This window comes from Xiphophorus couchianus, chromosome 21 (assembly GCF_001444195.1).
Source record: "Xiphophorus couchianus chromosome 21, X_couchianus-1.0, whole genome shotgun sequence".
In the NCBI taxonomy this organism is placed as follows: Eukaryota; Metazoa; Chordata; class Actinopteri; order Cyprinodontiformes; family Poeciliidae; genus Xiphophorus; species Xiphophorus couchianus.
Genome location: NC_040248.1, coordinates 10,348,172 through 10,419,077, shown reverse-complemented (window position 1 = coordinate 10,419,077; position 70,906 = coordinate 10,348,172). Strand labels below are relative to the sequence as shown.

The following is a 70,906-nucleotide window of genomic DNA, read 5'->3' as shown; positions in this document are numbered from 1 at the left end:
GGTCTCTCTCCTAGACAAAGCTATTGGCTGAGCTTTTATTGTGACTAAGTGTATGTGTTCCCTTTCATCCTGTACTTGAAAACTGTCCCAGAGCATGCCTGTTTAGCTGTGTTTCTCCTCAAGATAAAGCCACAAGATCAATCTTTCAGTGTCTTTGTTGTGTCTTTGCTGTGTCTTCTCAAAGCTCCAGTCAGACGTGGCAGACGGATGCTGAACCAGGTTCCGCCGGATGTTTCTTCATCATAAAGGGGAGTTATTTTTCCTGCTGTTGCTACAAGGATGTTCAGTAAGAGTATTGCTGAAAAGTCAACAACACAATGCAGCCCACAGTCCACTCAAACGACATGCTTGTCCAGGAAAAGTGAATGCTGAAAGATAATGAGTTAATAAAGTCGACTGGGTTTCCTTAGGTATGAAACTTTCTTAACCAATCTGAAATATAAACTGACTACATTGTTTGATAACAAAGATCAATTTGGAATGTACTGTATGTACTTGACTTGGAATTTGTCTGTATGATTCAGTTGAATTTATTTATTTATTTTTCTTTTGTGAATTTCCTTGAGAAGACATGGTGTGAACTAAATGGTGCATTATCCTGCTGGAAGCAATCATCAGTAAGAACATCAGAACAAAGAACACCCAAGTACACCCCCACCATCAGCATGAACGACTATGTTTTCATGAGTTTTACTACAGTCTAGTGCAGGTCAATAGGATTCTTTTATGCTTCATTCTCAAAAGATAGTCCTGATTTGTCATTTCATGTCTAACCAGCCCATGCAACATCTAAATTTATTAAAATTCTTGTACTTCACACAGTGTAATAGATCAAACATCAGAAATTATGCTTTCTAGTATCTAATGTACAACTTAACTAACACCTCAGCTTAAAGCTATCTCTCCTTATGCAATGTCTGATTGAACCACCAAACATAGAAGACGTAAACCTAAACATGCACTTAAAATAAATACATCTTACTCTTACATCACCAGAGATTTTCTAGAAACAAGAGGATCATTTGGGTGTTTTGTGAGATTGTAAAATACCTCCAGTATTTTAGACCTCTGAGCACCTCCTCAATAGTCCGGGTCAGCTGCACTAATCCTACGCCCTGCATGATAAAATGAGAAGACAGGGCATGATTGCCTCCCAGTTCTCATCTTAGTTCAATGAGCTGTGAGGCCATGCAGAGTTTACAGTGGACATTTTCATGCTTTTTTTATTATTATTTCTCAAACACTAAGTGCTCAAACAGCCCTAGGATGGGTAATTGCTTGTGCTGTTATGGCTTTATACATATTAATATCCAGATGGATGGCTATTTGTAAGACATATCTGAATTTGTATTCCCTTCATCGGGATGAGGATTCACTAATTCAGTTCAGAGGAATCTACAGTGGGAATGAAAACATGTGATCAACAGGATTTGCTGTCATGTCAAAAAGAAAGTACACCCTTTTAAAGAGGAGGATATTAAATGACAGGGAAACATGGGGTTGTCAATGTTTGCCTGGATGAACCAGAACAGATGAGATAAAAATGGAACTGTCTGGCCAATATGCACACCATACAGTATATCAGCACAAACTCACACCAACTATCCAGCATAGGGATGGAAGTTTCTCATTAATCCTTTGAAGGCAAGTGCCTCCCACATAAAAGGTGCCGTTTTCATTGAAGAATTGAGGAATATAAGATTCTATTTTCATTCCAAATCATAATACATGGATTATTAACTTGAAGCTCTAGCAGTGATATGTACTATCAGTTTTACAAAAAAAAAAAGAAAGCGAAATGAATTATGTCACCTTGAAATATTATTTTAAGGGTTCACTCAACTGTTTTTGTTCCACAGTTTGTAACTGTGCTACCTGTCATGTGCAGAAAACAATTACACGTGTTTTCCGACCACAATTTCCTTCATTAATAAGCAATTATGTTACACGCTCATTCCCTACTGGCAGATTTATTGTGATTGCATGGAGCTTTATGCAGATGTTGACACAGAGTTAATTGCTCCAGCATTGCAAATCACCTTCTGTGGTCCTCTTTGATAATTAAAATCGGTGTCATGTTTCAGAGCCAGTGGCGTTACAGTCTTATATCACCAGCTGGGAATCTTGGTGCATTGCCTGGGGGGTAAACTTCACAATCTAATTTAAGTTCTATAAACCTGCTGCATGAAGAGACGACATTATCATATTATTTTATTGTGGTCCTGCTGTTTTCATTGCTGCAAGCATTTACCTTTTTTTTCCCAAAGTATCTGTTTAGTTCAAGGCAGAATGGTTGTGTTAGGTACTTCCCTCATGGGAAGTCAAACAAGCTGAAGTTCCCACGACGGCCATCCTGAAGCAAATTTCAGGACTCCTGAAATTCAAGTAAGTTTAGATATAGACACAACTCAAATTAAAAATGTAGTTCCTTCATATTCAGCCCTTAGATATAAATGTATCTAAACTCTGACCAGTTGCCTGTAGAGAAAATAGCATGCAACATGATGCTGCCACCATGTTTCAATCATGAGGAAGTCATCATGTTAAGGGTGGTGTGCAGAGCTAGCTTTCCTCCAGACGCTGTCTAGAGTTTTACACAAAAGTACATTTTATTTCAGATAGGGGTGCATGAAAGCAACTGTCTGCAATGTGATTTATTTAGGGGCATTTGATTAAATAGGGCAGAAAATGCATGCCACACTTTTCATGTCTTTCTTTGTAAAAAACACAAAAAAAACAAAGTTAAACTATGTTTCATTTTAATTCCACCTCACAAGTAACTACTTTGTGATAGTTCATTATATAAAATCTCAAGTAAATACATGAAAGTTTATGGTTGTCACATCACAGAGTAGAAAAATGTTCAAGAATTTCAAACACTAATTATTCATGATCAACTTTGTTTATTTTTTGGTTAAGTGACTGGAGCAAACATAAATGAGTGTTGCACACAAAAACAGAACAGCAAGTTTGGGTTCTCAGGAGGATTAATAATCTGATTAAAACTTCATGAATGGAATTTCCATGTTCATCTACAACAAATGGTTTTAAAGAGGAAGTAGATCTGCACTCTTATCACAAATGTAACAACGCCCCTTTCTTTTTTTGAAACAAACATCTTAAAGAAGGAAGCAAATGTGCAATTTTTTTTTCGGGCTATATTATTATTATGATGATGGTAATGACGATGGTCTTCCAGCGTACATCCTCTTCCTATTTTGCCACTATTAGAGAAAGACGAATGAAAGCAAATGTAGCTGGGGGAAGAGGGGGGTGGAAGGGTGGGATTTAGACTGAAAAGAAGAAACCGCTGGCTGTGACAACGACCGTTGCTTCCTCCCCCCTCCATCACCACCATCATCATCATCTTCATCATCGTCATCACCCGCCTCACCAGCAACAGCAGCTTCAGATTCATCGGCGGCAGAAGCAAAGGCAGAGTTGGTTAAACAGTTTGGAGAGGAAGAAGAAAAAACAAATAGTCTTGCAGACGTCTTGCAGAGACGCTCCGCTTCAGGGGGAGGGAACATGGGGGAATGGGAGCTGCAGATGGACAAGTGCAAGGATGAGGAATTCCGACCAAATCTGCTTTTATGACACAGACCTCTGCTTCATCCAACATCATTAGGAATTCATTAAAGAACACCAGGTAAGATGTTTTTAAAAGTAACATTTTCTTACTAAAAAAAAAAAAAAGGGGGGGGGGGGGGGGGCGATGTAAACGACTGTCAGAAAAGATATAGAATAGCGGTCTCTTAAAATTATATAATTATTAATATGGCGCTCGTTAATTAGAAGAATTGCTCTTATTTTTATCCCGCAATTCGTGAGGAGAAACGATTTTACCTGCTTTAAATTCACGGGCAATTAAAAAAAAAACACTAATTGCAGCGTTTCCTATACACCTTAATTTAGACGTCTTTTTATCTTGTCATTTCTTCAACTTCCGTTTTTCATCAATTTGTATTTTAATTTTAATCTTAATGAAAGAGGACCAACCATATAACAGTCAGAAGTATCTTTCTGCCCCCTTGTGGTTTGGACTCATGCTGTTTTTTGTTATGTGATTCTAAAATTAGTGCTGGACTGACTGCAAAATATGGGCGGGGGAATAAAAATATAAATATATGTATAATACATATAATTTAAAATATAAATCACTGACTCGTCTGACTCCAGGATGCAAAATTTGATGAGTAAAGAATCAAACTAATTTTCCAGATGACTGTTCCTGTATCCATTCTACATGGCGTATTCAGATGTAGCTTAATTATGGTGTGCCTCTCCATTCATCTCATACATGGCCCACATTTATGCATCAGCCCCCTCTGTGGATTCCTTGTTATGTAATCTCATTCCCATCAGACTGCATCAGCCTCAGAGTGTTTGATGTTCGGCCCCTATGAGCACAAATGTCTATCTTATTGAGTTTTAATGTGATAGATCAACACAAAGTAGTGCATAGATGTGACAATGAATACATGATTGTCAATGAAAACAAAATTAAAAATGGGAAAGTTGGTTAAAGAACAGTTCTGAGCAGAAAGGATTAAGTCCAAAGATTACAGCAGACGGGTCAGAGAGAAAAGTGTGGGAAAGTTAAAAGCTATAAACATCTCTTGACAACACAGTTCAACTCATCATATAAAAAATGAACAGAGCATAGCAGAATTGCAAACCTTAATAATGGCCTAGATGGCCTGGAGGAGTAGCAGAAATCCACCGCTCAGGTGAGGAAGTCTGTTGACAGGGTAACTATTAAATGCTGAATTTGTCCTTTATGGAAGAGTGGCAAAAAGAAACGCCCTATTTGTAGTTTGCCTCAAGCTGTGTAGGGGACACAGAAAATGTGGAAAAAATGTGATCTGGTTGTACTGACCTAAATGAAATACTATGTTTTACTGAAAACTAACATTGCTCAGAGGAAGCAATATGTGCCATATGGTAATGGCACCATTTTTGTTAAAAGACTGTTTTTGTTACTTATGGACTTTAATGGGTGTCAGAGTTGATAAGAAGATGAATGGAGGTAAATACAGGGCTATCCTAGAATGAGACTAGAAAACACTCAGGACAGGAGTGAAGATTCGCCTTTCAGGAGGACAGCAACCCCCAACTTAAACCCAGAGTCACAATGGAATGGTTTAAATCAAAGCTTGTTAATGGGTTAGACCAGTCCAGTGAAAGTCTGGATCTAATCACAGATCAGAATCTGTGACAAGAGTTAAAAATGGATGTGTGCAAATGCTCTACCCAATCTGACTCAGCATTCAAAGAAGAATGGACACAACTTTCTGCAAATCTGGTAGACATATATCCCCAAAGACCTCCTGCTCTAATTAGAGTGAAAATGGCTCCACAAAGTGTTAACTCTGAGATTATATGTAAATACAAATACATTCCACATTTTTCATATTTTTACTGTAAAAAATAATTCAAAACTATGTATCATTTTCCTTGTACTCCTCCTTTATGTATCACTTTTTGTTAGTGTACTGAGTAAAACCACAATATAATGCTTAAGTTATAATTTATAACTTGAGAAATTTATAATTTGTTATAATTTTTGAAATCTTATAATTTTTATCATTTGAGAAATTATAAAATTTATAATTTGAGAAAATATGAAAAAGTTCCAGGGCTATGAATATTTAATGCAAGAGCCTAAATGTAATTTAAATAATGATTTTTACTTCCCTGTTTTCCAGATAACACTGTTAAATACCTCACACGTCATGGATGCAGCTTCAGCCTCCCTGCAGTTTGGATCAAAGAAGCGAGTCAAAATTCACCCAAACACAGTCACAGTAAAATATGCCACCCACTTCCCCCAGCCTGGTGATGAAGGGTACGACGATGCACCCTCTTTTGAGGATTTTGGTTCTTTTGCAGAGGCAAATGTTGGAAAGAGACTGGTGTCTGATGCCAAAGGCAGCAGGACTTTCTTTGGAACCATGGAGACTCAGCCTAAGCAGCCAAGTGTGCAAAGAGACAAGGGGGTCGAGGGTCAGCTGGCCAGCTTTGGCGAGGCTAATGTGTTGGCTTCCAGAGTGACCTGGATGGCCTTGTTTGGGGCAGCAGCAGCTCATGGATGTGTGGCGCTAATTACCCGATTGGCAGCAGATCGCTCTAAGGTTCCGTCTCTCGAGCTGCTCTTCATCCGTTCTGTGATCCAAGTGTTGTCAATCATGGTGGTCCTCTACTACCATGAGGCACCCTTTGGCCCCAAGGGTTACCGGCTCCGTCTCTTCTTCTATGGTGTGTGCAATGTAATTTCTATCACCTGCGCCTACACATCCTTTGCCATTGTACCCCCCAGCAACGGTACCATCATGTGGCGTGCATCCACCACTGTCTTCAGTGCCATACTGGCTTTCCTGCTGCTGGATGAGAGGCTGAGCTACACTGATGTGGTCACGGTGGTGGGAAGTGTGTTCGGCCTGTGTCTAGTCATGGTGCCGAATGTAGCAGATGAGGAGAAGTCCAGGCTGGGGTTTTGGAAGGAGGCATTTGGCTATACAATGACAGTTATGGCAGGCTTGACCGCTGCCCTCTCCATGATTGTCTACAGAGCCATTAAAGAGCGTGTCAGCATGTGGACAGCACTCTTTACCTTCGGCTGGACAGGCACTGTCTGGGGCGCCTCCACTATGTTCATAATGCAGGAGCCTATTATTCCCCTGGATGGGGAGACCTGGGGCTATTTAATTGGGATCTGTATCTGCTCCACGGTAGCGTTCCTTGGAGTCTACTATGCTCTAAACAAGTTTCATCCAGCCTTAGTTAGCACCGTGCAGCACCTAGAGATCGTGGTTTCAATGTTTTTGCAGCTGATCGTGCTGAGGATGATCCCCTCAGTGTACGATGTGATCGGAGGCCTTGTCATCATGGTCAGCGTGTTCACTTTGACCGGGGTCAAGCTGTACAGAGTGAGCAGGGCCATTCGGCAGGATTACCAAGAAATCCTAGACTCGCCTATCAAATGAATCTGTCAGTCTATCTGTTTACAGTGTTGCTTGGTTGTGCAATTAAAAGAATGTCTGAATCTTCATCTGATGATTTTGTATTGTTGTGCTGTGAACAGAGTGCCAGTTTGTGTAGCAAAAGTGTTAATATTTACATGTGAAATAAAAGACAATTGTAATATTGTAATAATAATATTTCCCTTTCGTATAGTGATGCTTTAATGTCAAATTGTGCCACAGACTAAAATGTCAGCAAAACAAGGCACGAGTGAGTTATGATGCCACAAGGTGTTGATATAATCTTCTGTCGTCACACTGCCAAAACTGTGTAAATGTCAGCCCTGAAACCATTCATATTGTAACAAGGAATAAAAAAAAAAGAAAATGCTTCACTGAAAGACCTGATTTGTTGTTAGAGACTAAAACACAATTATTTATGAATAGGCCGTTTACAGGTGTAAAAGTACCATGGTCTAAATAGTTGCTTTCAAAACAACTACAATTCACTATCACAGCTTTTCTAAGTTTTAAAGTGATTGAGATGCCAAAGAAAGTGTCAAAGTGAGCTGAGCAGAGCATAGAAAAGTGCACCACTGCCCCCCACACCCAATGTGTTGCTGTGCACTGCTGGTCTGTCCCTCATCCATCCATCCATCCATCCATCCATCCATTTTCTGTTCACCCTCGTCCCTAATGTCCCCATAAAGACATATTTAGCTACTTCAAAATATTCTCAATCATGACTATCACTCCTATTATTGAGCTAAATTTGTTTTGAAAGTAAAGTTAACAAGAAGGAGCAGTGTTTGCTAAAAACATATCATATATTTTCTGTTTTTAGTTTTTGAGTAAACACAGTGATCATTTAAAACCGTGGCAATTTTGCTAAGCGTTATCGTGAGAGTCCCATATCTATAATGTTTTAATTTAAAAGCCAAACTAACAAAAGAATAGATGGCTCTAACAAACTTTTTCCAAGACACTTTCCATTTCAAAAATTCATATGCTTCAACACTAAATTCTCTACAGATTTTTTTATTTTTACATAACATTCGAACCAAAAGTGCAAAATACTCTTATTCTACAAATCCCAAAGTAACACGAAGCTGAAGATAGTTGTCAATTCACCAGGTTATTAAAGAGCTATTTTACTGTTTTGTTTTGGCATATGGACTTACTTAGGCAGCTCTATCTAAACTCTAACTACTCATTTAATACAGATTCCTTAAAGTACAGTGACTTAATTGTGCTTGTGAAAATAAAAAGTGAATTTCAAGTCATGGGATGCAGGGGCCTAAAAAGCAGCAAAAATAATTGTGTTTTACTTCAAAATGTGAATACACAATTTTTTTTGTATACTTTCATACAATCCAAATTCAACACTTTTCAAAACAACAGAGAAACTATGCAAATTTGGTTTACACAAATACTTTTGTTTAGAATTACACTAGATTCAATAAGGCAAATTCAAAATTAGGTGTGAAAAATCCAAACTAGAATAAATGACTTGAGCAATTTATTCTGTTCAAACTACATCTCCAATCCCATTAGCTAGTTTATATTTGACAAACGTGATTTTCTCTCTGACTGTGGCTTCTGCTTACTCTCAGATGTATGTCAAACTAATGCCCAGAGGCAAGTGCACTGAATTGAATTAAAGTCCCCTTAAACAATGCCGGTCCATCTGCTGTTTCTTTTTCTGTATCAGTTAAGTCAGCAGTTCACCGGGTACGTCTCCTCCATTTATTTTTTTTTTAGTCTTTTTAGGAAACCGAGCAAAGATAAACAGTCTCTAAGATGCCGCCTTGAGGGTCAAAACGAACTGCCGAGGAACGAAATAGAGACACAATGGTGATGAAAAAATGCTTGCCATGAACAAGGACACATTGCTGATTCAGAACTGACGTGCTTCACCAACAGCCCAGCAGGTGGCATTCATGACCTACTTAATGTTTCTGACAGCCAGGAGTGAAAGAAGAAAGCTGATATCAGTGGTGCCACCAAGGCTAGCCGTGTGTATTTACTTGGCTTGACAGTCTTACATTTACTTGTTTTATAACTCAGTTTAATATTCTTAGCATTTATATTTATCGCTTTGATCATCCAATTCTACACAACACTATAATAAAATTCCTGAACAAATATTATCTCAGCTTTTGGAAGTGCCCCTGCCTAAATTGTTTTCATGCTGAAGGATAAAGCTTGTTTGTGTTACTCCCATTTCCTTTATGTCAGGAAGAGATGGCATTTTGATCACAACAATTGTACGAATTACACATCACTCTTCCTCTTTTTATTCATTCAGCAGAAGCAGTCGTGTTGTGATGTGTGCACTCTGTATTACAAGGGTGTCTGTTATAAGTGAGACTCAGTTTAATGTTGGACACATCTGCAAAGAATCACTGTCATTGTAAATAAAAAAAAAGATATGTGTAAATCCTGTTTGTTTACAATTAAAACTGGAACAACCAGCATTTATTTACTTACTTTTTGCAATAAATTCTATCATGACCTACAGCTTATTAAGCCCAACAAAACTGAGAATCCTGCTTGACAATTCACGTTGAGTAGTTTTGAGATTGGCTTTTGGGTGCAGAACGAAGAAGACACGTAGAGGAGGCCCATCTGTTAGAGCAGGAAACAGATTGCATCCTGCAGCGAGCTGCACAACCTTCCAAGTTACTCTGCAACTCTCTTAACCACAGACACATTTATAAGATGCATTATGGCTGAACGGAATTTGATGGCGTTATTTCTGTATGCTTATTTCTATTATCATGGAAACTTGTAGTGAGCGATACAGATTACTGAGCATTTTTTATGAAACGTGGATACCTTGAAATACATCACTCTGCATTGGCACCCTTGGTAAAGATCTGTAAAAGCAAAAACAAAAACATTAAGTAATTAATGTGTATTGCAAAATTGCTGGTGGCACAATTGCTGATAGCTCTGATTGTACAGTATTCTTGGCAGAGCAACGGTTTTTACACTTTTGCTTTAACATTTCACAAGTTTGGAGCATACAGGGAAAGGATTTTCTGACAGTTCTTCTCACAATCCAACTAGAACATTTGTGTCCAAACGTTCTGCAAAGGCGCGCCAAACATTGTGAAGTTGGAAGTACTCACTGGCCACAACTCAAAAAAAAAAAAAAAGATTCTGTAAATGATTGTAAATCTGCAACACATAAGAGTCTTTCATGTTTGCCTTCATAAAAGAGACCAACAATTTCCAAGTTGATGGACCAACCTTGCAAGAAAATCATACACGCCTAGCTAAAGACTTTGTATTGTGTCTCTGATCAAGAGTCTTTGTCTTTTCTTATTCCATCTTCTCTTCAGTTCACTCCAAATGTTTTATATAGGATTTAGCTTTGAGAACTTACATGACCACTGAAGAATTTTGGTTTGGCTCTGGTGAATAATTTCTGTGTTCATTTGGTGATAAACCCTCTTTAGACTTTTGAAAAAATATTGTCACTGTCTTTATTCAATGTTTTTTTAAACATTGAATGCTTATTTTATTTAAGCAGTAAATAAAATAGAAAAAAAATTAATTAGGCAGATAATACTACATAAAAAAAATAATTTTCAGTCCTTATGAAGTTGACAAAGGATAATCTTATGCTGGTATGGTTGTTTTACCCTTGGAAGGCAAAATTCAGGAGGACGTTCTATGGGAATGTAGAATATTAACAGCTGCAGTGGCATTGATTGGCAGCGAGCTCGTCCATTCAGAACACAGTCTATCCTCCCGCAGCCAATCACAGAAGAGCAGTCGGGAAGTGAGTGGGTACTTTGTAGCTGTTTCAGCTAGTTAGCTAGCCTAGCTGCTGCTGAGCTCTGACACGGTCTGATGCAGAAATGCTTTTCCAACGGGGCGCTGCGTCTAGTCAGCTAGGCTAGCTTCTCGGATTGGGAAAGAAAATATATACTGGCTTGAGAGGACTGTGGACATCCACTGTGAGCATCTTTTTCGAGACGCCTCCATCAATACAAAATATTTAAAAGGAGATAAGAAGAGGTGGCCATCAGCAGTCAGGTAAGACGTGGCATGACTGAACAGGGAATGTGCCAGGCTGCCTTCTGCTGCAGCCGCACTCCTCTGCTGCTCCCCCTCTGTTTAACGGTAAAACCCACATAGGCTAACAGCTAAAAGGTAACCGAGGCAAAAACAGAGAAAGCCAGCCTTTCTGCTTTGTCGCATAGCCAGCTTGGTCCAATATACAGTCCGCAAAGGGGTTAACATTAATTTCGACTCTAAAACGAGATGTTGGTGTTTGCTGAATTTTCACAGATAGATTAACCAAGTTGGGTGGCTCCACACTGAAAAGCTTAACTTGACATAAAAGGCAAACATTTGGGTGCAACAAATCCTGGTTATACATTAAATCTGTCTTGTTTCAGCATAGTTATGTTCATTGACTGAGATTGAAAATGAAGAAGATGCTCTATTAGTAAGCACAGTGGCTTTTTGTTTGCACTGTTATTATAAAGTAGGCAGGTTTGAAAGATTTTCAAAATATTTGTCATGAAAGGCGGTTTCAGCTTAATCAGATGGATGTTTTGGAGATTGGGAAAAAGCAAGTTTCCGTGATAAATTATAGATGACAAATGGAATCATAAAACCCATGCAAGGACTAAGCATCTTCTGAACCATAAATCACTTCATATTTTATACTATGCTATGTTTTCAACCATATTTACATTTGAGTGATGAAGTATAGGGGGATATTTGGGGACCTAATCTAATATCACAGTAGATATATTTACACTTTAATGTATATGATCCAGATGCTTGGGATAAAACTTTCAGTCAGTGAATTGCATGTTTACATGAAAAATATAGACTGTGAAATTTGACATGAAAAATCACACAATATGTCATAATTTAAATTCTTTTAAATATGACTTTATTCATTCAAAAAGTCAAATTTAGAAAAAAATATATAAAAAGATAATCGGGGGGGACTGAAGAAACTCAAGCCATGAACAACATTTTAATAATGTAGCTTACTGAAGGCTGGCTACCTGAGCATGCAGTCTTGCAAATTAAACAACTAATATTGACTCATTAGGCTCCCAATAAGGGTTGCTCAGTATTTGAAAATGTCACAATGGCGATAATATTGGAATATATTATGATGGTATGTAATTTGTATCCACTGTATCTGCTACCCTGAAACTCTAAATATTAGATTAACGTGTAAAATGAAAGTTTATAACATATTACCTGACAATTATTGTGCTCAAACAGTCCTTTGCTATTGGAATATCTCACACACTGATAATGCAATGTTGTGAAATATTGTGCAGTCTTACTCCCAATGTTACCTTATAAAACGCAGAATAGAGTAGTTCTCTGCACATTTAGCATTATTAATAAGCATACACTAATGCTGATCTTAGAAAGTGTTTATTCTAGGGATGCACCATCATGAACATTTTGCCCAATATTAATACCACTGCTATTGCCGATAAGCAATATTATTTAGATTAGGTAAATTTTCCAACACTTTTATCACCATTTAAAAACCACAATTCTGACATTGCTAATCTGCTTCATCCCATTATACCTTGCTACATTACTATCACATGACCAAAAGAATACCACATGCCGATACCAATATATATCATTCATCCCTAGTTTATTCTGATATTTGGCTTTAATCTATGTATCAGAGCAAACTATCTAAAAAATGATATAAAGTACATTTTTATTAAAATAGATATTATTTAAAGCAGGGATAGAACAAGTTTTTTTCCCCTGTGGAAACAAAATCATCTTGTTCTTACATTTTTCTTTTATCGCTTTTTTATGTGACTGCTATTATACGGTGAAATGGTATTAATAAAAAGCACATCATCTTTTACCTCCTTCCAACATGTTTTTGTCACATTTTACAGTCAATTGAATAATCATCATGACCTCAAGAAGCCAGTATCAAGTATGTATCATGGTTTTCCTATAAGCCAAGGTGATTTCCCCAAATTTCATGTTTGAGCTGATCTGAAATGTAGCCCCAACAAAACTGACCACCTTTAATGGTGTTGTTATGATGAAATTATCTAATGCAGATCTAATGGAGTTGCAGGCATCATCACTGAGGAATTATTTTTACTTTAAACATGTCTGAAACTGAAAGCAGGTAACTATACAGCCACATTTTCAACTAAACCATCAATTAGAGGCCTAATGCGCTAGTTTGTATTTTAGAAGCTCTGTGTTTTTCATGCAACATTGTTCCTGCATTTATTAATCTAAGAAAGACTAAATGTCATGCCTCGGCTACACAATGGATGAAATGAGTGTGTGTTTCTGGCAAGATTTTGCCACCTGTGTTTTTATGACCTTTTAAATAAATTGCACAGCAACACAAACCTTATCAACACGTCATAAGGACCAAGTTACACATTCTCTCTGTGGTTAGTGGCATTTGTCGGTGTGTTTCTGTTGTTATGGGACAGTATCTCCCTTCTCACAGGTGGTATGCTATGAATTGTAAAAATGTAGGGTAGAATAATCTACCTGTAGCTTAAGATAAGGCTCAGCCATTTGCACTGCAATATGTCAAATTCACACAGGATCCCAACCACTATGGGACCCCAATACAGTGAACCCTCGTTTTTCACGGGGGTTGCGTTCCAAAAAGGACCCGTGATAGGCGACATCTGTGAAGTAGTTATCTTTATTTTTTTAAAATGATTATACAGCATAATTAAATACTCTACATTGAAACCAAAGAACAAAACCTGTTTTCAGGTCTAAGCATTTTTTTTTAAAATGCTTTGTTTGTTTTAACGCTTTGTTACAAATAACAACAGTAAAATAATCATTTTAATCATCACTATGAAGTACAGTGGGACAAATTGTGACTCACATATTTCACTGTGCCTCTGACTATGACCCTGCGGCCTGACTCCGCTCTGTAGTGTCTTTTTCTTCTGAAGCCTGTGGTGCAGGTGTGTTTTTTCGAGAGAAGAACATATTTATCGGTAGTTGTTGTCGCTCTTTTTTTCTTCTGGGCAAATATATTTGCCAAAATTTGCCAAATTGTACAACGTATAAATACCGTAATGTTATTGGCACACAGGTAGAGAAGAAGAGCGGTAACTGTTTAGCCAATCAGGACGCAGAACACAATGCACTGTGTGATAGCCATGAAAGAAGGTTTATTTATTTCTAGGCAATTCCGATGAAAATTAGACTGTATGGATCTAGTGACATTCCCTGTTTAGGGTTTTTTTAATTGTCCAACAGATCATCTAAAACCTCCTGGTATTCTAAAAGTCTCCACTGTCTACACTCACAAGGTTTGCAGGGTTTTTGGAAGAATAACAAACCCCTAATACAGGTCCTCCACTGTACTTAGAAGTAGGCATATTAATCTTTTTCTTATTAGACCAACATGTAATGTTTATTTGTTGGTCTTGGGCTTTCTGATCAAAGTCAAAGTTCCTGAAGGTATTCATGTTTACATTTGAGATGGAAGGGCAGAACATGTTTTACTGCAATACAAGATTTCTTTGTAAGGCTTCTAATGCAACGATTTTAAAAGCCTAGAGTGTTTAGTAACACTTTTCAGTGCTACAGTTCCACAGTTTATGCATTAAATGCCATCATACATTAACTATCTTACCATAAGTGCACTGTTCAGTCAGCAGCAGAAAGCTTGAGTCCTCCAGCCAATGACTTGCAAATTCACAGACGTAAATACAAACAGCAGAAAATTCTGAAGGCAGGAGCAGATTCTGATAAATTTCTTTTATGAGTTATGACAAGTGACTAAACCCAGTTGTTACTGCAGTAGAACTATTATGGTGCTGACTGCCATCCAAAGCAAAACAAGCTATATGTTTGAGCGCAATAGTGGATTAGTGCAGAACTGTGATTTGCTTGCTTTTGTTGTCCTCAGCTGCCTTTGAGGGCGTACTTGTGACGGATTTGAACTAGTTCCCTTTAGTTTTTTTTATTATCTTTTATGCCTGAAGGCACTCGTTTTATTTTCGTATTTGAATTCCAAAAATAGCCGTGGGGCAACTTGTTTGGAAAACTTGCACCTGTCAGCTGTCAGTTTTTGTGCACAATTGAGGTTTCGCAGTTAAGCAGCTGCAGACATTTGTACTGGCGGTGGCATTGTGTAATTAGATGTCCTGTTGAATCACTCGTTTTGTAATTGTTGCCTTTCATGACTGAAAATAACAACAACATACATGGATGATGATGATCTAAGTGGCCTGAAGCGGCCAAGTCTTGAGAGGAAAAGTGCTAACTGCATTTCAATAAAAGCCAGAAATGTGATGTGGCTCAAAAATTTCCCTTTTTAAATTTTTAAATAAAAGGAATCGGTTCCACGTGGTGAAATGGGGATTGTGTTCATCATGATGTCTCCACAGTCTAAGTTGTTGCAAAAGTTGTCTTCCATTTCCTCTTTTTCTTTTGCGATCTTCTTTTTTCATCTTTTCTAATGACTGCCCATGCATGTTGACTTTTAGAAGGGTTAAATGCAAACCTTGTTTCTCCAAGTCAACTAAAATTGATTCTTTTATAGATATAAAATTACAGTGTTTTCAATAACGAACAATTAAAGATGCATATAAATGCATACAAACATAGTAGAGCACATCACCATAAAGATGTCTATTTTAAAGCTTTCTTTTTAACGAAGTGTGTAGAATCAAAAGATAGGTAGTATAGACAGAGGCAGCTTGTTCCACAGTTTGCTATGATAAACTCAAACCCTTCTGGTCCTCCCTGAGGTGAACAACTAACAGTTTCTGGCGTGCGGACATGGGCAGAACTAGGAGGTAGAAAATGTCAGAGTTGTAAAATGGGACTTGACCATCAATGGGAGAAATCAACATTTTAAAATGGTCTCTAACATAAACAGGTAATCAGTGGAGTGTTTGATGCCTAATCAGGAGAAAAGTGATTTCTCAGGTAGTTGGTTAAAAACAGCATTCTGAATTGCCTGCAGACAAAATATGCTAGCAGTTTAAGTGAGAAACAGTCAAAACATTAATAACTATTTCAAACACTATATAATTAAGTACACACAGACTGTTTTCAAGCCATTATCTGTTAATTATGATGATTTTCCACTTACAGCTAATGAAAACACACCTAAGAATATTACATCAGACCAATAAAACATATTTTTAGTACAAAAATTGGGGCTTAATAAAAAGTAAGTTTAATCTCTGCTTGAAGGTTATACTTCTAATGTGAGAAAGAAGCTTCGTTGGAATGCATATTCTAATTTATTTAATGTGACGTTTTCAGTGTCTCAGCCTTGAGACCTGATCTAAGATAAACAACAAATTAAGGAGGTTTATGGCACCCAGAGTTTTTGAATGAACAGTAGACTGAAAATCATCAGAAGAGAGATTAGGGATGCACCAATATGAAAATTTGGGCCGATATCCAATTTTTAATTCTGCTGTTAGGACCTATAACTACCAATGTTATATGTATATTAGATATATTTCCATACATTATTTACACTTTGTAAAAGCAACCACAGCATGTATGTTGCATCTCTGCTCAAGTTGAACACAGCGCAGTCCTGTGCTGAATTACCATCACTGTCACATGACTGAACAATTACCACATTGCCAACCCACCTCCCTCTCTTGAAACACATATGCAAACAAGATGAAAATGAACATTGTTAATATTGACTCAGTTTTACTCATTAAACCAATATAGATAAGTTAAGAAAATGCCTACCATTGGCCGATTTTGATGTTGATGCCAATATATCTGGCTTACCCTCTAAAACTGGTACTACTGAACTGTAACATGAAACCCAGAGGTACAAGAGAAACAAGATAGGCCCCAGAACAAAACCCTGAGGTACTCCACCTCAGTTCATTGGAATCTTCCATTAGCTGATTGGCATAAACACCGAAGCTTCTACTTCTGTTAACCACATAATTAAAATGTGGTCAACAGTGTCAAACAAAGATAAAGGCTCTAATCAAAACAGAAATGAATATTCCCATGAGTCTGCTGACATCATGTTACTAGAGTTTTTGAGTAATGTGTTTTCCCTAGAATGTTTTTTAAGTAAACCTAATTGAAATTTTTAAAAAAATTCTGATTATTCAGAATAGTCACGACTTTATCTGCTACCACATTTTCTAGCATTTTGACTTGAGTTCGAATTTAGAAATTGACCTGTAATTCTGAGGTAAAGTTGCATCTAGATTAAGGTATAGTTCAACTAAAGTGCTACTGTGCTTTAAAAAAGGTTACATTTCTCAGATGAAATTGATTTATTAAAGAGACAATGGACTCAAATGTTTTTTTTTCTTTTTTACAAAGCTTAGTGTTATGTCAGTAGGGCAAGATGAGGGTCTTATTGTGTTGAGCAAATCAGAAACATCATGTAAGGTCACAAGACTGAAAGAGAACCAAGTATGTGAAGGAAACAAGTCACAAGAGGGAACATGAAAAGATGACTGTTGAACTACCCAACGAAAAAATAATAAAATTCTTTACCTTTTGCTTTGGACTAAACTAGGTATTGTAGGGTTGCCGATAAAACAATTGAGCTGATAGTGTCAAACAAAATTTTGGGGTTTGCCATGCACATGATAAGTTCTTAACTCTTGTGTCTTTTCTCCAGAAGAGGAAGCCAATGCTATTTGTTTGAAAATAGTATTGTTGTAAATGAGGTGTAAAGTTAATTTAAAAGCATTTGTATCCTTGCTGACTAATCATATTAAAAAAAAAAAACAGTCTTATTTCTCATCTCCCATGACAAAGCTCCACCTCTGTGTTTGTGAGCTGCAGACTCCTTAGAATTATTTGGGTTGTTTCTAACGTACCTACTTTCTCACCACTAGTATGAGATATAACATCATGGTGAAGGGACTTGCCAGAACAGCCCAGTGAGTAGCTCTTGATTTTCCTCCTTAAATTTATTAGTTCTGGAAGCTTAGCTGTCAGCTGTATAGATGTTCTACATGCAAATACATCTGAAATCAGTTGTGGATAGGTTGCTGAAGTGCGTTATGTGTGCTGATTGTGTTTTATCACGTAAGTGACTGCTACGTAATTAGTTGAGAAACACCGAACAATGTCAAAAATCTAGAAAATGGGGTGAGCGATTCAACACTTCACTCAGCCTTTCTGCATTTGATTCTTTGATGCCACTGAGAAGTACTTTTGTGTGTCTTTAAGTGTATACTGAGGCAAAGTTATAAAGCGCTGTTCACGTTTCTTCTCCCCACTACTGCAAAATGTCATTGTGTGTAGACTGTGTGTGGTGAGAAATTTGCAATCATTTTACACTTGGAGTCAGTGATGAGACTTCCTCTTTCGGGTAAAAGAAGTATGCAGTTTCAGCTTTTTGTTTCTGTCTTAGTTCATTAGGGTTAGGGGTTTTCTTTCAGTGGTTTTGGCAGAATGAAAATGAGGATGTATGCACTTATCTAACCACAATGTTATATTAATTGCAGTTCTGTATCCATGACAAAAACCAGAAGGCACTTCTGTCGTGATTTTCTTATTAGAAATGCAAGTTTACTTTCAGATTAAAAGACATTTTTTAGGCGACTCCGTAGTGTCACTATCACACGAATGCTGTGTGAAGTTTGCAGCTCAGTTACACAGTGCACTGTTGTACACACAGCGTCTTGTGGGTAGAATCATTGAGGCCCTGAAGTCGTTATTTTGATTGCTTGGTTTTCTTTATAAATTCTTTGCTATAAAAAAGTGAATCCACTTTATAATTTTAAATTTCTGTAGTTTGCTTTTGTGACAAATTCAGTTGTACATGAAGGCGATCCCAGTAAAACAAGAATATACTGTGCATAATTGTCCAACCTAAATGCAATTTATTTTTTGGACTGATTTGATCCAATAGTGACACCAACGTTGGCATCATTCTTGGGTCGGCTCTTGGGTTGAGACCACCAATCCAGAGACCGTTTTGATGAGTTGTTCTTTGTATTTATGCTGTTTTTACATTGGAGGTATAAGCTTGTAGGCATGTAGTTCAGAGGGAGAGACAGACATATGTAATGTGTCTATGTTTTTGGGATTGCACGGATTACTTAAACTTTGTACATGCCAGTGAGCCGTCTACTTACTCAGCATGGCCATCTATGGAGATATTTTAGTGTTTAGAAGGAGAAAAAACAAGGTGGGGATTTGTTAAGTGTTTCATGCAAACAGTTGAAGAGGGAAATGCTGGATTGATTTAGTGCAAATAACTGGGGAGAAAACTAAACTAAGTTGACACTGTGCCATTTATAAGGCCTTCTGGTTTCTGTGATGCTGAAAACATTAACAGCATTGCAAAATTCAGCAATCAAAATTAAATCCCCTTTAGTGAAGTGATGGTAATTTTGTGTGGATTAATTATTATCTGAAAAATACACAGATAATCTGATGTTAGTTATGCTAACTGCAGTAGTTGTTGATTATTTAGCAATGTCTTTCGCTAAGAAAAGCCAGAGTTGACATCAGAAATTTTACTTCTTTACTTTTTTTTTTTAATTAATAGTAACTTTTGGGAAAGTTCACCTCCTCGATATCTGGTTGTTCAGGTTTAGCAACTAGCTACAAAATGAATATAGACAGGCAGGATCATTGACGCTTGTTCTGTTATTTAGCAATCTTAATATAAATCCATTTCTAAGTATGTGAAAAAGGATATATGTTTTTAAGATAGTGCCTGAGGTTTATTTGTATTTGCGTATAAAACACCATGTTCAAAATCACTTCTTTATGAAAAAAAAAATTTAATTATGTGCTTAGTTCTAGTTTCTAATCTTTCGTTTTTCTTTATGTGGGAAGTGAAAATGCCATACTGCAAGACTGCTGAGCAAAATTGCTGACGTAAATTACATAAATCATCTCTTCCATAATAAATATTTTTTGGTTCTGGATGAATCATTTTAAATGTTAAGTATTTCTTGCTGTATGTAAACTAGTTCAAAAACAGGAATTCAATTTTTCTTGAATAGTGTAAAGGAGCCCATTTTTAAGAACAATATTCACTGCTGTTTGGAGTCTGTGTAGGCCGTCCAAGTCATGCACAAATGTTCAAAGTCCTTCTGAGGAAAATATTTTCTTTCTTCCCCATCTCCTATCAAAGATCTGGTTGATGCTGATTTGTGCAGAGCTGAGATTTCTTTGGCAGAGGTCTATAGTGTTAATATTCTAGTTTGAACGGTATTGAAGCTAGTTTAGTAACAGTAAAGTTAAAGAATAGGTTGTTTCGACTTTAGAGAGCATCTTCAGGGAAAATCTGTTTTTTAGATCAGTTTTCCATACAGATGACCTCTTCCAGTGATTCATTTTGGCAACAGAATTGTTGGAGCCATCTGAAAGTTTCTATTTTTTCTGTGTTTTCTGTGTGACTATGTGAAAGTCTGGCTCATATTTAGGGTTCTTGGAAACTGTTCTGCTGTGCTACTATAGTTTATCTTGAAAAGTAAAAGGCTGCTTAGAAACAGCATGAGTAAATGATAAGCTGGCTTTGTTCTGGCTGTGTAGTGCTGATATAGATCACCGATTTGGTTCATCTAAGTATTTTTTTTTTCAGTGTGTGCACCCACAAGAAGAGACCCTTTGAATGATATTGTCACTTTTTTTTCTCACTCTGCTTGGCTGATTTCTACTCCTAAAATAGTGAATATTTTCTTACAATGTGATCCACTTTAACCTTTATAAGAGGTCATTTAGAGTGCTCCATTTATCTTTGGGGGAAAAAAATGGCTTTATTTATAGCTCTACTTTTGTACTTTGGATATCACATCAGCTTTATCCTGGTTTTGCTCTCTGTTTAATCTGATGGCTCTGATCAGAAGTGTGCATCTGTATGTTGAATGCTTTGATCAGGATTTAGCTCCCACCAGACATGTTGGAAAATTGGTGTTGACTTGTAAAGAATTAAATAGGACTCATCTTTTGTTTTCACAAGAAAACTGGATGATTAGAATTCTAGGTAGTGATTTGCTGCATCTATTTATAGTTAAATCTGTAATTAAAATATAATGCCTCATAATCAAGCCTATAAACTGCAATTGTCATAGCTTAAACATCAATGAAACCATCAACCTATTTACATGGAAAACCATCATTAAAAAAGTATAGCAACTAAAGTATGGCAGAGCAATCACTTCTTAGTTCATGAATTAATAGCAAGTTTCAATAGCATTCATGAGTTTTAGATTCAAGTTAAAACTCATGCATTTTTTTAATTTTTAGTTTAACTAATGGAATTGCAATTCCTTATACAGAAAGAGTAAACCACTTAAAACCTTCCTGGGTTACCATCAGATAAACCATCATTGCATCACCTGATCATCTCTTTTGTCAGTTTTCCATTTAAAAAGAAATGTTACTTCACCTGTGACGGTGTCTCTGTTGGCCAGACCGTAACAACCAGACTGGGGAATTTGAAGCCGGAATGAAGCATAAAGTGAAACGGAGAAGTGAAAGCACTATGAAGTGGTTGTGTGACCTAATCTTTCTCCAGTGTCTCATGATCGGTTATTCCTGACATTAAGCAACATGTATTTTCTAATAACGAAGGGCTTACATCAAAATATGTTTAGAGGTTGACTGTGAGCATCTTCTGAACACTAATGCATATTACATAAAACATATTTGAAATAGATCTTTCGGAGGTGCCGTGGTGGCGTAGGGGATAGCGCGACCCATGTTTGGAGGCCTTGAGTCCTCGACGCGGCCGTCGCGGGTTCGACTGCCGGACCTGGCGACATTTGCCGCATGTCTTTCCCCCTTCCTGTCAGCCTACTTTCATATAAGGGACACTAGAGCCCACAAAAGACCCCCTGGAGGGGTAAAAATAAAATAAAAGAAAAAGATCTTTCAACTTCCTTCCAGCTACAATCTCTACACCTTAAGAGATGTATCTGTTATTTACATTCTATTAGCTATTTCAAAAACAGTATCTTGGTTAAAAGGAAGTCCTTGAATTATGTCTGCTCTGGAAGATCTAATTCAGAGTTTGAACTTCTTGGAGTATTTAAAAAAAATTTTGAGTATTTTTAAAAACTGTGGATATAAATGATAGGGATGTCTTTTTTGTGCATTTTTATCAAAATTACATAATGAACAAAATCAATACCATACACGTGCTTGAATTTTGTCTTCACTTCAATTTTTGCTGACCAATTCTAAGGTGTTTCTCCAACACAGGGTTGGAAACCAATCGCTCACATGACACAGACTGACTGTGAGCCACCCAATGAAGTTTCTCTTTAACCGTAAAGGATTAAAAACATTTTGATAAAAATCAGATTTGTTAGCCAAGTAAATGATGTGACCTGCCTCGATTTGGATTCTATTCATGTAAATATAAGTTGTGCTCTCTATTATTATTATTATTAAATTAGCTGCGTTAAATATATAACTCTGTGACATAAAATATAACAACAGAAATCGGGAGTTCATTTTAGTCAGGAATCAAGATTTTCTGCATTCTTGTTTTGGGCATCAATAGTAGTGATGCATTCAGCTTGCAAGATGATTGAACATTTAGACAATTTGTCAGTGTAACTAAGTAACTTCTAAGTAAGTCAGAGCTCATCTTAGGTGTCTCTAATGCAAAAAATAATAGTCATAAAAAGCAAATCGCAATTTATTGTCAAAATAGGTTCAAATCAAGTCTGAGTATATCTACGTATTTAGATTTTAAACTAGAGATGTTTGGCTCAATCCAAAGTCCTTTAAAAAAACAGTGAAAAGGCTTTTTGCATTAGCTCATTATGTTTGGCCTGCCAGGGTGGTTTATCAGCCTCTTTGTCAGCATTTAACTCTACTGGGTGTCCATCAATAATGTTTCTACAGTCTGAATTGCTTTCTAAGTTGCTAAAATTTAAGGCTTTAAGCAGACATTCTATATGTTAGCAGTAAGTTTTCTCTAATTAGATGTTGCTCAGCAAGCTGCAGTTTTTAAAATGTGGTTTTCTTAATTCCAACAAACCCAGTTTCTGTCTTAATTATTGTGTTAGTACTCCAGTGCTTCCAGCCTGAGCAGTTTTTGGGGGGAATTGCCAGGCAACAGTCTCCAAACAGTGGCTTATCTATGACATTATACACAGTTCTGTTTGCAGAAAAGAATGGGCCCTTTGATGTAAAGTGGTTCCGACAGAAAACTAAAAACTTTTGCTGTTGGTTATTGCTGTGAGAGCAGATCTGTCTATTCCCAAAGGACACAAGCCACAATCTATTTTAGGATATTTCCTACTGCTAAGGGGGATCCCCTGGGGTGAATAACCGACTTCTTTTAAACAATCACGGCGGTAAGGCTATCAGTTCCATCTTATTAAATTTCAGTGTGATCCCAAATCAGGACAGTTTTCCAATGAGGAATTCCTTCTCTCAGTATCTCTGGTGTTTAAGTTAACACTTTCATCTCCATAACAAGTTATATTACGCACATTGATTCAAAGATAAGCTATCTTTACTACTCTCAGCCCAGGGGTCAAGTCCACGCTCTGTCAGATAGCATCACTTTCCCATCATCCGGTCACTCTTGTGTCCACACTTCCTGTCTCACAGCTGGCCTGCCAAGTCTCCCATGACCCTTTGCTGCGGTGCCGCTGTTTTGTTTTGAGAGAACCCAGGACAGCCGGGATGAGCTTCAGTCTCATGAGCTTTCGCTGATGCACTTCAGGGTGGAAAAAAAAAAGCGAACCCAAGCTTGTGTTTATTGGTCCATTGCTGTCCTCTGCCTGTCGCTTTGTGAAACAGGCTGGTCCCTGTGGCTAAAATGCAACTTTTTTTGCGTGCTAGAGGAAGAGCTGCAGCGCCAGAGGGGGCTGAGTTAGCAGTGAACACATAGAGCACATTCCTGAAGGCAGCAGAGCTCTGTGATTTTAGAGGGCTGTCACAGGGATTAGGTTACCCTGTCTGCTTCTGTGAGCTCATGCCGTTGCTGTGTCAGTGCCGCAGCAATCCTCCTGAGCAGCAGCAGTTTGCTCCCAGTGTGAGGAAAACTAGGACACATATTCATTCTCCCCTGCCTGGCTACGAAACTTTAAATATCTGATGCAAATTGACTTTCCCTAAAACTGTCTACAGCCAGTTTGACATTTCTTCTATGTGTACCAACAGGATTGTGGCTGAAACTGACCACTAGGTGTGCTCTTTGACTGGATCTGTTGTCGGGGGTTCCTTTCTCCTCCATCTCCCGAGACACACAGCAGAGGTTTTCGCAGCAGCTGTAGCGTACAGGATGTGGTGAATTTATGTCACTGGTGTTTCACCATAAGAAGAGAATTCACAAGGTTGCACCCTGCATCTGCTTTTTCACCACTGACAAAAAGTATTTGTGGTTTTTAAAGTCAAATATACTTTCTAGATTTCATTGTAAAGACTTTTTTATGATAACATCTTCACAAAGATGTGGCTAAAACACAGGGACCAATATTTATTTGGTACCAATAAATACTTTGTTTATTAGTATTATAAATAGAAAGTATAATACTTTGTATTATAAATACAATATTTTATAATACTTTTATCAGTAGTGCTTGAAGGGTGAACATGAGAGGATCACTTATTAATCCTTGGTTTGGCTCATTCCCCAGATAAGACATGGTTTGTTTCCTCAAAGTTTACAAAACTGTGTCCATTTGCATTGTAGAGACAGGCTCAATTGATCTGTAATTATGTTCTATGTCATTCACTGACTGGACATTTAACCCCTTATAGTCAAAATATAGAAAGTGGTTACCCATACATTCTATTCTGGTCTACATGTGTAAAGGGGAAAAAAAACTAAAACTAATGTAACAAATGTTTTTTGTTACTAATGTAACAAAAAAAATATTTTGTTACATTTGTTTTTGTTTCTAGAATAGTTCATGAATATAAAGTCTTAAGCAACACATTGAGAGCTCATCCCATGCCCAATTTAATGCCCTGCATAATGATTTAAATTATAACAGAACTGCTCTGAACTTTAATTTTCTCCTATCAGATGACCAGAGATCACCTTTGGTTACGTTTTACCTCAGAGAACTGTTGTTCAATTTTAATGGTTAGCACCAAGAAGACAAATGGCTTGCTGAAGTTGTTGCTTACATTTCAGCTCCTAATTTAATTTGAATACAAATGCAAAAAACATCAGATATTTTATTTTTTGACCCAATTTTTTTCCCCCTCTGTAATCCTTCTTACTTCAACACATCATCAAATAGTTTAATTCCAAAGTTGTTTATTAATCCTACAGGAAATTTTAATGTTGTAACCGGTACTGAGGGTTTTCAAAGAGTTGTAGATGCTATTGGCTGTGAGCAGAAAGGATCTCCAGTAGCTGTCTGTGTTAAACCTCTGAAGAAGACAGATAGTAGCTCTTTTGCAATAGAATCACTGCAACATTTTTTGCATGTCACAAATTAAGAACCGAATTATCCTCTAATGGAAAAAAATATATAAATAAAAAAAAAATTGTTTTGAAGGACAGAATTGACAATGATGGCTAACAAAGTTACTAAAGAGTAAGCTAACTCCTTCAATTGCTGGATAGGTCAGAGCAATGTAGAGAGGTCATTTTACTGGCATGTTTTTGGCTAGTGGGAGGAACCTGAATAACCCAGGCATGCACAGAGACAAAACTGTGTACAGAAAGTATTTCTTCAAGGTAACAGCTCTGTTTATAAAGGAAATCTGGGAGTATTACAAGCTGATTTTACCTTGAAAGTTGGTCAGTTTTTCTGCCACAGTATCCAGCCTGTAGTTATCTGCTTAGCAAACGTTGCTTGAAACAATGTTAAAATAATTTGAGATGTGGGCGAAATTCCCTTAGTTTCCATATCATGAATAATTCTATTTTTGAAGACTTGATTTGTCTAGTTTTGTAAGTCAGGTGGAAAAAGTATTGGTGACTTCTATCAGCCAGTTGGCCAGCAGTGTTCAGCAACAGCTGGGAGAAAGACTGCGGTGCTTTCTTAATACTCTATAGAGCTGGAGAAAAATCCTGTCACTCCAACAGTTTCTCTGGCATCTCATCAGTCATTTGAGTGAAACTCTTACTGGTTATGGAATGATAACTTGGCATACTTTCATACCAGGAGTTATCCCAAGTTGACGGACCAAAGTTAAAACTCAAAGGTTAAAATAGAGCAACTTTGATATCACATGTTCAGTCTCTGCTATCTGCTAACATCTTGCTGTCTCTTAAAGTAGCAGCCTAAATGCACGGCAGACATGTCTTGACGTGTTGTGACGTGTTGGGGAAAATGGATTCCTTTGAAGTACAGTACTTCAACCTTTTATCCTTTACTTTGTTAAAAGATCTTACTAATAGAAATACATAAAAACTTCCACACCGATGAGTTTTTATCATTTACATGTGCTAGTAGTGCCTAGGTTTCATTCATTCAGCAATGAGAATGAATTTTTTTCTGCTGAAAATTGGCCAACTCCGATCACAAACCAATTTTATGCCGCGTCTCACAGAGAAAGTCTTTAGTTAAATCTAGAGAACAAGGGGAATTAAGCACCAATTCAGTGCTACCACACTTTGAATGAGAAGATACATATGCTGCTGGTTGGGATCAGTGTAAATGAATATCCGTAGTGCCACCATATGAGCAGTTTGACCTGTCTGACCTGGTGTTTAGTGTTTCTGCGTGTCTCTGCTCAGTCTGCAGCTGTGTGATTATCTCAGAGCATCTGTCACCCACCGTTTCTGATCTACTCTAAAAGTCACTGAAGAATTAACATGAACTTTTACACTCGGCCTTTTAGATGAATGCTAAAAGAATAGATGCAAGATTCAACCTGAAATGTGAGATAGGCAAGAAACGGAGTACTGATGGTTCTAGCATTATATGGTTTAAAAGAAAAAAAAAGCATAAAGTGGAGATATTAAAGTAACGGAGGGTTATTGTGAAGGCAGACGGAGCGCACACACAGCTACTTCGTCCAGCCCAGGGAGTGGAGAGATTGTTGCCTTTTGTCTGAGTGAATGAGGCACTCGAGGAAAGTAAATCAGCTCTTTGTTTTTGTGTGCCGCTCCCTTGCATTTCTCGCAGTGTTCACTAATGCAATTAATGGAAAAGAAGCAGGCAATAACATGCCTTAAGATTTAACCACAGTGTACACCCAATTGCTCTTTGGTACATTAAGTAACCCACCTCCCCCTGATTGTTTATTATTTATTTTCTGTCGGTACCAGCTGATTTAAATCCGATCGACATCTTATTCATGTCTTGGTTAACCATGCTGAAAGTCTGCTTCGCTCCCTCCACTCTTGTTTGCCCAAAGATCAGGTTATACGCCCATCTCAAGGCCAGCTGTGGCTGAAACCTAGACAGCACTGCTGCTTCAAATAAATTTAAGAGCCTCTCTCATTCAATAAAGTCAGTGTCTGTTCCCTGTAGTCAGTTGGGGTGGGGGAGAGGTGAAACTTCATCCACTCCCGTGACATCAGAGCAGCCACTTCAGTCAGGCCTTGCTCCCCACCATAGCTGACCCAAGGATCTGCAATGTTAAACTAAGCATAGCTTATCTCTGCTTGTGGCTGTTCAGGTCATAAGACTGGTTGTTGTGAATGTGCGCATTGTTCAACGTGAACAAACTTTCACAGTGGTTCTCAGTCCTTCACAATCATAATTTTAGATGTGTTGAGGGAAGCTAAGGAGCACTGTGGATAATAGAGCCCTGTGTATTTAATAATTTAGCTCACACTGGCATTACGGTTTGCATATGTGAACCAATCTAGGCCAGATCTAAATTTAAAACAATTCTCTTCATCATCACGGCTCAGAAAGAGATTCCAGTTGCACCATTACAGTAATCTTTACCATCCTGTTGGCGTAAGTTGACGGCAGGCAAAGAAAGGCAACTTTTTGTCAGCTCGTCAAAGGAAATCGTCCCCTGTGTAATTCTGAAGACTCTCTGACAGCTCTTGGCTTTAAAGACTGAGTATCAAAGCAATTTGTCTGTTATTTCAATACTACAATTGGTGGAGGGAAATTCTGCTCGACAAGACTAAACTGTGGAAATGGGTGCTGGAATTTCTGCCCGGTTGTTGTGGTATATTTGGATAACCCTGGTTCACACCTTTTTGGCATAGGTTTTCTGCAAGGGGTGTTATTATGTCATCTGAAGCCTACTTGTATAAGACTGTAGCACATAATTATGTATTTCAAACAAAAGAGTTTGAGAAGTTAATTTGTAACTTCCTTGTATCGTTTCTGTTCTTGTTCTAGGTCAGCAGAAGTATCAGAACGGCTTGTTCTCAGCTTTGATGCAGAACAGGTATGGCTGTCCAGCTTCAGTCTCCAAATGTACTCCTTTTCATTTGTCGTAACACTTATCAATTATGGATATTTTGATCAAGATTTAAAATCTCGGATACAGATCAGAGAAGTTTAACCACTGTTCCTAAACAGTTTGGAAAAGTCTGGATTTTGACCTAGTTCTAGGTCAATTTTCTGAAGTCAGTGCCATGCAAAAAAAATTAACATAGATCTCACCAGTGTCATGTCATGATGATGATGATTAGGATTGTCAACAACTTATTTACCTATTATGATCAGGATCCTGCTGTTTCCTTAATTTTTCTTAAAGTTTCGAGCAACAGAGATGTTTTCCTGTCTGTAGTTTTCCATTAAGTTTGTCTCCTCAGCTCCAACAGAGGGCTGACTTGGTTAAGAAAGTTATCTATAGTGTTAACAATGTTTAGGTTTTAAGGTGTATAACTTCCTTTCCAAAGAAATTTCTGCTGCAGATGTTTTAATACTTATGGCAAAGCTAATTTACTGTATTAGCTTGGTTCCTAAAATATAACATTGTAGTTTCAGTTTGTCATTTCCATGCAAAACTTCCGAAAAAAATATTTTTTCTGCCCTAGAAATGTAATACTGTCCTTTGAATGTCATAATTTTTAGTGACTGGTGTTTCAACTACTCTCAGCGTTGCTCTCTGAGAACAGCTGAGGATATCAGAACACAGCAGAAGAGATCATATGATAGACTGGAAGCTGCAGCAGTCTGTGTTTCAGCATTCAGATCATTAAGGGTACAAAGAGATTGTTGGGAAAATCCAGATCTGTCTGATCAGCAACATTATGTTCACTGCATAAAAGTTTGGGCAGCCAAACTCATAACATACAGATTTTTTTTTTTAAAGTGGCCACCCAAAATGCAACTTCACGGTAGAGTTACATGACATGGCAATAAGATGGATGAATGTTGTGGTAATGACATGACTTGCCAAAAGTAATAATAAAATATTAGTTAATGACATTGTGCTTTCAGTTCATTGCAAACATGCATAATCTTAATACCTTTACCACCTCTTTACTTTCTAAAACATTTCTGTGCTGCATTAAGCAACAACCTTCACAAAAATGTTGCTTGCATAGAGAGCATGAATGTAAAGTTCTTGGATAGCTAATATTAGTCCGAGCAGTGTTTTGCAGTTTTGATAGTTCATACAAGGATTTTCAAACATTAATGGATTTCTTAGTTATTCTGCAGTCCTTCTGTACAGCCAGCTGGATCTGCAACTGACACCAAAAACATGTACAGGGAGTTCATTTAGTTTGCAATAAGGCTGCATAATGTATCAATGATTTCTGACATTGCAAAGTCAGTGTGTGCAAGATCAATACAGCAAAGAGCTGTTTGGATGTAAATAAATATTAGGTAGTTGAATAGATGCAATGCATTCATGTCTATTGTAACTGTAATATATTTGTGGATGCTTTTGTTAAGATCAGCAGAAAATGTTTTGGTGAAATAAATGAGAAACTTTGCTATTCTGTTGAGTTTTGTCATTTCTAATAGAGCATCTGTAGTCCTACACATTCTTCGATAAAACATTGTTGTTGTTATGGAAATAGCTGTTTTTCGGTTTTCCTACCAGGACTATACCTATCTGGGCTCTATCTTTGATGTGAATCTAAACACTTAAAAGTTTAAAGGAAACTATGTCGACTATGTTTTTTTCTAAACAGTTTTGTGAGGCATCGGTCTCCCTAGGTCAAGATGACTGAAGAGGTGATTGTCATCGCCAAGTTCGACTACATGGCCCAGCAGGACCAGGAGCTGGACATCAAGAAGAACGAGCGCCTCTGGCTGCTGGACGACTCCAAGTCCTGGTGGAGGGTCCGGAACGCCACCAACAAAACTGGCTTCGTCCCGTCCAACTATGTGGAGAGGAAAAACAGCGCTAGAAAAGCTTCGATTGTCAAGAATCTCAAAGACACACTCGGTAAGAGAATTTACTTTTTGTTCCTTTGGTTTTGCTTCTGTTTATTTCTACAGTAGGTTGGTTCTCAGTAATCATGAGAAAGGATGCTGGTTTGAATTCCATATAAGCTTATTTATTTTTTCGACCCGTTCATAACATTCCAGTTAAGCTGCATAGATAATACTTTTGTAAATATTTACATATCTTCAGCATCTTGATGGGGTTCCTCTCTCACATGTAGATTTTCTTTTAATTATTAACTGAAACAGCGTTGCTTCAAAAGCATTATCTAGGCCAACTTTCATATTGGTTTTGACCACAACTGTGACATATAACCTGTTGCACGTTATTCACCAGAGTGTTTGTTCAGAGTGCAGACATGCTATTCTCAGGTTATTGCTTGCATGCACCTACAATTGGACTTCCACTTTTGATCGTCTTGCCTGACTTTAAGTGCAACTTTGAAGCTTTTACTCAGGTAAGGGAGTTATAGATATTTTTTATCTTTCTGGCTTTGTAACAAGTATAAATTAGTTTTGGTTCCTAGACTTTCTATCCTGACTGTTTTGATTCCTTTAGCAAAAGAGTTAAATTTGTATCTACTGCCAGCTGCTGCAAACCATGTAAGACCAGTATGGGCATAAATTTCAGTCATAAATATTTTGTACTTGTAAATCAAACTGCATAGTTGTGAGTTGAGTTTTGTAACCTTGTAAAAAAAAATAAAATGACTGAGAATGTCTGCTTTGTGCATGTGTAGATGTTGTTATTCTTTACCTACACAAATCTTTGTTTATGGATCCACAGAGATGAAATTGTCTATTTGGTTTACAAGGTGACAATTTATTTACAACTACATTCTGATTTACAAGCATAACATTAGTATAGCATGGATTTTATTTTTACCTGCACATTTATTGACACAAAACATAAATTCTCAGCCATTTTATTTTTCAAGGTTACAAAACTAAACTCACAAGTGTGCTGTTTGATTTAATAGTAGAGAATATTTATAAGCTGAAGCTAAGCATGAATGAGAAAGTTATTGTTTGTCTTAACTGAGTTCTTCTCTGCCATCTATGTTGAATCATTGTCAGTCCTGGTATTAGATCTGGAAAATATCATTATTTCTCATGTATTATTGTAGAATGTAATTTTGGTTGGTGATTCTTTACACACTACCAACTCTGCAGTGATGCTTTATCTGTATTTTTTAAATTGACTATTAAAAAAAGACAATTTTTTTTAAACTTGTAAGCTGACAACAAACTTGCCTATAAGTCCGTTACTTGTTGATGTGGCATGAAGATGATGTGTACCGAAGAAGCTGCCAGTCGATGCAAACGGTCATACTGTAGTTCCAAATTAGTTTTTTACATGAACAAATGGTGAAAATATTAAAAATGAAAAAAAAAAAAACTGTGGTTTTGAGTGCTCCTTGTCATGTGTCATAATTTCACAATTATCGCACATTCACCAGTGTTTGCAAAACACTTATCTGTTGGACTCCAACTTCCCGTTTTTTCTTGTGTTTGTGTCAGCGTGTGTGCACAGCAGTTGTGGGTAGAGTGTGACAATATTTTTGAAAAGTGTTGCTGAAAGAGGAATTGAAATGTTTTTAAATAATTCAACTCAATGACTTGAGCAAAGATTTTCTGCGAAGTCTGTCCTGCATGTGTTACTCAGAGGTATCTAGATTTGTATGACATGATTTTTTTCCTCTGCGGTGTTTGTGTGGGTGTGTGTGTGTGTGTGTGTGTGTGTGTAGGAGGTTATGTTGCCATAAACAAAAGCTCATGGCCTCTTAACAACATCCCAGCTGTCACCATATTCGATCTTTACATTTTTAAGAACAGCTGCCTGGCTGGACAAACACAAGTCATGTCTAACTTACCATACACTCGAAATAAAACACTAAATTGCAGCAATCTTGTTAAAACACCAGCATAATCCTAGAAGGGCTTTTGTTTTGTTTTCTAAAAAGTTTTCTCACCCCGTACAACCATAAACGTCAAAGTATTTCATTGAGATTGTATCTAATGGAGCAGCACATTATTGTCCCATTAGTTCATAAGTCTGAATGTACGTTCATCTCGGAGTCATTGTTTTGTGGAGCCATTGTCCACCACAATTACAACTGTCTGGGTGTTGTGGTATTTCTCTACCTGCTTTGCACATCTAGAGACTGAAAGTTTTGCTTCTTCTTTGCGAAATATCTCAAACCCTGGTAAACTGTCAACAGCAACACCAGAATTTCTCATTAATTTCACTTTGCTGTCATTCTATTAACCCCAGACTTTTGGATTGCATGACTAAGGCCCCATTTACAAGGCAATGCAAGAACAGTTAAAACATAAATGTTTATTTATTTATTTATTTTTTTGTTGATGTTGACAAAATCAAAAAGGTTTGACAACTGGCTCCACAATGAAACTTTCTATAGATGCAATGCAGATCATGTCCGTGTAAACGCAAGCACAAAACATTTGGAAACAATGATGGTCATGTCATGTTACCCTACGGTTGTCCCTTCAGGCTCGATTTGCTGCTGCACCTTTTCAGATTATTGGTATCAAACTTTAAAAAGATGTCTGAAATGCACTCCACATTTTCAGATTTTTGGTTCTATCTTTTTTCTCCACTTTAAATAATAAACCACTTTGTTGATCTACAGTTTTTGTAATACAGAAAGAAAAAGGAAAAAATACCAGGCATTGTGTAATCTCTGATTAACTATGCCTCTTTCCTAATCTGTGCTGTGGGCGGTTGGGTCACACATTGGCAAGTAAGAGGAGCAACTCCGGGCTCACACTCTGATATGTTGTGTGGGAGGAAAAGTTGATCTTTTTGTTGCTGGGTGTGAAGTTGTGTCATCGCTTAAGAGGGCATGATGTGTCTAGAGACGGCTCTCTTACTGTTTGGGAGTGTTTCTGTGATTAACGGCTTCTGTTCCCTGAGTTTGTTGTAAACTTATGAGTGTTTCTCAAACAGCTGTTGTCATGTGAGACTTCACTGAGTCACTCTGCTGCTTCCCCAGAGATTCCTCTTTTTTTATTTTATTTTATTTTTCAAAATTCTTTTCTTTTAAATCTGCTGTATATATGTTTAGAAAATCGCCTTCTAGACTTTTTGTGTAGCATGGAGCTCTTGTGCTCTGTGTCTAAGCTTCACCCCCACCCTTTCCTACTCCCTATTCTCTCCTACTTCTTGAGGCCTCTTGCAGTCTGTCTTCCAGAGCTGAACTGGAGGCCTCTCTAACCTGTGCCCTCATTGGCTAACCCCTGATCACATGGCCTGCAAGTGGGCTGCCCTTCTCTACAGTCCGCCCAGCTCTCAGGGTGTTCACATGGAATAACTCCACAGCTGCAGTGGGAAGAGAACAGGGACTGCGAACGAGACAGAGAGCGAGCCCAAAATGGACATGGCTAACCTATTCAAACATTTCTTTCGTGAGTTTTAAACTTTTCTAGCCCTTAGTTGCTCCATAAAGTTGTTTTGACTTGTTTTGTTTCCACTTATCTGATTTTTATTTATTTATCCCTCTGAACTTCCCTGAGCAGTTTAGTTTCTTTGAACAACTCAGGAAAAAAGATGCAGGTCTTTTTTTGCTGTTTTTTAAACTTAATGTATCAGATTTTTGCTTTGTCCGAATGTCTGTTTCAAGCTAACCGAATGAAAGTGTCAGGATCAGAGCGGGCAGCAACAGATTTTAGTGTGAACCCATTTGGTCTGACAAAGAGAGGCTGTCCCAGTGTGTGTGAGCGGCTGCAGACACTGGGTGGATATGCTTTTGAAAAGCCTGCTGCTGAGCCCAAGCCTGTAATTGCCCCGGCAATCCTTCTTTCTTTGAATTCACGCAGGCACAAAACTCACACACAGGCTAGAATCTTGCTTCATTGTTTTCTTCCAACGTTTACCTCATTGAGGTGGGCTACATCTTAGTGGATTACACTGTCATTCTCTCCAGCCGGTTCAGGAGTATCTCACGACATTGCAGATGGCTGTATTCTTTTATGTTTCCCTTAGGGCGAGCTCCCTGGTTCTGGGAGGGTCCCCCTGCCGCCGATCATGAGCTACAGTTGAAGGGTTCTCATGTAGAACACTGTAGTCATTGTGCAAAGAGGAGGAAGGGAGTCCTTGATGATTGATGGGACTTGGGTTCCCATCTTATGCACCTCTCATGGTTATCAGAGGAATGTCAATGGTTTACAGCCACACTGACACTTAAAAAAAAAAAAAATTAACAGGGCCGTAATCTCACCTTGATATATCCTGGCTCTGTCTGCAGGAATCTCATTGACTGCTCTGCTTGTTCTTTAGCGGGAGGTGAAGAAGATAGAGATGAGCTAACAGGCATTTTGCTTGTGTAAACTCTGTAAGCTGCTACTTTTTCTCTCTCTCTAACTCCTGTTTCTTTCTGGCTCCCTTCCCTCCTTTTTCCTGTTTCTCAGCCTCCCCAGCAAGCGGAAACTCTAATTTGAGCCACATTTCTCTCTTAGCTCAGTGCGAGCCAAAGAGGAAGTGAGAAGTCGGAGGGAAATTGAATCATGTCGTTTGGGATTGTCTGTTGGATGGCTCGCTCTTCAATTCCCGCTTATTTTCTCCACATTGCTCACTCCTGTTTCCTGACTTAAGAGACCAAAGAAAGGAAAAAAACTTCTTATCATAGCTAGGCCAAGATTAGTGTGAATAGTCCAAGTCATTCATGCCCAAGATGTTTTTTCTGCTGTAAAGCTGTGTCACCACGCATGGCTTTTCCTGTTTTCTCTTTACATCAGATGAAGTGAGTAGTGGTCTTCACAAAGCCAGAACAGTAAGCATATTAGAGATTGCTGACTTTCTGATTGGCTATAATGTAATAGTAATGTATCACATCTGAAATACGTGTTTTTATTAGGACAATCGTCCAAAATGTAGATTTGTTTCATTGAATCTTAAGCTGTTGTTTTTCTTGTTTCCTGTGTTATGAAATCAGTTACATTGCAGTCATTGCAGGAATTTAAACATAATAACTCATTTGAGTATTAGTTCAAATCCTGAGCACATCTTACGGCATTTAAATGTTACTATCGTTTTTGCTTAAATGACACCACAACTAGATTTATTTAAAATGTGTTTCTTTGTATTGTGTTTCTCCAATACAAATTGGAGAAACGCAGATCAGTTTTGAATGTTAAATATTTTTCTAGCCTTCAAACTGCAAACATTACTCTGAGAGAAAGAGAGCAGTCTCAATTCAACAGGATTTTATTTTTGCTATACACTGAAGGATGATGAAGATATTTTCAAAGGTTAGTTCAGATTTCCTGTGAATCTATTGGGTAACTTCACAGAAAGATGTTGTACAGTTAAGAGCTTGTTGGGAAATTGAGAACACCATTGCGGGAGATGGACAAGTTAGTCATAGATATGCATATCTTAGAAACATGGACTTTCAACTAAACAAAACACTAACAGACTGTTAATACTTGCTAATAATAGCTTTCATTTTGAGTCATTTTCAAACAACTAAAGGGAATTAAAACAGGTGGTTTACATCTGACTGACATTACATGGTTATTTAATATCCAAAATGTTTTAATCTTTCTACTGCAGGTAGTGGAACTATTACAAATAATAACTCGACTGAATTGAACTAAGCCCTTAAAGTGTCTTAAAATCTACTACTATCATCTGGTTTAGGTAGAACCAACACAGAATCCTAAACATTTATTAGTGAATCCATGTATGTATATTGACAATAATGCCAATAATGTTGTTTGGCAAGTTGAATTAACGTTCTCTCCAAAGTCAATCCATACACTGTGGGTAAAGGTTTGAGTGATTGAGTTGCTTACGTATACTGTTAGTAAAGACATCTTGATGACTGTAGAAGATGGGAGAAATGTGGGTTATTTACTGTCACAAGATTCATTATAATAGATGCAAATGGATGTTTTGCTGAAATTGATCAGCCCTACTTTATTCATGTCTTTCTGGTTAACTGAAAGATAATGGGATGAAAACAGACTTAAAAATTATGTCTCCATCCTTTAATTTGCGCTCATGATTCCAGCGCTGTTGTAATGATGAAGGTGAGCATGGATTACCATCAGGTGGAGTACGGAAAGTAGTTTTCTAACTGGTTGATTTGATACAACCTGACAGATCGCAACCTCAAACACACTGTAGCGTCTGACAGCAGCTTTGCTCTGCAGCACCTCTCCTTGAACTCTGCCCCATCACAGAGATCGATGGCTGCCTGCATTTGAAGTTGAAACTTGAAAGAGCTCTGCACGTTTCCTGTGTATCCGTCAGCCATGTTGGCAGACCTGATTGAAGCCATGGCCTCTAAAAGGCAGCCCCAACCGCAAATACGCCGACTCACTCATGTGTGCGCTGTCCCTCTCCTTTTGATTGACTCACACAGCTTCTGGCTCAACATGTTGTCATTACACTTAATGCGTACGTCTCTGAGTAAACCATATGGCTGAGGACTGCTGTTTTCCACTACATGTCCGAAGACATATTGTTGTCATGAACTTGCAAAGCTCCTCCTGAGTGTCTGCAATCAGATGACAGACATTGCTACACAGTAATTTTAAGCAACTTCACTAGAATTGTGAAGTAGGATGTGACGGCAACTTGCCACAGAAGAAGTAGCAGGACGGTTTGCTTTAACCTGACTGGCTGGAAAAAGTGTCTGTGTCAAAGCAAAGGGATGTTAAAGGCCTGTCAGACAGGCTGACGCGGGGTGTTGTCGTCCACAGAGGAAGAGCCCTGGAATGGAGGGAAGCCGGGAGGTCGAAAGGGCCCTGGCAGACAATGGACAGCCAACTAGCGTAGGCAGGCCAGAGTTTGGACAGAAGAAAAAAACCTCATTCCTGTATGTCACCGGTAGCTGGACAGACTTCCTGGCACTTTCTTCTCTTTGTGTTGTTGAGTTTCATCTGTAAACAAACTTCTATTTTTTTTTTTTTCTTTCTTTCTTTTTTTTAAATTTTATTTTATTTTGAAGGAACCCAACATGTGCATGTTGTGCTCTTTGTCATTGTTTGCAGTGATTTACAGCCATCTGATTCTGTGTAATTTCCTTCCCCCACATCCCTCTCTCAGGAAGCGCGCAAAAAAATAAGAGGCATGTGATGTTGTACGAGAGAAGTTTCCAGTGCACGGTGTTTTCAATTTCTCTCATAAGGTTTTCCCAGCTTGCAGCAGAGCCGCAACAAGGTTTGTGGCTTTCAGGGGAAGCTGAACGTCCCACACCGTATGTGCTCACAAAGTTCAAGTGGTTGTCTTTGTTTAGGATTATTGTCAGGTGTAGAAAATGAGGCAAAATGGGGAGAGGGCTATTTTTAGATCTCTGAGCGGTGTCTGCTTCTTCTTTCAAATGGCACTTTCCAGTCATCACGATTATATATTTTAAATAACCCAGTGACATACAATATTTGTATGTGTTTTGTGTGACATACAGAGAAAGAACTGTTACATGGCACCACGTAGGAAAAGAAATTAAAATATTTGCAACATTTTAGTACACTAAATTTTTCCCTTGAGCTGGAAATTGGGAAATTTAATTTGGCATCTCCAGCTATAGTGTACACTGTCATGACCTTTGAACTTTTCTATTTTCTGTGATTTGGTATGGGCTGGCTCTATCACAGTCATCACAATGAAATTTAAAGCAGAAACAAAGTTGTATTACAGTTCTAATAATATTGTAAATAACATAAAGTTAATATTTTGATTTAGATACATCGAAAAAATATATAATGAATGCCTAAATTTGTTTGAAATTTTCAAGTATTTATTGAATTGTACCATGTCATCTGCAGGTAGGTGCTTAGCAAGTGTAGTTTAAAAAAATGTTAACTCACTGAGTGATTTAAAATTTTTCTTTACAAATAGTGGAATTTGTCCTTCTAGCAAGAGTTAAGTGTGAGAGCCTCCTTTCATCCAGCTGACCGGCAGCGTGCATCAGCAGCACTGTTAACTGTACTTTCATATACCTAGAAGAAACGTTTGGATCCCCTACACTTGTATTTATCTTTAACTGGGAGCAGTATAGAAGGAAAAATGAAAACATAACTTTTTAAATCCTCAATATGCCTCGGTACAGGTAATTCCTACCACCATCTTCCCTGTATTTATTAGGATAAGATGTAATAGACAAGTAAATACTAATATGTAAATATGAATTTGAGGATTATTAAACATTTTTAATTACATTTTTATTTTTTTACATATAATCTGAAACATATGGCATCCGTTTGTATTCAGCCCTGTTTCACTCTAAAACACTTAAATAAGATTCAGTGCAACCAAGCACATTTTGAAGACACCTCATCACAGTAAATACAGTCTACCGAAGTGTAATTTAATCTCATCTCTACTTTATTGATGTTTATAGTTGTAACAATGCTTCTCTTGACCAGTAGTTCATATACTGAAACCCGCCTCCTTTCTTTAACTGCGTCAAAACCATAATTGGGTTCTGTAGGGTTTCACTGGAGAGTGGTCCCATGGCGGCTATTAGTCCTTAACTCAGCCATCTGGGGTTCCACTCCCAACTTTCTGGAGTTTTGCTGCATATCTCCAACTTTTCCCTTTCTCTCTCTGCCCAATTCCTGCCATAATGTGAATTATGGTGACAAGCACCTCAAAATGTAAAATAAAAAGAACCTCCTCCAATGAGAGTTTACAAGCACATCTACCTTCACAGTATCAAGTATTGACTATGAAGTGCTTTTGTTTACTAAAAATTTGATAACGATAACATGGTAAAAAATCATGCAGGTCCTTCATTTTCTGTTTGATTATGAATCAGTGAAATAAGTTTAGCTTTCTTGGAGATCAGAACTCAAAGAAAGCCAGAAATCTGCAATTGTTGGACCCTGATTTTTGCTGTGCTTTAGTTGGATTTTACCAGGATTTTCTGTGATGGACCTACAAAAAGTCTGGATAATTGTGAAGTGCAAGGAAAAATAATATGCAGTTCTTGGACTGTTTCACAAATAATCAGAAACTTGTGGTGCGCAATTGTTTCAGCCTCCTTTTATTCTTATTCATCTAAACAAAATCCAGTTCCAACCAAATTACCTTCAGTCCGTGGTTTTGGAAAGCTCTGCAAGATTCCTTCCTGCATTACTTCTGTGACATTACTGTTGCAGATTTCCAGCGATTTGTACACAAATGTCCAAAACTCAATTGAACACACAAACCTGGCTCAATATCAAGGAAGCACTAGCCAGTATCTGTTAGCGCCACCTGAGCTCAGTGCAGCTGTGCCCTTCTCTGGAAAAGCATTTCCATTTCGTGCGTTTGATGTGAAAAGATATTATCTCTGCTAAACTGTAAAGGAAGCTCTCCCACACAGCCAACGGGTGAATTCTTCTGCATAACTCCAGAACACCATGATAGATGAGGCTTTAGGAGAAACATTGCTCTCAGTAGCAGCCCCTGTATCTGTTAGCTGTGCAGGCAAATCAGAACTTCCCATTACTTACCTGGCTGCAGATTGAGCATCTATGCAAATGCTGTGGCTCTGCCTTTTTAATGCAAAGCATTCAGGGACCATAGCAGACAAAAGCAGTAAATGGACACCAGTGACAAGGCCAATGATAAGCCTTTCCTTAGATAAAATATAAACTTTATCTCTCTGTTCTCATTTGGAGGCTAAAGATGTCTCTATCAGTATTTGACGGCCTCTAACCTTCATTTGGGCTAAATTAGGTCACTTCCAACCATAAAGGTTCCAACTGCAGTATCTCTTTTTAAATTGTGCATGTCAGGAATTTATCTGATATGTTCCTTTTTGTGACGGAAGCTTCTGATCTGTCCTCCGATATCTTTTTGTCTTGTTTGAGTTGGTACAAAGATGCCTAACTGGCGTGTGTGCAGCACGTAACCTCCGCCTCCAGACATCAGCTCTTAACACCCTGTCTGCACTCTGTACTTATGCACAGTGGTGGGACTAATAACAGGCTCTACCTGGAAGCAATTTAACGTTGGACTCTGAGCCCTACTGTGAAATTTGTCTGCTCTCCTTGAGTCAGAGGCACCTTTCAGTAACAATCCATCTGCGGTAAAGGACACTCGCATTTCCCCAGCGGCTGGGATAACAGACGACGCACGCCGTCCTCCCAGCGCAGTCCCGGAGACTCCACCCTGCTCCACTGTGTAATTTCACCCAGCTGTCTTTTGATTATGCAAGCAATAGCCTTGCAAACGTAATCAGAAATGAGCCTAAATCTGTCACCGTCTGTGATATCAGTGTCTGGTTGGGCTGAGCTGGAGTTGTTTAAACATTATAAAATGGTCACAGCTCTTCAACAATGAAACTACAGTAACACTATAGAGTTGGAGGGAAGTAGAAGAGTTTCAAATCAGGATGCAGTGCAGGCCAAGGTGATTATTGCAATGTGATTAGCAGCAATGAGGCTGTAGCTGGCTGAACTGTTTTGTTCCAGTGAGTGCAGGCCGACTGGAGTGGGGGTGAGGTGTCTGATTTTAGTATTAGGTGACGGTACACAAAGAAAACAGTTTCTACAGGATTTGTAGGCCCATGTCAAAACAAGTTTTCGTCCCATTCAGTTTTATTCCACCATGCCAGCATAGATTTTTATTGTTTCCTCAGCACCTACACCTAATCCTCAAGAATGTATTTAGATTTGGAGCGTGGGGGGTTTGGGCTCTGATGTGAAAAGGAAAGGATATTTAGAAAGCCTGTAATACTAATTATTGCTTTATTCTCTTTTTGTTTTACTTTTCATTTCTTGTTGAGACTTGTCCCACACCATTAGAAAGTTAGGGGGAAAAAAAAGTTTATTTTGGCACACAGGTATGGGCAAATTTATTGAAACCTCTGCTAAAAAGATGTCAATAGCCTCAATGTTTTGCTTTCTTTTTAATGCAGTAGAATATTTTCACTCTGATTATTCTACTGTATTCAGATATTTAATATGATTTCAGGATTTTCAATTGGATTTTCAAATTACTGTTGCCACACCCCTGCTGTGTACAAGCCTTTTCCTATGACACTGGTCATTGCATATAAACGTTAGATGTCAATTAATGTTAAGCAGGGCATAACAATGCCAAAAGCCAATATATCTTTTTTCCCCTGTTTTTTATTTGTTCTGACATTAAAATAATTACTGGACTAGTTGTATTTGGTTTGATTTCTGAAGAGGATCCCAAGACCCCAAATGTGTTTAATTTCCTGAGATTGTTGACTTGAATGAAGAAACCGCTATATCTGTAAATTCTGGCTGAACTGTAAAATATGAATTTATTTTATTTCTTGAAATGGTATAGGTGGTATAGGTGATTTACCACCATTAAAAGGGACACCAACAAATTTATCTGCATGCGTAGATCTCACTGCTAATCATCTTTTTGTTTTTTTGTCTCCTAGGAATTGGGAAGGTAAAAAGCAGGAAGGGAGGGATGAGAGACACCGCTTCCAACGCCGACACGGATCTGAGCACAGATAACGGCGAAAGGCTGTACGACCTCAACGTGCCCGCTTTCGTCAAGTTCAGTTATTCTGCGGAGCGCGAGGACGAGCTCTCTTTGGTGAAGGGCACGCGGGTGGTGGTGATGGAGAAGTGCAGCGACGGCTGGTGGCGCGGCAGCTACAACGGACGGTCTGGCTGGTTCCCGTCCAACTACGTGACGGAGGACATGGATGGGACGGCGGGGGGAGGAGGCATGGGCGGCCTGGGAGATCCGGCTGCTGGATCACTGACTGAGAAGCTGGTGGACGTGGTAAGAAGCAGCACGAACGGAAACAGAGTGTTGCACACGGTTCAGGCGCTCTACCCCTTCAGCACTGGCAACGACGAGGAACTGAACTTTGAGCGGGGCGAGGTGATGGAGGTCATAGAGAAACCAGAGAACGACCCAGAGTGGTGGAAGTGCCGCAAAGCAGACGGACAGTTGGGCCTGGTGCCTAAGAACTATGTTACTGTTCTTGACTCCAGCTCCCATAAATCCACAGCAGGGCCAGCCGGGCCTCCAACGCCTGACTGTGACTACATCTCGCCCTCAGGCAGTGGACGCTTTGCCGGGAAGGAGTGGTACTACGGAAAAGTGACGCGCCACCAGGCAGAGGTGGCGCTAAATCAAAGAGGCACGGAGGGAGACTTCCTCATCCGAGATAGCGAGTCATCGGTCAGTCACTAAGATCTGTTCATTAAAGAAGTTGTTCAGAATTTTTGAAATTATGTTCTGTTAAAAGTTTATAAGCAGCTACTGTCTTACCTCTAGTAGACACAGCAGAAAGGATTAATTTTTGAACACACCAACCTTTCTCAAATTCTTGAAGGGAGTAATCAGGTTAGAATGTCATGTTAACATCAGTACCAATCCAAATAATCCACACCTACAAAGAAATCAACTCCAATTAGTCAGTAAATTCAGATGTTTGTTACATAAGGGGATGATGCAAGATTTCTCATTACCAACGAAACACACAAGAGACATGTTAGAAGAATAAAAGCCCAGCCCTCTCCCAAGACAATGTCAAAAATCTCACAAATAAGGTTGCCAGCAGAGTGAAAAGAATTATTTGATTTTCGGTTCACTTACAGAGAGGTTCAAAAAAGACCTGAATTTTCATAAAAACCACAATTTATTGTAGAAATGTCTACTGCACAAGACTCCACTATTGAAGTAAAAAGTTTTTCAATGTCTTTGAAGTTGGTTTAAGACTATGACAAGTCAGTTCACTACTGGGAGTTTACTGCGATCAGATGGTTGGAAACATGATGTTGGGCCGTCTTTGATAATGCAGTACTGGCAGACTTCATCTCAATGATGGAAGGAAGGAGAACAGTGCCAGAGGCATTCTTGATAAGAACCTAAACAAGAAATGAGGGTGGACTTTTTCAGCAAGACAATGAATACAAAATAAATCTGTTATTTACCCAGTCAGTTAGCTGACTTGGGTCCTATTTATAGTTTCTGTTAACATCTTTTTCCCAGAACTGTTTAAGGGCACCTGAAAAATACATGTGACTATTTTAGGTGTCTTGAAGGTGTTACCCTAAAAGTTTTTGATAGGTTCTACTCTTCTTTTTTTTCTACTGTAAAGTTCTTGCCATCTTTGTCTAGTATAAATGCAAATAAGTTGTACCCAGAAGACTATCGCTAAGTGCTAGTCTCTGCAGAGCCAAGACTGAAGCAGATTTTCAGCGTTCTAAGACTGTGATCATTATGATTTGTAAGAACAGTATTTCATGTGTTATTTGCAGATTCCAACTAGCATTAACCAGTAAAAAAATACTTGAAAGCAAACCTTTTACAGCAGTTCAAGTTAACAATATTCTAGTTATATATACATATTTTTTATTTTTCAAACCATCTTCGCTTCTGTGTTTGATAACTTTGACTATGAATGTTTTCTAATGCTCAGTTCTCAGTTTGCGTTTCACACAGGAATATTACTGGGGTTCCACGATCTCGTTTCTCCGTCTTTTGTGTAAATAATCATCAGTATTAATAACCGTCCAATGAATGCGTAGCAATGGCTTAAATATACTCATTGCTACGCATTAACATAAACCCTCTGACATTTTTAAGATTAGAGGTACTTTACGGTTTAAGTCCGCTTTGTTTTTGGGCCCTTTCAGTGCAGCCATTAGCTTCAGTCTCCGGAACCAGCCAATCTGAATATGTATTATCTGCTGCTAAACTTTAAACAGACCTTCTCTTAAAAATTCTGGACTTTTCCTTTCCTCCTTTTCCTTCTAATCGTTCCTGTTGTCTGTGGTCACTAATCCGAGTTTTTCTTCTACTTTTTCAGCCAAATGACTTCTCCATCTCCCTAAAAGCGCAGAGCAAGAACAAGCATTTCAAAGTGCAGCTGAAGGAGAGCCTTTACTGCATCGGACAGCGCAAATTCAACTCTATGGAAGAGCTTGTCGAACACTACAAAAAGGCTCCCATCTTCACCAGTGAGCAGGGAGACAAACTGTACCTGATCAAAGCCCTGGCCGCATCCTGATCCGATCCTCACATACACACACACACACACACACACACACACCCGCCCACGCGCGCACACAGACATGCACAGAGATTAATGGCTTCCATATATAAAACAGATTCTTACACCAGAACACACACTAACATTTCTGCTCCAAGCCTGAAGACTTAACACATCATCAGGACTTAAATGGCCACTTTGTGAGCATTCCAAGAAGAGATATGGAAAAAGCATGGGAGAGGGCTGAAGAAAAGACTTACGGACCCGGAGAGTTGACTACAGGCCTCTTGGTCGCATTTTAAATTATCCACGTTAGGTCATAGGCAACGGCATGTATTTCACCCTTGGTATCTATTAGGGTTTCATTTAGATTTCTTTATGTTGATAATATATAATCTTTTTTTTAACAATTTCCTTTAAAGATGTGATTTTTATTTTTTATTTTTTAAACTACACATGACTGAGATATTTTTAGATGACGACTTACTCAGAGCCATGCCTGCAGGTCTTACACGTCGACTCACTTTAATGTTTGTCTTAAAGCTTTTTTCTTTGTTTCTTTTTTTGTGGTTGTGGACACATTAATCCACAACCTCAGCTAATCATTGATAAAAATCAAGTGACCAAACTATATTTATTTAGATTTGTTAGGATCCGTGTTGTTGAGATTGAAATGTTACAATGCATTTGCTTTTTTTTTTGTTTTGTTTTCCTCCATTTCTTGTGCAAAGAAGGCTTTGTTTTGTTGTTGTTGTTTTGTACAATAGAACTGCTTGTGCCACATTTTGCTGTATCCACATCATGTGAATGTTACAAAGAGGCGGCAAATTACACGGCGAATCTCATGATGCAAATAAGTAGAATAGTGTCAAACCAAACTCCCTTTTATTTTCTGTTAAGAATCCATTCACAGCTGGTAGAAATCAACTTTTTCTGACTAATACCAACTTTTGGGGTTCTGAGAACTGATCTGTCATTTCTGATTTTGAAATATTTCCCAGCTCTCCCCCAAAAGGATTATAAAACATGAGAACAAATGTGTTGCAGGTTTGGAATCCAACAGCTTATGAAGGAATTACAAGATTATCCACATTAATGGACCAAAGTCCATGCCCCCGCTGTTGTCTGATTCCCCCTTTTCTAAATTGGAAAATGGCATCAAAATACATTTTACTGCAATCTGTAGAATTAAAATGGTGGGAATATTAGTTTTGTTTCTATCTTTTTATCCTGTATCTGCTGACTAAGCAAAAAATTGGCAGATTTTGATCTCCAGCTGGTTGATTGGTTCATCTCTGCAAACTTCAGTTGTCTGTTTTCTTTTTTTGTTGTTTTGCTTTTTTTAATGACACATGCTGCTTTTTGATGGGTTTATGTAGAAAGTTTATAGCTTAAGTGTGCTTAATGACAGGAGGAGGAGAAATCATATTTTTCACAAATTAAAGCTGACCAAATTGGTCTATTCTGATCTCCGGTCGATTGGTCAGTGCACTTCTAGGTTTTGGGAGTATCTTTGTGTCTAAAGCTCACCGTTGGAGTCATAGAGTCCTTTTCTTTTTGTTTTTTTTTTTGTCATCAGGAAAAGAAAATGTATAAATCTAGTTCTCTGGAACAGAGAGGGGAAGAGGAGGACTGGCTCAGGCAGCCAACAGGGTGATCTCACCGCTCCTAAATTAGTGATTACTAAAGGGAATAGAGGGTCACCGGGAGATCAAGTGTGCATACTTGCAAAGCATGGATGTTATACAAAAAAAAAAACTACCTATTCCTTGCGGAGGCAGAAAAGATCCAAGTTTCTATGTACAGCGAAGGTTTGGAGTGAGCTTTTTTTTTTTTTTTCACTGAAAGGGGACTAGGTAGAGTCTGAATGTGGAAGGGCAGCAATCAAAGCTGCAGCAGAAGGAGTGCTGGCAGGGAGCAGCTCCAGCAGGGGGATGATGATGATCATCATCACAAAGCCTGCTATGATGAGTTCTCCAGCTGCAGCTGGTTGGACCAGGGCACATAAAGAAAAGAGGATGAGGGAAGGAAAAATAGACTAAGGAATTGGAGAGCATGTTCCACTGTAACAGCCACGCCCAGTCGATCATCTACTAAGCAGCTGATGGAGAATTGGGTGTAAGGTTTTTGATGAAAGCATCTGAGGTGATTGGCAGAAGTAGAGATGGACCAATCTGAATGATCAGTCTTGTACCTATCAATATCCATTTTCCCCAATCGTTTTCTTTTAGAACCTTGTTACAGAAAGATTTAAACAACATTTACGTCATTATTTGATGAGTAGTGGTGATGTCACACTGTGTGTGAGAGTCTTAGTTTTTAAAACAAACACAAAAGGATTAAAGTACACTTTGAAGTCCAGCATTTTCTGTTGGCTTTTAGCAGGGCTAGCATTGATAAAATACCGGTTTCCGTGTGTATTTTCTGGAGAATGTAACTCTGTACCTTAACTTATGTAAGCGTTAAACATTTCATCATCCAGCATTTTCAAAACTGATTTTAAAAGCTTAGAATAACAAAGCAGCAAATTTGCTACACTGTTTAACCTTCCTGTTATCTGCTGAAAGTCTTGCTTTCTCTCGCAGCCCAAATAAACCACTGACAGGTCATCAAATACAATTGTTTACTTTAAAACAAATTCTCAGATCTCTGTTACTGAAATTGGCTTACTTTGTCTTCTTCGCTCAGTAGTTGCTTCCAGTGTGAACTGGAGGTACTTGGGTGCAGTGCGTTCACAGGTTTATTTGTTTGAGTCCCGATCACTGGTTAGATTTCATCAACTTGAAAAAAGCCTGATTTTGTTTACCACCCTATTTTGTTTCAGATAAAAGTTTTTAAAGCTGAAAATGTTTTATGAATAGTTAAACCATCCATTCAGATTTATGTGTTTAAAGTGCTAATTTTACAGTTTCTTGAACAGATGTCTTAATATGTAGCACACATAAAACAAAACAGCTTTTGGAGATAACTGTCGAGTTATAATTAAACTTAGCAATTAATTAGCATTCCCTTTTGCAGATATGTGGATTTTATCAAATCCACATATCATCAATTCCAGGGTTTTGAAAATACCCAATCTGCAGCTATCTTCTGGATTCATTTGTTGGATTCATTTATTCACCTGCTTGTTGCCAGTACTTCCTCCCTGGCCCCCAGTTTCTGCAGCATCTGTGATGCCACAAAGCATTAAAGTGAATCCGCCAACACATTCTGCCCCACTTTAAAGGATTTGGGAGAATTTAACGTGCCTTCACAGCTTTACGGCAACCAAAGCTTTAGCTCCCCGATTATTTTCTCCCCCCCTTTTTTCTGTAGAACCCATATTTCCTTCTTCTCTTATCACTGCTATCTGCTTAAAGCTTTGCATGTGCATCAGCGGAGCGATTAGCAGATGCGTCGGGACGGCCGGACATATCCTCAAAGGAAAGAGCAAATGTCATGGACTTACCCCTCTCTCCTTTCTTGGTCATGCATAATACGCCCTTTTTAGTTGGTGTGTTCCATTTCAAGTGACCTTACCATAGCTGACTTCATCAAGTATTAGATGAACAGTGAATGCCTACATGTAAACGATAAACACGTGCGGACGTTGAGTGATAAACATAACTCCAGGTGTGATGTAATCATGACCTAAATCTGTATGAGCACCTCAAGTAACTTGTGTTTCGAAACGTCAACAGTTTAAAATATCATTTTTACATCTTTATCTACAACTAGTGTAAGAGTTCACATTTGTTTTTTGTTTTTTTTGTTTGTTTGTTTGCAGATTAGCCACATAAATATGAACAAACTCAATATTTAAATATTTAGCTTGATATTAAAACAGAACTACAGTATCTCCCTGCTTAGATATTGTTACTGGGATCTTTTTTTATTTTACAATAAAAAGGAGGCTGCATGAGCAGAGCCTTGTAGCTGTACAAAAGAAATGTCTGCTTTAAAGAGTCAGTTGTGACAGATATTATCAAAACTGCTCGTCAAACTATTCGTCCTGATGGGAAGTAAACTACCGTGCGCTCTGAACTCGCTAAATTCACCCGAGATATTGTTAAACTTTCACACAGATGTTTTGATAATATTAAAAACAAGTGGCCCGTGTTTAATTTTGGTGCTTTCGTGCTGCTTACATTTCTGTGGTGATATTTGTCTCACAAAGCTTTTTTTTTTTTTATTTCTGTAAGTGAGAGTGAAGAAACAGATCCATGCTGTGGAATGATTTAAAAAAGGCAGTGCTGTGAAAAAAAATGTAATGTTATGCTCTTAATACTGTTTTTATGGAGGGGAGACTGTCTTCAGGTGTAATAATTTAGAAGATTTAGAGTGTTAAAGATGTAATAAAAAGCAAAAAAAAAAGGTTGTCTGCTTGACTTTTAATGCACGCTATATTTTTATGTAGATATAAAAAAGAGCACAGGTGCTCTGAATATATTAAATCTTTTTTTTTTTACCTTTTTCTGTTATTCAGCTCAGCACAGATTCACCACACATTTCAGTTATTTATTGCTGATACTCTCTCGCAGGTAATTTAAATCCAAATTTCTGCTTGTCAGATTTAGACGAATAACTCATTGTTTAACCCAAACATGTCAGCCTACTGGGAAAAGTTTGGACCATGTAGAAGCAGTCCTTTGGATGGGATTTGCTTAACATTCCTGTCAATATTGTGGTTATTCCTGTTGCCTGTGGAAAACTTCTGGAGTTTTTCCTTTCACTCAACTTTCCTTCAATATGCTTAGATACAGCACTCTTAAGCACACAGACTCTTCAGCAAGTTAGTGAGATTTCCAAATTATTCATAACATTTGAGGTAAATATTGTTTTTGTAATTGACCTTCTGTAATACTTTAGTTTTAGTGTTTTATTAGCTCTAAACAATAGTCATACAACTTCATAAAAAATTGCTTATATCTGTGTGTAATGAATCCTGAATTATGCTCTAATGCATGGAGAAGTGTCTATAATTTCAGCAGTTATATCTATGATGTGTGTGTGCCACCTGGCGGTCATTAGTAAAACTACATTTAGAATGATTCAGAACGATTTCAAACAACTTATTCATGACTTTTGGTTTATTTAGTCAGGTTTTGAAAAATGACACTGACTGTAGTACTTTAAAATAAATCACTCTGTTCATTTGCATAATTCAATATATTGCATAACATTTCACTCACAAAGACAGGGGTGGTCCAACAACATTTCTTCTTCTTCCAAGTACCCTCATTAGTCCCTTCTGTGTGAAGTAGTATGCTGGTTTTCATGGGGCATGTGGGACGAAGTGAGTTTGTGTGGCTGTTACATAACTCTGGGGCAAACATCACAGCGGCCCTCAAAGTCCGGCCCCGGTCTGTTCCGACAACAGAACAGCAGGAGCCCTTTCAAGCTCGCTTTGTCTTCATGCCATAGCCCCCCTCGTCCCTCTCAACCTCCCTAACGAGTTGCATGAGGGAAAACATTGCAAAGTATCATGGTAAATAAAAGATAAAAAGGAACAAGCTCAAAGTTGTTTTAGATAATATATCAGCAAGCAATAAAAGTGCGTTATTGGTAGCTATAAGAACTCTGATGAGAAAAACAAATGACTGAGAATAGATCTGAATACATAGTCTAAGCCAGACATATTAAAAAGTAAACTGCAGCTATTTACTTACAGTTTGAAACATTAAAAAGTATTGAGGCTTAATCAGTGAACGATTTCAGGTGCGGAGGAATCAGAAACCCTACGTTGGGTGAACTCTGACTGATCTATTGTGAAATAGGAGATAGAGAGGAAGCTAAAACTTCCCTTTTAGAAGTAGAGCAAGTCGGATAACGCGCCAGGCAGGTGGGTCATCACCTGCATCCTGATCCACCAGTGCGGCTCCATGGGGCTGTACCGCGTGTACGGACGCTTTGACCCAATGGCGTCTGCGATATCATCCAGAACCGGAGTCATGTCCTTCTCGCCGCTGTTGCAGTAAGAGCGCATCAGTGCCATGTACTGCTCAAAGTGGCTTTTCCCGTAGTCGTCCTTCACCTCGGCAGGGGCCTCGTTCCACAGCTTGTTGGCTGTGGTGGCCACAATGTCTCGGGTGAGGATGCCGGTGGCCACGATGTAGTTCCCCGGCTCGATGACGGACACTTTCACTCCCCAGGTCTTCATCTCGTAGCGCAGACAGTCGGAGAAGGCCTCCACGCCGTACTTCGACACGCAGTAAGGAGATCGCAGCCGGTTGCCCATCCTACCGTACATGCTGGCGATGTTCACAACACGGCCTGCAAGCGGATAAAACACACCGCATTTATATTTATCGGTTAGTTTTTTTTGTGTGTGTGTGTGTTTCCTCAGGTTATCTTTGATATTAATATAAGGTGCTCTGAAATTTTTTTTCCCCAAGTCAAAAACCCAATTAATCAGATCAGCCTGAAAAAAAAGGTGCCAGAACTTAAGACTTTTGCATCAGCTGCCAATAAAGTAAGAAAAGAATTTGAATAAACATCTTGTGCTATTTTTCAATAACCATTAAAGTGTATTTTTGTGCATTCTTAAAATTGTAATTCATTTTGAAATCAAATGTATTATATTTACTACAATGTAGTGTTTTTGTTTTTACATTTTACTTAATGAATTTCTTTTTAGCTGCTAAGCTTATGTTGTACTTTACAGTGTCTTGTGTTAAAAACCAGTGTATATCTGATAAAAAATTGTTTTGGTAAAAACAAAATGCATCATATATTTTACATTTGCTCCCCAAATTCTCTAAAACCGGCTTTGATTGTGTGTTCACTGTACACACAATGTCTCTTTCAGATTTTTGAACTTTGGACGCATCATTTTTTTGATATGTCATGCTTACACGAAGGTGGGCGTTAATAAGTAACAAACAGAGAAAAACCTTCCATGGGTTTACCTTTCGCATTGCGGATTAATGGCAGTACAGCTTTGGTGACCCTGATGGTGCCCCATAGATTGACCTCCGACAGCTGCCTGTAGGTGTCCATGGAGGTGAACTCCACCTCTCCGAAGGTCGACACCCCAGCGTTGTTCACCACAGCCCACAGACCTGACGGATTTACAGAATCATAATGAATCAGCCCACGTTTCATTTATCTGTATTTAGGGGTAATAAACTGTTAACATTACCTCGTTGTGAGTCTTCCAGATTGCCTTTGATGTGTTCAACTGCCTTTTTCACCTGGTCATCACTGCAGACGTCAAGCTGCACCACCTTCATGCGTTCTGAATGAAATTCCTCAAGCTCCTTGGCACCCTCTCCATCTTTGTCCTGCATTATGTAAAGAATATAGTCAGGCTCATAAACAACATTTAGTAAATCCTCCATTTGGGGCCCAACCCCGGACACAGATTTCACTGGTCAAAATGCTTAAGCTCAACAGAAGTGCAGGATGAGGATGGAAAATGAAAACGTGTGAGGAAAGAATAGAATATAATATATACATAAAAGTATCACAATTGCATGTTTTCATAACTGTATCAATCAATCAAATTGTATTTGTATGTATGCAACAGCATTGAAAATCTAACAAGGAAAACCTAATTGTGCACTCCACAAATCTGGAATTCATGAAAATTCAGAATCAGAGTTTGCTTTCCGATAGAGCTTTATTTACTTTGCAAAGAATGTTTAGTCACTATGTGCAAAACTGACATTCCCCAAAGCTTCAGTGGCAGTAATAAGTGTTTCTGCAAAGTATTGACTGGCCACACTTTAGTTTCCATTTTGAAAAACACCAAAAATGATTTCACTGCAATTGTTCTGAAAAGGATTGGATTATTACCTTTAGTAGACACCCAGCAAAGACTGTGTAACCGAGCGTGTGCAGATGTTTCGCAAGTGAAAGACCGAACCCAGTATCGCAACCTGTAATAAGCACGGCTTTTCCTTGGACCTATAAAACAGAAAGCAGTCATGACTCCACATAATACAGGCAAAAAACTAAATATTTCACTGTAAATAAGATTATCAGGTACAGAGCTGCAGCTGACATTGCAAGGTTAATCCTCATGCACCGTTAACCTTGCACTCAAGGAAATTTTCTGATAATCTAAAGTCCTGAAGTTTCCTCTCATAAATTTGCTGTGCATATTGACACATTCCTCAGTCTGGTTAAATGTGCAGCAGAATCATAAGACGGGTACAAAGCACCACGTTTCTGCTCTGTCCCTTACCTCAACCGATCCCCTTGGGAATCGAGGGGTCGCGACATACAGTACAAAAGTCGCGTAGATCACGACGATGCACTCGGTCACGCTCGTTTCTGGCAGTCCCAGCAACCTCATGATGGCGTTGAGGAGAGCGGGGAGCCCGAAGCCCAGCACCACGGTGAGGAGAACCGAGAAGGACACCAGGAGCGTCACTCGGAAAGCGGACTGAGGAGCCATCTTGGAGCAGCTGTGAGTTTATTTTCCTGGAAAAGCTGACTACATCACCCACCAGCGTGGGGTCACGGCACTGTACGACACGACACGCGCCCTTCCCTACGTCGAATAAAGGTTAAGAAAAAAAACAAACAAAAAAAAAACGTTTTTAAGCATCTCATGTAACAGCTACAAATGTTCCACAGTGTAAAAACCATAGACTGTGTTAAGATTAAAGGTTTAGTTTTTTTTTTTTTTAACTGAAATTATTTGCGTCACGGTGACGCCGACTAACGGGACACGGTAAAAGCGGAAGTAACTAATGGGGAACCTTCTTGCCTAAAAAAAACATCCAGTAAAAATATAGCAGACTTGACCGAATAGGAATAACGTCACTTCGGAGAAACCTCTGAATATACAGACACACACAGTTCCCAAGTCAGTTGGGAAAATACTCACAAGTGAGACTTTTTATAAGGTGTGTATTCTGAACCAAATATTTTAGAAAAAAAGATCACATCAGCGCCCTATGTGCAAAGAGCCCATTGAGGATTCCGGTAGCACGACCTTAAGCTTGCTTGAAAACCCTCCACTGGCTGAATTGAAATTGTGAAAACAATGGAGGCTTAATATATTCAAATAAATTTCAGATTTTTCCTCAAAAAAAGAGTTTCATATGAACGCAGTAGATCCTCAAATTTCAATGTGAAGTTGTCAAAGAATCCATTTTTCACTTTTATGGTGAACATTTACCTCATGAAGTATTGAGGAAAGCAATGAAGTGCTCAAAAATTTCTTGGTAGACAATGTTGAATTTGGACTCAAGTTAGCTTAAGTGGATCTGGACCAGTAAGCAGTCTTTTCTTCTTGGATCATCTCATCTCACCATCAGGAGTGGCTTAACAGCTGTAGCTCATGTTGCAGATGACAGTCTCCAGTCAGTCAATTTTAATCTCCCCTAAACAAACTTTCTAGCGTAGTTGACACTCCAGATCTTTTGTGGCATACCCTGGGTTTTTGCTAGATTATGAAGCAGAAAAACTGAACCAGTTTTTTTTAGAGCCATTACCCTGCTTTTAAAATCCTTGAGCCAAGACACAAAACAGCCTGAAAGGTAAGAAAGCTCATAGAAAGAGACCATTGATTTTATTGTTTGAGGAAATACAGTTACATACAGCAATGATGCTGGTCATCAAGTAAAACTTGTTACAGCACAACCCAATCAGAGACAAAGGAATCTAGCTAGCAAGGTGACCAAGTCTGCCTTTAAGCGTTGTAAAACATCCTAGAAAAAAGCCAACTCTAGCACAGAACTAATGTTGACTTGAAAGTTAAAAAAAGTGATATTTAACATCTGCGTTAAAAAAATAAAACAGCACTGACAAGAATTCTAAGAGTCTACCTTGATTACATCCCATTGTAAACTTGTCATGTGTTTTCACAGTGTAACAGGGCAAATTGACTTTTAAACCAGTTAGTGATTTTCCTTAGAGATTAATCTTCTTTGGACATTGGTGACTGTGCTGGTGAAGGGAAAGAAAGTTTGACTGCAACCCATTTACAGAGTTTTAGAGACACAGTGACCATTTGGTCAGACTGCAGGTACTTTTTTCCATTTCACTTTTCATTTGAGAAAAGTGTCAAGCTTCCTCTTTATGTTATCAAATGAGTCCATTCCCATGTAGTCTGCTTGGCCTTGTTCCCACTGCTCCTTGCGTTCTTCTGAAGTTGGTATGGGTTGGAAAGCCTGTGCATGTGAGGAGCCACTTTCCCCCTAGGAGAAGAGATCCAAATCAGTAACTTTAATTTGACAAAAAAATAATAAATTAATAAAATAAATGGTTGACACCTATTGTGATACCCACACCATGTGAATCTGTATTAATGAGCACAGGCAGACAAACCAAGCCTTTCAGTTTAGAACAAGTGAATAACAGCAATCAGGCAGGCACCAACAGTTAAACCAAATCCTCTCCATACCTGTACAGTCTCACAAGTGACCAAGTCACTGTGCTTGAACTTTGAGATGGATGGAAAGACAGAAAAGAGGCAGAATTAAAGCATGTACTTGCAGTGCAAAAGTAGCCAAAAGCATTTGCAGGCAGTTCTACCAACAATGCCAGTCTCTTGTATTCAAGAGCTCAGAGCACAAAAGAGTCTGCCAAGTTGGAAACTGTAATAAAGTTTATTACAAACTCTGAGCCAACTCAGGAAAGGTAGTGCTACAAGACATTAGCTGGTACAAGATTCTCACTGCAACACTAATGTCCTACTTGCAACTTGCCAACTGTAAAATTTAAAAGGATTTAAAGAACACTCCAGTTTCACCAGACTTTTATAGTTTTTGATCAGAAATTCCCAAACTTAAATTGGTCCCTATTGTAAAAAATATGGCTAAAATGTCCTTCAGCCAGTGGCCAGCAGGATGAAACCGGTGAGGCAGACGGAACATGCATTACGTCATTTAAACAGCCAAACGCCACTAGGACTTTCAGAAATTTAATTGAAATGTCTTCAAGCCCTTGGAAGCTGAGGAAAAATTGCTTTAATGGAATAAAAACCCAGTCAATATCAGCCTCTATGTAATGCAAATACAAAGTATCAGCTTAAACATCTGCACCTCTGATCCCAATCAGCTACACCCAATTAAGTTTGTGTAGAAGTATATATGAATTAAAGTTTGATCTTCATCACCTCCACACATCCAGAGTGAAACGGCTTGTCGCCATAATGTTCCTGGAGCATTGGAACCACAGTGCTGGCATACAGAGTCCACCAATTCAGGAGAAAGCTGGGATGCATTGCAGGCTCTTGCACACCTCCTGAAATCTGTCTGGTTTTGCGGTCAAAAGTATAACTCCATGGTTTGGTCTTTCCAAGAAAGTGGAGCACCTTGGCATTTCCCCCATACCTGTAGAGGGCAAAGCAAGATGTGACAAACTGTATGAAACAACATTCCTGGCTTCTATAAGTTTGAACTATATTGGCATGAAAGACAATGTTGTCTCCTACACATAATGTAACAGTGTTGAGGGACAGTATGAATGAAGTCCACAGCTAAAAATGGATTCAAAACAGTTTGAGGCAGGCAAACACAAAAACATTGTTTTCATTCCTTTTGCCAACCCATTAAGCTCTATTGTTGACAACTACCAAACACAAGAGACTAATTTATGGACAAGGAAGTGCCAAACTGAAACCCTCTGGAAGAGGTTTGCTTCTAAATCCAGACTAGCGTTGATATACAGATGCAGCTGGAAAGAGTGGGAGAGTTTAAGATGGTGCACAATGAGCGATCCAGGAGGCAAACATAAAAAGACCTTTAATAATCTGCACTATTTTAGGAGAGGGTGTCAGCTGCTGCGACCTCAGGATGGATATCCAAACCAGACTGAAGCCTGCTGGGTGACGCTTCAGCTGAGACTGGAATGTCACTGCTCATCTCCCCAGTAACTTGAGGTGGTGTCATAATTTTGCAACATGTTCATGTGATTGGGGGTCTACTTACATCTTTGGTCTTCACAAGTTCGAAGACACCCTCTCCTACATTGACAGACTGATGTGTTGCAACAATTGTGTTTTTATACACAGGAAATGGCAAATGAAAGCACTAGTTTATTCAAATTACATTTACAGTTGAATTTTTTTCCCCCTCATCATTACCACGAGTTCTGTAGATTGACACTTACTGCTTAAATGCTGGGAGGTAAGTGTAGATGGCTATGCTGCTGAGGTTGTAAATAAAGGGGAGATGCTTTGAGATGTCAGCTGTTGCCCAGTCACTGAAGAAACCATTCAAAACACCTTGGTCTCCTCCTGTAGTGACAAGATAAAGACTTAATGGGTTGCCCAACACCAAACAATTTTGGAAAATTTCTATGATGGACAATAACCTCTTGCTTCAATGAGAACAGTCTACATAAATAAGCCTCATTCCCAGAGTTACCATCTAAAAAGCATAATGCAACTCAACCAGAGTTTTGTTGTCAAAATATTGAGCCAAGTGAAAGTTAGTCTTTGCCAAAACTGAACAACTGCATGATAAAAGCTGACAGGTGATTAGGGTACTACAACACATCAACTGTATGGATGTATGGGACCCTTTAGTACACTAAAGTTAATCATAGAAATAGGACAGTTACTTTGGAGACCATGACATGGCAAGATTTTGACTCTAGTAAGCAGCTTCAGTTTAAATCCATTTTAATATTGCTCACATGCTAGTATAGTGTTAACATTTTCCCCTTTAGTCAAACTTAGATTTTCAATTAAAATGGGCCCAGCCAAGAGAACTTTCAAAATTGCAAACATTTAAAAAATGCCACAAGAAGTAGGTGACCAGTGAAGCAAAGCATGCCTTGGAGAATGTGCATTTCCACTTCCATTCATCAGAACTCAATGCATGCAATCACATAAATTTTCCCACAAGTCTGAACTACTTGACTGACAGCTGTGGATATTTGAATAAAAGCCATTTGATTTGGTGCATGCTACAGGTAGTTTGCCTTTGTCCCAATTAGGTAGAGTATGGCAGATCTGAGCTCTTATGCAGTCAAGAAGTCGAATTTGAAGAGTGCCCAACTCCTAGTAGGGTTACAGACACCAGCATGTTGCTATGCAAACTAGAACATGTCACAGGAGATGTGTGATTTGTTTCCCCTTTAAAAAGCAAACTTTGTCCATAAACTAAAATTAGGTGTACTAGATTAGAGCTCCAACAATGCCAAGCCCCATTCAAGGCCAGTCGACTTTAAATAATCTGTTTAGACAAATATTTGCACAGGCATTTTCTCCCTTTCAAATGAAGATGCTGGAGTGAACAAACATTTCATGAGTTTGACCACTGAAGCAGACTTAACCTTCAGTGGCAAGTTACTTAACTAAAAGTTGCTAGAACCCCTGTAGAGTCCTGACCAATAAACTATGAAGCCACAAGCTCCAGTTTAAAGTGAACACAGCAATTTTGTCTGAACCCATCATCTCAGAACTCAATATAGAACAGAATCTTCATTTTGAAGGGATGAGCAGAGCACAGAAAGAATGTGCCTCTAACTTTGCCAGTTTGTCTTGGCAGCAGTTAGCATGAAAGCCACAGATTGAGATATAGCCTCTGGGTTCAACTGCTCATATACTCAGCAATTTCCCCCCGCATGTTCAGAAATGCTGCACATATAATGTACTAGAAGTAGAATGTTAAAGGTCAAAGAACTCATCACATACCATAGCACATGTGATAGGAACTTCCATGACTATAAATAAGACCACACCATTGATAGACACTGGCATGAGTTTAAAAACTGAAATAAACCCAATAAAATGACCTGTTTTTATTAATGGATTAGTGTAGAAAAAGGAGAGTCCTTTTATTGTCATGTGCAACCTACTTGCCAGAAAACTTCCAAGCACAGACTCATACAGGCTGCTGAAATCACTGGCCTACACAAGGCCATCTAATTGGTTTCTCCAAAAAAAAAAAAAGCAGCCAGTCATTTCTGCCCACTAACAAGGGTCAGCACTGCCAGTCAACAACTGTATGTTTATTCAACAGTTTTGAAGCCAAGTATATAGGCTCTTTAAGTTTGAGCAGGATACAATGTTCACACTGGCACAAGATGGAAGTCATTTGCTGTCTACACACTAATCCTTTACACCACAGGTGTCAAACTCCAGTACTCAAGGGCCAGTGTTCTGCCATTTTTAGATGTGCCACATGTACAAAACACTGGAATGAAATGGCTTAATTACCACCTCCTTGTGTAGATCAGTTCTCCAGAGTCTTGCTAATGACCTAATTATTCTATTCAGGTGTGGTGCAGCAGAGGCACATCTAAAAGTTGCAGGACACCAGCCCTTAAGGACTGGAGTTTGACACCCCTGCTTTACACCAAGTTTCTCAGTTTTGTGCCTATTGGCAGCATTGCCACATGTTAAGATTCAACATTGTTGCAGATACCAGCATCATGCAAGCTTGATGGAAGCCCTCAATATGGTGGAGATGTGGGAGCCATTTAGGTTAAATAGTAGACATCATGCCAAATTGAGAAACAGAAAATTAACCATTTAAGACTTAAATGGCACAAACTTTGAATGTGGTATACTACCACTTCCCAGACAAGTTTTACATTAAGTTGATGCCTTGCTTTATCCAGAGCACAGCAAAACCCAGAAAGCTGCACCAAATAGTGGATCACCTTTTAAGGTGTAAAATGACCAGCATTCCTTCTTGCATAAACCATTTACTTCAATATTTTATAAACAGGAAGACCATTCATTCCGCAAGGTCATCCTTTAGTTTAGGCAACTGGCTCTGTGTGTAGTCATCTTATACTTGGAAGGTTGTAGGTTTGATTTCAGCTTTCTCCTGTTTTGGGTCGATGTGCCCCTGGGCAAGGCCCTTAACCCCAAGTTGTCTACCGATCTTTGCATAAATGTGTGTCCGAATGGGTGAATGAGAGTTTCGTGTAAAGTGCTATGAATAGACAAAATGATTTTTTTAGTGCTGAAGTGTTCAGATTGCTAAATGCAGAAATGTTCAGTCCATTTATCACTTAGTATGAGCTTCGCATTACTGGGAGTCCTGTTAGACTTCAATTGAAACAAGGTCTGCTTTGGTCAAATAGAATAAAGTTGCCTTGACAATATGCCAGAGATGTTAAAGTAATGCAGTTTTAAATTTTACCCATTTGCCCGGACATGAATAATGGTTCCATTCCAGCTTGAGAATTTCATGTTCTTTTGTTCTGAAATTATCAAGTAATTTGTCTCATTATTAAGCTACAGCCAACATTAATTGAGAGCTCTACACAGCCATTATCACACATCCTTTTTACAGCAGAAAGTATATAGAAGCTTCATCTTCATTACATGTCAGTGGTTACACTAGACTCAAGTCTCAGACCTGGAGTACAAGTCCAAGTAGTCCAAAATCTTAATTTTGCCATTTGAGTACAACCATCCAATAAGCATATCACTTTCAATGCAGAATGCAAGTGCAAATTTAGAGAACATCTCTTGTTAAGACTGCCTCAGTTTAATCTCTACAGTGTCCAGACTTAGAAATTCAGTAGATCAGGCAACATAGCCATTTAATGCTACAAGTTTCATTGTGCCTACTTGGAGGGCCATGCTCAAATGGCCAGTCTTGACTTGCAACCAATCTATGCTGTCTGAATACATCATCATGATTGAGTGTAATCAACTCCAGTGTGAACCCTATCAAAAATTTTCTGAAATCTCACAACAAACCGATTTGTTTTTGGCTACCCAACCATGACCAATATTTGAGATCTGGAGCAAACTTCCAAAGTTTAGTTGCACCATGCTTTTAACAGTCCAAATGCCAAGTGCCTCTGGGCAAGACAGGGCCTCTCGGGCAAGACAGGGCCTCTCAGACGCAACCTTCACTCCACCTCAAGTGAACACCCGAGAATAGCTCAGCGTTAAAAAGTCTGACAGGAGGCCTTTTGTCCAGAAACTAGGTGAGATAAAGATCACACTTGGAGCTAAAGATAAACAAGCTTTAAATCATGCACTTCAGAATTTACTTAAAAAAAAAAAAAAAAAAAAATCAGGTTAACGCTAAAGTGTTGAAGATGACTGTGCTGAAAAGCAGGCAACTCAGGGACAAAGTCATGTTTCAGTCTCCCTTTGTTTAGGATTTACACTAATGAGATCATGGAATGCCTGAGACATGATTTCAGAAACTATTGCAGGTCTAGAACTTTCAAAACAACCCAACTGGGTCAATTACAGTTAAAGATGGTCACTTGAATTGCACAAAAATCCGTGAGGGATGGTGGAGTTCCAGAGCGAAATTCCATGAGAGGTGTACGGCGCCTGGTGCCGGAAGAAAACGGCGAGTGACTGAGGATCACTGCGCGTGATACAAACCCTGTAAATTCTAGACACCAACAGGTACCATAGAATTGCACAAAAATCCATGAGGGACGGTGGAGTCCCTGCTCGAAAATCCGTGAAAGAGGTGTACGGAGTCTTGTGCCAGAAGCCCATTAAAATGCTTTCTACATCGTTTTAAACTGTGTGATTGTGAGTGGGAATAAAAATAGCAATAGGTATTTTGTTCCATATAACACAGTAGGAGTGTAACTGGTAAACCTTTTATGGATGCAAACTCCACTAAAAACCCACCTGTTTGGAATTGTATTTGAAACGTAATCAATTACAAATTTATTGATGGAACCTGACTTAATGTCGTGTTTTGATTGTTGGTTCTATTTTGCATTGTGTTTGATATGATGTAAAGCACTTTGAAATGCCTTGCTGCTGAAATTATGCTATACAAATAAAATGTGATTTGATTTTGTCCAGACAGCAAGTGTCTGGACATGCATGTGTCCAGACACATTTAAGAGGAAATACTCGTGTAAAATCTGTTAATCTAGGACTACTTGATAAAATGCACAAAAGTAGCAAAATCAGTAATGCTCCATTTTAGCTTACCATCAAAGCTGCCATGTTCTGTGCAATATTGAAGCAGTTTGCCATGAGTCTCTACAGAGGGCCGGAAAACAAACACACCAGAGTTGAAGCAGTCAGGCCAGCCAGGATCTGGAGCAGCTGACAATTCCTCTCTTTCAAAGAGTTCATCTATGTTTGACAGCGCCTAAGATGCAGAACAAGTACAAAGCAAACACGTTTGCACAAGTCTCCACAGCTTCTCAAAGCTTCTGGGGATAAGCAAACATTAAAGCTCACCAGAGTGTCCGCATCCATGAAAACACATTTGGAGTAGTGTGTGAGGGTCCAGCACTGGAGCTTTGTGAACGTGACACCCAGGTCAGGCCTCTTCATCATAGCCAAGTGAGCTGCGTCACCGCTGTCCAACACATCCACAACCTTCACCTCGTCAAAGATGTTCTTCAGCACGGATCTATTGAGTTAGAACTGAGTAATGCATCAATCATGCAAGCAGAACCCAAGAGCTGACAGGAGTACAAACAGACACTGGACTGAATTTTCCTTACTGGCAAGGGTTAGACACCTGTGGGCCAACAAGTACAACCAATTTCTTGGATGTGTTGTGGTTGCGAAGAGACTTGCCCAGAACCATGGCACCTCGAGCATAGCTGTCGTTGGTAGCCAGTGTCACAAAAGCCTGATCTGTGGGGTTTGAAAAAACACACAATTCACCTTAAAACATTCAAAAAAGAAAACTGCAAGAATTTCAATCAGTGATAGGATATACATTCAAAGATTTTAAAAACTTGTGCAAGATTGACAAAGTAAATCCACCAAGTTCTCCCCATCATTTCCTATACTTTTAGAAGGGGGCAGGGGGACTTATTGTCCCCAAGTTTAGATTGTAGTAGCAACAATTTCAGATTGACTGGTATATTATATTATACCAGATTGCATTACATTTAAGCTAAACTCAATTTAAGACATCAATATGACTGTACAGGTTTGACTTCTGTACAGTTAGAAGTAAACTGGTTGTCACATTTAAAATTATGTATTTGCAAATCATATGTTAGAGCTTAAAGAACAAAAAAAAATCCCCTTCTTTTCCTTTGGGAAAAAAAAACCCAACACCTAGTTCAAAAGTAAAAAAAAAAAGTTTATATAATCAGTGTGGCACCAACACTGTTTTGCTGCATCACATTACAAGGAAAAAAAACCCCTTCCTGCCAAGCCATGTCCTCAAACAAGGACTTGCTTGTTGGGGGAATTTATAAAAACTGAAATGATTTAATCACTGGATCTGGGATGGTTTTGCAGCACTTGTGCATCATCCAACTGCAATCCCATAAGAACTGTATGTTAGTCCCATGGTGCTATGCAATTTAATGTTTAACACCAAGTAGCGCACAGGCATGTAGTGTCTAAATCTGGGCCAGTTTGAGAACAATGGTTCCCATTAATTGTGCATGCCATGTTTCAGTACCACGCCTTTCACATCACACCCCCTTTTCCATTGGTAGAGCCCCAATACATCTAGGAATAAAAAAAAAAAAGTTTTAATATTCCAGGTTGCGTTGAGTCTCTGACTGCAGACAAGTCCTTGAATATTTACAGCACATAGACATTAAAGTATTAAAGTGTACAAAATTGAATTAAACGGTTAAAAAGAAAAACAAATGCGATTTTGAGAGTTTATTTTAAGTTAAACTCTGAGCTCAGCGAACTAGGACTACACTCATTAGGACCAGCTGTAGATAATTAAATGCCTGTCGTGAAAGGCGTACGATTTAAACACAATTCACTCCCTACACATTAACTCGCAAGTCACTTTATTTCACGCTAGGATACAGTCATACAAGTAACCAACTAAAAATTAAACAAATCACTGGTTTGCGACACAAACTTTGCAGCAAACATGCCTGCGCTTAACGTGTCACTTGAACAGCTGCAGCGGCTGGTTCGTGAACACCGTTAGAAAGTGTTAAAATGTTACATACCTGCCATGGCTGAGAGGAGTAGTCGAAGCTACTGCTGGGGTAGCTCAGACTCAAAAACCACTGCTCTGCGTGGAAAGAGAAGGGCTGACTAAACAGACAGAGGTGAATTTATACCACGGAGACAGCCCGGTCACGTGGTGTTGTCTCCGCACACCCACCTGCTGCCGATATGATCCTTCACAGCCTCTACAGTTCAGGGGTGTCAACCGATCCAGATTCATATATTCACAACTTAAAAGCACCAGATACCTTTGAGGATTCTGCACACACATTTTCACTTTTAAAATGATAATTTTTAAAATATTTAAAATGTTTAGGAATTTCATACGTGGAAGCATGATTTTTCTCCTTAAGGTAATCCGTAAGCATCACTGAAGTAAGCGACTGTGTTGTCTTTTCTAAATTTACTACATTTGATCCAGGCTCCCATAAAAAGAAGATCTTTGTCGCCATCTTGTGGTTAAAAAATATATACCGCGGTAAAGCATTTTCCGTTGAGGCGAATTTTTTATGGTTTCTACAGACCTCTTTTTTTTTTATGTCGAGTATTGTTGAGAAAACTTTACAGTTTGGCTTAGCTGACAAACAGTCCATGGTTGATGCGACATTATGTTCCATTAAAAGTCAGAATCCTTTCATCTGCAGAAATACTATGATGACTCTACAATTATCAGGTGTCGGAATGAAAAAGAGACTGGAGGGAAAAAGAGACTGAACAGCAATGTTGTAGAAAGGACAGAACAGACTTTATTTCTTGAGAAAATGTAGGTCTTTCGGTGTTTGCAGCAAAACATGGCAGATATTCAATAAGTCAATGTGGAGAGAGGGAAATCTAATCTGCAAACATCTGTTGCAGCATCAGAGCTGCAACAGTGATAAAAAAATGGAACAGAAGGCTTTTCTCCTTTATAGGGACAGATCTCAGCCCTTTTCTGAGTGGATTGTCCATGAAGTTAAAAAGATTGTGGAAAACTCTGAGCAACACATCTCAGTAATTCAGCAAAAATAATCTTTTCAGTTGGATGCTTGATTCATTTAGAGGCTGAATAAAGAATTACTGGACCTAAATTAATTATTTGTAGGAGTAAATTAACATTACCCTGAATGCACTATTGTCAGACACTATGGAATCTACATGAAAATTTATCTGCAACCTAAAGTAAAAATGATCCAACCCAGTGCTAGCAAAGAATACCTAAATCGTTGGTCAGTGAGTGTATATATTGTATCCTAATTACTATAGTAGTTAGAAGGCTAAAGGAACATTTTAGTCAGACTTTACTTTCCTCCATATGCACCATTTTCTCAAACTAACCTCAGACATTCATTAATATTACCCAGTTATGGTGGAATAAATGTTAATTGCTTGTTTTCTGAAGTTGAAAAGATCTGTAAGAGTCACAATTTTATTTTCATAATGCTTTTGACAAACCAAAATGAGGTTATGTATTCTATTAAGACTCCTTACATATATATCTTTATTTAGTTGTAAAGCATACCAATGAAACTTTTTGTATGCATTGTGTTATTTTGGCCTGTTGTGTGACTTCTTTAGTGCCTGCAGCTGTTATACTTAATAGGATGAAGCTCTTCTCTAGAGACCTTTTAATGCTGGCTGGTCAATTTCAGAAAACTCAGGTTTGTTATCTGTTTTCTTCTTGAACAGTGGATGTGTTGCGTTATGTGTTGGTGTTTCTATTGTGTTTCTTCTATATAAATAAGTATGCTCCAAATCGATTTCGCAATAGGGGTGATAAAATTACCATTGACCATTGGTTATGTTCAGACAGATGCTTGGCAGAGCAGAGATGCTGCCACGGACAGCTCTGTGTTTGTTACCTACTGTGCTGCTGGACTGAAATCCTCAAGAACAGATAAACATCGTCCATTGGAACAAGGCCACCTGTATAAGACGGTTTGAATCTAAAAAAAAAACACGATAGTTTTTCTGATGTGCCAATATTACACACGCAACAATTTATTGTGTCGTTCTGTTGATATCTTTCAAGATTGAAAAGGGCTTAGGATAAATATGTAAAAAAAATGATTCAGCATGTTGGGATGGATCATTGATTTTATTGTTTGCACTCATTTCGACATTCTGTCAAATGCAGTGAGAAAACATGGCGGGAGATGGCCGTATCTATGGAAACAGGGCAGAAGATTGGTTAGAGGTTGTAAGGGCTACAGGGGGCGGGGGTCCTGGCTACCGCACTTTTTAGTAGAGGTTCTTCAGCACGTGGGCGGCGATGTAATTGACGGCCAGCATGGTCTCCTCACATGTGGGCTGGATCTGAGACTCAGGCAGCAGGAAGCCATAATAGCCAGTGTCGCGCAGCTCAAAGGTGTAGGAATATTTTATTCCCAGGTCATAGGCCCAGTCGTCAGACCCTCCTGCAGCGGGGTCTGAGGGTAAATAAAGAGTGGGGAAGTTACACAGCGCTACATATGCTGATGTAAAGTGATAGGTAGTCATTTGTTGTCTCTGGAAGGTCCCTCCTCTTAGATGACATTCAGGCTTACTGACCAAATAGTCATGTAGACTGTCTGAGGTGTAAACTATCAGTCATTCATCAAATACTCCATTTCCCTTAAAAGGCCAATAAATAATTGTTGGCTGTGTATACTCACAGATAGTGGCAGCTCCTGGTCCGCTGGTGTAACGGGTACCATGCAGACTAGTCAGAGCAGCGCTAGCTCCCTTAGCAACCGTCAGCTATAGAGAAAGGAATAAAAGACAAAGGGTGGTTTTTAAAAGATCTGATCATAAAAGGCAAACATTAACATCTACTATCGCTAAAAATTGGGAAACCCTGTAGGTTTTTCTAATCGTCTTTGAACTTATGGATCCTTAATATAAATTTTGATAAAGGTAGATTAAAAAGAATATTGTAAAACTCAACCAGAACACATTTCAGAATGTAAAAAAAAGAATGTATATAACATCTGGTTAATAATAAATCAGGACACTCCCACATTTATTCTCACCTACAACAAAATCAATCATCACCTTCGAAGGAATTGATTAAAACACCATTGAAGATTTCCTTGTTTAAATCTCAGACATGGTGTGTCTGTGGCTATTGAAGAACATAATGGTAAGCTTAAAATATCTTTCTAAGGCCTTCAGAAAGATTATTGCAGCAGCTTTTGTCTGGTAGCAAATTTAAGGAGGCCCCAAAATATTTTTATTTACTTGTTATTTCACCATCCAGAAAGTAGCCACGACTTTCTGACTACTAGTTGCTCAGACCACTAGCTGCTGTCTGAGCAGCTAGTGGGTGCTAAAATGACAATACCTTCAGCAGGCTCTTGCTACTGTTGACATAAAAATGTAGATTATGATCTTGATCTTAATATTAATTGTGGGATTACTTGAAATTGGCTTTTCATGCAAGAAACCCCTCAAATGTCTCACTCATCTAATAATGTTTTTCAGAGATAGATAAAAAGATCGTCATAAAAATGTAAACATTTTAATGAAAAGAACTTGATATTTTTATGCGAGTGTCTTAATCTTCTTTTATGACTGCGTCTGTTTATAGCGTGATATATCTGCTCATATGGTTTCTTGGCATCTGACAGCATGTGAATGCATTTGAAACACAGGATTTTCCTTCATTTTGCTGACATTAACCACCATAAGTTACCTCTTACAATTGGGGAATTTTGTCTTACGTGAAAAAGATCCAAACAGCAATTCCCCCTATAAAATATACAGTTTTACCCCCTTGTTGCATCTTTACATTCTCTGCACTTGTTTAAACAAAACATTGTTGAAATGTTTCTCTGAAAAACTGCAAAAAGCTTAAGTGAGTTGCTAGACGGAAATGAAACCCCCTCAGAGAAATACATGAGCAGGAAATTATATTTCAAGGGAACACATGAGTTATGGTGAATCCCTGGAGCTCTTTTGTTCGGTAAAGTGTCGGCAGAAAGCCTAAATCACAAGTGAGCAACAGAGGGGGCAGAGCTGGAGAGCAGTGGTGTGAGCTCTAACTGTGCAGCCCCTGGATGCCCCGGTGAGAGGTGAAAGAGCCATGAGAATGAGGCATGTGAGTGGGGAGTAAATGGTTTTCAGCAGCTAAATGTGGCCTGTAGATAAGAGTCACACTGTGATGGCACTGGGTTGAGTTCACACTTAAGCTTTCCGAAACACATTAGGAGACATTACAAAAGTTTCATCCACTCAGGTTTCGCTATGCCTACTTCTCTTGAAAATGTTTTTCATATATGTTTCATGGATTGTTTTATTTATAAAAATCAGACTCTTCCAAATAATATACACTGCACATATCACCCGATGATTAAGAGTATAACGTTTAGTCTTCACGAACTCACCAGCTCACTGTGGTCTGCAGCCAAGTCAAAGGTGTAGGAGTAAGGGAAGAGCAGCAGCTGGGAGTATGAGTGCACGGTGAGGTAGGCCTTGATGGTGGACTTGTTGTCGCGGATAAAGTTGGCAACATTCTTTGATTCGATCTCTGACTCAGCAGTGCTGCCGCAGAAGGTTTCACTGCAAGGGTTGCTGGAAGCGCCAATGGCTGAGAAAAATAGAGGAAAGCCTTCAATTATGACATCAAAAGAGTTTATTATTTAAAACATTTTTAAACACAAAAAAGACACTTTTTTCTTACTTGCTACCACTAAACTAGACTATACTGTTCAAGTTTTAGGTTAGATAGGATTATAATACTTTTGGTCACAACAGACCTACAGCAAGAAATATTTAGTCTAATACATTTAGTCTTCATTTTTGCACTTACTGCACCAGCCAGCGTCAAAGTTCCTGTTGGGATCAGTTCCGATGCAAGATGAGCCAGAGTTCCTGGAACGAGTCTTTCTCCACATCCTGTCCTGTTATTCCCAAGAAGATAGAAGCACATGTGAAAACTAACATGACGTTTAATTTATGTTTGACTGAAATTTGAGGTTTTAATATCCCATAACTTACGCTTGTGTGAGTGTACACGTAGCCATCAATGTTAAAGACGGGCAGAACGTAGACATCCATGCTGTTGAGCAGGGTGGTCATGGCAGAATCACTGCCATAGGTAGTGACAGCCTGAGGAATGTTTGAGGGGAAAAAAAACAACATTTAATCAGACAACGTTCATACAGAAAATAACGTTTGTAACCTACATGTCAGTTTCTTACTTACCTCATTGACAAACCACTGACAAAAAGCAGGAGAAATCCATTCTCTAGCATGGATGCCACAGTCCATGAAGATAGCGGGTTTAGGTGAGGTGGATGACTTGCCAACCTGTGGTTGTTTGATTAGATTAAGACATTGAACAATAAAGTAAAATTCATGAATAGTTTGGATTATTTGCTATTTCTGGGTGAAGCTGACATACCTTGAGGAGAATCATTGAACGCCCCTCATAAGTGTTTCCGATGACCTGGCTGCTCACCAGGGAGGGGTTGGAGGAGGCAATAGTGTTGGCCCATGCCTCGATCTGAAACAAACAAGACAAATGCATAAATGAGGTCTGAAGTAAAACCAGAGGTTGGTATTGTTTTCATGATGGATGTTGTTTTTCGTACTTCACTCCAGGTGTTGTACTTGGTATAGCTGTGAGCTCTGGGAGAGGCACCGCTGTCAGCCTGGCCATCAACAGCAGACTGAAAATCATCGATGAGAATCCTGAGGAGCGATGACAGAGCAAGGTAAGTAGAATCATAAAAATTCCGTTTTCAAACTACATCTACAGAAATGTACATTTATGTAAAAACGTTATCAGTGACTTACTCATATACAATCCCACCCTGCTCCAACGTGGTGTACATCATGTCGAGGTACCTGGCAGGCACATGGATGTCCACATTGATGTCAATAGTCACCAGATCCTCACTGTCGGGGCTCCAGAAGTCGAGCTGCAGGTGGCAGTAGAGTTCAACATTTGTCAATTGAAATGTTCAACCACAAGCTTCTAAAAAAGCTTTGATTATTGAGTAAAACAATAATGTCAATGTACATTTTCATTTTAATTAAACAAAAAAGTACTTTTGAAGTATATCTACACAGTCTTTAAAATTATTGGTCATGTGTCACTTTTTTCACTTGTCAGCATCAACAAATCTGAAGCCTTGCAATAGAACAGCAGTGTAGAGTGAGTGGCTATGGTGGTAGACCTTAATGCTCTTAGCCAGATCCTTAATGAGGGTCACGTGTGCATCCAGGCTCGGCTTCAGTCGGAAGACTTTGTCTCTGAGAAAGAAAAAAGAAAGTGATTTAAGTAAAGAAAACATCATGGACAGATGTTAGTTTCTTTTTTGTACTCATGTAATAAGATGCTAAAGTAAAGCTGAGCAATCTTTACTATTTTCAGAAGAGACCAAGCCAAAGAAATTGAATCACATTGTCTGTTTGCAACAAGTTACAATTAATTAAGTGCACAAAGTACAATCAGGGTCTTTTTACAGTATGTGTTCTAATTATTATTGATGGTTGAAAAATTCAATGCTCCATATGAAATTGCAAAACTAATACCAGGGGAGTTTTTTGCTATTCCTTTCTTCTGAAAAAGCACTAAACACACACTCACTACCCTAACATAACCCATTCTATGAAAACTGCTGTTTTTAGTATGAAACCTTTTGAGTTAACTACATGTATCAATGTAACTTACTCAATGAAATGTTGGACCTAATAAGTAAATTAGGTTAGCAACTTGTATTGTTATGGCATCAGTACATTGTAGAATCATCCTGTTGAGTTTTAATTAAACTAAGTATTTTAGACTTTAAGCTATAGTGAAGTCTATCAGATTGTAAAATCAATCTATCAGATTGCACTGTAGACCTGAAATACATTGAAATAGACATTTAACTTACCATGACTTACTACCCTGGATAGTGAGCCATATTTCTATATCAAAATATTCCACTGACAAACACAAACCCAAACACTCTTCAAATAGAAACAACTGACTATATGGAAAAAAAATCAGTAAAAGAAAATGTAAAAAGTATTAGTGCATAAATGGAGGAATATTGGTTAAGACTGAATATTACAGTAACATCTGGCTGCATGAGGAAAATAAATATTAAGAGAAATGTGTTTCAAAACCTTTGTGTGGTGCTGAACGTTAATGTGAGAATGCAAGCAGATTGAAGACTTAGACCTGATTTGCATGACTTCGTTGTTAACACACTGTAAATTTAACTCTATGATGCTTTACCTTACAGCAATGACAAAAGTGCAAAGGCATAATTAGCACGACAATTTCTGACATTCATCTAAAATTCACAACAAAGCATTTGCGTTTCTTTGATGAGATGAAAACTTTACCCCTCAAAGCGAGTGACTTCAGCCAAGGCAACAGCCACAAATCCGAAAAACAACAGGAGCTTCATGTTGGCAATGAAGCTGACCCTGCCTGCAGACAGCACTTATAGCCATCAGCCCTTCACCTATCCACCAATCCAAATCCAAGATGCATCCCTATCATACATCCTCCCTGAAAGTTCTCATACTGTGTGCACCTGTTGACTTATTTTTGCCAATACCTCTAGTCAATGATTAATAGAAGTTTATGGAAACTTCAACCAAGGTCACTTGATATATTCTACTCCAAATAGCAACAATATCTTAATTTCATGCTATTTATAGTTGCCTCAGTATTGTAAGCACTGAGTAATCAATGATGTCTGTTTCCAGGAAATGTCAAATTTAAATACTTAGGTCTTGGAAAATCCACTTCTGAGGAATTAAACTAAAGAAAATGTGATTATATTTAAATATGAAGAATTTATATGACCTTTTTATTTTAGAATATGTTGTTGACAGCAAATTTAGAAAAAAAAAAAACTTTTAAGAAGAGCAAGACTTGTCAACACCACATAATACACGGCAGCATGTGGTTTTAGTCAGTCATACATTATGGTTAAAATTACACTAAAAATGCAACAGATCTTCACTTTTTTGTTCAGTTACTGACAGAACATGCAGGAATAGATCACAGAACTTGGTCCCTGTTGTAAATTACACTAATAT

General features: G+C 38.5%; 5 protein-coding genes across 8 annotated transcripts; 2 read left to right on the top strand and 3 right to left on the bottom strand.

Annotated features, from left to right (window-relative positions):
- Positions 1–3,265: 3,265 nt before the first annotated feature.
- On the top strand, positions 3,266–7,357 carry slc35g2b (solute carrier family 35 member G2b). Its single transcript, XM_028005757.1, has 2 exons — positions 3,266–3,649; positions 5,709–7,357. The coding sequence occupies exon 2, from the start codon at positions 5,736–5,738 to the stop codon at positions 6,984–6,986; it is 1,251 nt and encodes a 416-aa protein (XP_027861558.1). The 5' UTR covers positions 3,266–3,649; positions 5,709–5,735; the 3' UTR covers positions 6,987–7,357.
- A 3,410-nt stretch (positions 7,358–10,767) lies between these two features.
- Positions 10,768–48,348, top strand: nck1b (NCK adaptor protein 1b). Of its 3 annotated transcripts, none has more exons than XM_028004628.1 (5): positions 10,768–11,009; positions 28,175–28,223; positions 29,926–30,182; positions 41,557–42,314; positions 43,948–48,348. In XM_028004628.1, exons 3-5 carry the CDS (start codon positions 29,957–29,959, stop codon positions 44,146–44,148), a joined length of 1,185 nt encoding a protein of 394 aa, XP_027860429.1. In that variant the 5' UTR covers positions 10,768–11,009; positions 28,175–28,223; positions 29,926–29,956; the 3' UTR covers positions 44,149–48,348. The 3 variants fall into 3 exon arrangements, with proteins under 3 accessions (XP_027860429.1, XP_027860430.1, XP_027860431.1); XM_028004629.1 differs by lacking the exon at positions 10,768–11,009 and adding an exon at positions 17,827–17,863; XM_028004630.1 differs by lacking the exons at positions 10,768–11,009; positions 28,175–28,223; positions 29,926–30,182 and adding an exon at positions 32,988–33,610.
- An 833-nt stretch (positions 48,349–49,181) lies between these two features.
- Positions 49,182–52,558, bottom strand: bdh1 (3-hydroxybutyrate dehydrogenase, type 1). Its single transcript, XM_028004631.1, has 5 exons — positions 52,298–52,558; positions 51,907–52,017; positions 51,251–51,392; positions 51,018–51,170; positions 49,182–50,382 (listed from the first exon to the last, which is right to left on the bottom strand). The coding sequence occupies exons 1-5, from the start codon at positions 52,508–52,510 to the stop codon at positions 49,916–49,918; spliced, it is 1,086 nt and encodes a 361-aa protein (XP_027860432.1). The 5' UTR covers positions 52,511–52,558; the 3' UTR covers positions 49,182–49,915.
- Positions 52,559–53,601: 1,043 nt separating this feature from the next.
- gyg1b (glycogenin 1b) lies at positions 53,602–63,056 on the bottom strand. Of its 2 annotated transcripts, XM_028004632.1 has the most exons (8): positions 62,905–63,056; positions 61,471–61,606; positions 61,202–61,376; positions 60,947–61,109; positions 56,176–56,302; positions 55,181–55,397; positions 54,467–54,505; positions 53,602–54,260 (listed from the first exon to the last, which is right to left on the bottom strand). In XM_028004632.1, the coding sequence occupies exons 1-8, from the start codon at positions 62,909–62,911 to the stop codon at positions 54,111–54,113; spliced, it is 1,014 nt and encodes a 337-aa protein (XP_027860433.1). In that variant the 5' UTR covers positions 62,912–63,056; the 3' UTR covers positions 53,602–54,110. The 2 variants fall into 2 exon arrangements, with proteins under 2 accessions (XP_027860433.1, XP_027860434.1); XM_028004633.1 differs by lacking the exon at positions 54,467–54,505.
- A 1,904-nt stretch (positions 63,057–64,960) lies between these two features.
- cpb1 (carboxypeptidase B1 (tissue)) lies at positions 64,961–70,344 on the bottom strand. Its single transcript, XM_028004503.1, has 11 exons — positions 70,202–70,344; positions 69,043–69,118; positions 68,660–68,784; positions 68,455–68,554; positions 68,265–68,366; positions 68,066–68,170; positions 67,859–67,969; positions 67,671–67,761; positions 67,246–67,448; positions 65,536–65,620; positions 64,961–65,310 (listed from the first exon to the last, which is right to left on the bottom strand). Exons 1-11 carry the CDS (start codon positions 70,264–70,266, stop codon positions 65,123–65,125), a joined length of 1,251 nt encoding a protein of 416 aa, XP_027860304.1. The 5' UTR covers positions 70,267–70,344; the 3' UTR covers positions 64,961–65,122.
- Between the last annotated feature and the right edge of the window lie 562 nt (positions 70,345–70,906).

Bases quoted from the DNA above. Each gene is read 5' to 3' on its own strand.
- gyg1b (XM_028004632.1), bottom strand. The intron at 61,377-61,470 runs GTAAGGAAAATT...CTAACTCAATAG, and splicing joins CAGGTGTCTAACCCTTGCCA to ATCCGTGCTGAAGAACATCT. The intron at 55,398-56,175 runs GTAAGTGTCAAT...TGCCCTCTACAG, and splicing joins TACCTCCCAGCATTTAAGCA to GTATGGGGGAAATGCCAAGG.
- slc35g2b (XM_028005757.1), top strand. From the start codon at position 5,736: ATGGATGCAGCTTCAGCCTCCCTGCAGTTTGGATCAAAGAAGCGAGTC.
- bdh1 (XM_028004631.1), bottom strand. From the start codon at position 52,510: ATGGCTCCTCAGTCCGCTTTCCGAGTGACGCTCCTGGTGTCCTTCTCG. The intron at 52,018-52,297 runs GTAAGGGACAGA...TCTGTTTTATAG, and splicing joins TCCCAAGGGGATCGGTTGAG to GTCCAAGGAAAAGCCGTGCT. The intron at 51,393-51,906 runs GTAATAATCCAA...TACATAATGCAG, and splicing joins TTGCTGGGTGTCTACTAAAG to GACAAAGATGGAGAGGGTGC.
- cpb1 (XM_028004503.1), bottom strand. From the start codon at position 70,266: ATGAAGCTCCTGTTGTTTTTCGGATTTGTGGCTGTTGCCTTGGCTGAA. The intron at 67,970-68,065 runs GTAAGTAAGAAA...AACATTCCTCAG, and splicing joins GTCAGTGGTTTGTCAATGAG to GCTGTCACTACCTATGGCAG. The intron at 65,621-67,245 runs GTGAGTTCGTGA...CTTTCTCTATAG, and splicing joins CTGCAGACCACAGTGAGCTG to CTGACGGTTGCTAAGGGAGC.
- nck1b (XM_028004628.1), top strand. From the start codon at position 29,957: ATGACTGAAGAGGTGATTGTCATCGCCAAGTTCGACTACATGGCCCAG. The intron at 30,183-41,556 runs GTAAGAGAATTT...TTTGTCTCCTAG, and splicing joins GAATCTCAAAGACACACTCG to GAATTGGGAAGGTAAAAAGC. The intron at 42,315-43,947 runs GTCAGTCACTAA...CTACTTTTTCAG, and splicing joins TCCGAGATAGCGAGTCATCG to CCAAATGACTTCTCCATCTC.